This window comes from Diaphorina citri, unplaced genomic scaffold (assembly GCF_000475195.1).
Source record: "Diaphorina citri unplaced genomic scaffold, Diaci psyllid genome assembly version 1.1 scaffold69, whole genome shotgun sequence".
NCBI lineage: Eukaryota > Metazoa > Arthropoda > Insecta > Hemiptera > Psyllidae > Diaphorina > Diaphorina citri.
This window is the reverse complement of record NW_007377506.1, coordinates 251,068-320,182: the sequence shown is the minus strand read 5'-3', so window position 1 is coordinate 320,182 and position 69,115 is coordinate 251,068. Positions and strand designations below refer to the sequence as shown.

General features: G+C 37.9%; 9 protein-coding genes and 1 long non-coding RNA gene across 14 annotated transcripts in view; 5 read left to right on the top strand and 5 right to left on the bottom strand.

Annotated features, from left to right (window-relative positions):
• Positions 1-7,878, top strand: part of LOC103520179 (probable ribonuclease ZC3H12C) — a 7,942-nt gene extending 64 nt beyond the window's left edge. Inside the window, exons 1-7 of the mRNA XM_008485275.2 lie at positions 1-115; positions 3,102-3,332; positions 3,807-3,931; positions 5,584-5,723; positions 6,166-6,400; positions 6,756-6,973; positions 7,234-7,878. The exon at positions 1-115 is cut by the window's left edge and continues 64 nt beyond it. Coding sequence (XP_008483497.1) covers positions 95-115; positions 3,102-3,332; positions 3,807-3,931; positions 5,584-5,723; positions 6,166-6,400; positions 6,756-6,973; positions 7,234-7,787 — 1,524 coding nt within the window. The 5' untranslated portion in view covers positions 1-94 and the 3' untranslated portion in view covers positions 7,788-7,878. The remainder of the gene's footprint in view (positions 116-3,101; positions 3,333-3,806; positions 3,932-5,583; positions 5,724-6,165; positions 6,401-6,755; positions 6,974-7,233) is intronic.
• A 1,422-nt stretch (positions 7,879-9,300) lies between these two features.
• LOC103520168 (myeloid leukemia factor 2) lies at positions 9,301-13,241 on the bottom strand. The gene is made up of 4 exons (XM_008485264.3): positions 13,041-13,241; positions 12,492-12,693; positions 12,212-12,317; positions 9,301-10,478 (listed from the first exon to the last, which is right to left on the bottom strand). Exons 1-4 carry the CDS (start codon positions 13,230-13,232, stop codon positions 10,205-10,207), a joined length of 774 nt encoding a protein of 257 aa, XP_008483486.2. The 5' UTR covers positions 13,233-13,241; the 3' UTR covers positions 9,301-10,204.
• Positions 13,242-15,765: 2,524 nt separating this feature from the next.
• On the top strand, positions 15,766-17,375 carry LOC103520148 (uncharacterized protein F58A4.6). Of its 2 annotated transcripts, XM_008485248.3 has the most exons (4): positions 15,766-15,981; positions 16,076-16,405; positions 16,549-16,663; positions 16,817-17,375. In XM_008485248.3, exons 2-4 carry the CDS (start codon positions 16,092-16,094, stop codon positions 17,099-17,101), a joined length of 714 nt encoding a protein of 237 aa, XP_008483470.1. In that variant the 5' UTR covers positions 15,766-15,981; positions 16,076-16,091; the 3' UTR covers positions 17,102-17,375. The 2 variants fall into 2 exon arrangements, with proteins under 2 accessions (XP_008483470.1, XP_017304119.1); XM_017448630.2 differs by having other exon boundaries at positions 15,766-16,405.
• A 636-nt stretch (positions 17,376-18,011) lies between these two features.
• LOC103520353 (galactose-1-phosphate uridylyltransferase-like) lies at positions 18,012-21,431 on the bottom strand. Its single transcript, XM_026831564.1, has 5 exons — positions 21,180-21,431; positions 20,342-20,511; positions 19,781-19,986; positions 18,837-19,065; positions 18,012-18,292 (listed from the first exon to the last, which is right to left on the bottom strand). Exons 1-5 carry the CDS (start codon positions 21,199-21,201, stop codon positions 18,044-18,046), a joined length of 876 nt encoding a protein of 291 aa, XP_026687365.1. The 5' UTR covers positions 21,202-21,431; the 3' UTR covers positions 18,012-18,043.
• A 1,084-nt stretch (positions 21,432-22,515) lies between these two features.
• LOC103520348 (galactose-1-phosphate uridylyltransferase-like) lies at positions 22,516-23,334 on the bottom strand. The gene is made up of 3 exons (XM_008485436.2): positions 23,329-23,334; positions 22,944-23,157; positions 22,516-22,629 (listed from the first exon to the last, which is right to left on the bottom strand). Exons 1-3 carry the CDS (start codon positions 23,332-23,334, stop codon positions 22,517-22,519), a joined length of 333 nt encoding a protein of 110 aa, XP_008483658.1. The 3' UTR covers position 22,516.
• Positions 23,335-23,392: 58 nt separating this feature from the next.
• On the bottom strand, positions 23,393-26,981 carry LOC103520158 (phosphatidylinositol 3-kinase catalytic subunit type 3). The gene has a single exon (XM_017448628.2). The coding sequence runs from the start codon at positions 26,469-26,471 to the stop codon at positions 23,868-23,870; it is 2,604 nt and encodes an 867-aa protein (XP_017304117.1). The 5' UTR covers positions 26,472-26,981; the 3' UTR covers positions 23,393-23,867.
• An 11,794-nt stretch (positions 26,982-38,775) lies between these two features.
• On the top strand, positions 38,776-43,345 carry LOC103520136 (poly(A) RNA polymerase, mitochondrial). 3 transcript variants are annotated; one of them, XM_017448612.2, is made up of 3 exons: positions 38,776-40,298; positions 40,388-41,242; positions 43,119-43,345. In XM_017448612.2, the coding sequence occupies exons 1-3, from the start codon at positions 39,419-39,421 to the stop codon at positions 43,193-43,195; spliced, it is 1,812 nt and encodes a 603-aa protein (XP_017304101.1). In that variant the 5' UTR covers positions 38,776-39,418; the 3' UTR covers positions 43,196-43,345. The 3 variants fall into 3 exon arrangements, with proteins under 3 accessions (XP_017304101.1, XP_017304104.1, XP_026687349.1); XM_017448615.2 differs by having other exon boundaries at positions 38,777-40,309; positions 40,399-41,242; XM_026831548.1 differs by lacking the exon at positions 43,119-43,345 and having other exon boundaries at positions 38,778-40,309; positions 40,399-42,122.
• A 355-nt stretch (positions 43,346-43,700) lies between these two features.
• On the top strand, positions 43,701-50,404 carry LOC113472019. Its single transcript, XR_003394497.1, has 2 exons — positions 43,701-43,816; positions 50,268-50,404. It is a non-coding gene; the product is annotated as an uncharacterized LOC113472019 (long non-coding RNA).
• LOC103520120 (stress-associated endoplasmic reticulum protein 2-like) lies at positions 45,216-47,306 on the bottom strand. 2 transcript variants are annotated; one of them, XM_008485220.3, is made up of 4 exons: positions 47,197-47,306; positions 46,903-47,055; positions 45,751-45,823; positions 45,216-45,536 (listed from the first exon to the last, which is right to left on the bottom strand). In XM_008485220.3, the coding sequence occupies exons 2-4, from the start codon at positions 46,984-46,986 to the stop codon at positions 45,499-45,501; spliced, it is 195 nt and encodes a 64-aa protein (XP_008483442.1). In that variant the 5' UTR covers positions 46,987-47,055; positions 47,197-47,306; the 3' UTR covers positions 45,216-45,498. The 2 variants fall into 2 exon arrangements, with proteins under 2 accessions (XP_008483442.1, XP_026687357.1); XM_026831556.1 differs by lacking the exon at positions 47,197-47,306 and having other exon boundaries at positions 46,903-47,057.
• Positions 50,405-50,560: 156 nt separating the features above from the next.
• LOC103520109 (polypeptide N-acetylgalactosaminyltransferase 13) lies at positions 50,561-68,835 on the top strand. Its single transcript, XM_008485210.3, has 10 exons — positions 50,561-51,063; positions 59,129-59,238; positions 59,833-60,013; positions 60,575-60,744; positions 61,167-61,334; positions 62,429-62,639; positions 62,931-63,229; positions 67,358-67,536; positions 68,175-68,405; positions 68,703-68,835. The coding sequence occupies exons 1-10, from the start codon at positions 50,912-50,914 to the stop codon at positions 68,832-68,834; spliced, it is 1,833 nt and encodes a 610-aa protein (XP_008483432.1). The 5' UTR covers positions 50,561-50,911; the 3' UTR covers position 68,835.
• The last annotated feature ends 280 nt before the right edge of the window (positions 68,836-69,115 follow it).

Below are 69,115 nucleotides of genomic sequence, written 5' to 3'. Positions count from 1 at the left end.
TCTGAGTCCTTGCCCAATGTAGGTCAGGTACCTCTGGTTCTGTACTTTTACTTTTCATGAGATTCTTTCTTCTCCAAGAGGTCCTAGCAATGTAATGGTTCTCTCAGGATTTCAGGTTGGTGTTCGTTTTTTTTTTTAATCCAATATTATTTTGTAATTGTTTATTTAATTATTTAAAACAATATTGGTAATTTTTTAATCACCTTTTTTATTCCATAGTGGTAATTATTTTTAATTCTTATTTACCAATTTAGATTGTGGTTTAAATCTTGTTCTGTTTTTGTGCCATTGTGTTTTTAAGATGAGTTCTTATTTCTCGATCAAAATGTACCGGGTATCTAGATTTTTTCCCTGGAGTTCAGTGATACATTTGTTTCTTTATCTTGTTGTTGTTGTTGTTGTTGTTGTTGTTGTTGTTGTTGTTGTTGTTGTTGTTGTTGTTGTTGTTGTTGTTGTTGTGGGCGGCGCCCAGTGCAACTTTTGCCGAATTTCAGATTTTTCCCTTGACTTACTCATTAAGACCTAAATTTCAAGTTTCTACGACATCGGGAAGTGCCTCATAATTTTGATGAGTGAATCAATCAGTAAGTCAGTCGTAAAATAAGCGATTTTCAAGCCGTTCTTTCTATCCCTTCCTTTGAAGCTAGAACTTCGGGTTTTCGCAGGCATAATGAGCAAGAATAGATTAACATATGTTCCAAATTTTGTGACATTACGTGAAAAATTAACGGAGTTATGATAGGGGTAAAAATGTGTCGAAATGTTTCATGTAATATACACACTGGCGTGCTCAGGCCGGAACTTGGCCTGGCGCACTGCCGTGCGCCTAGATACCTTATTCCTTATTTGGACACTGGTACATATTTACATGTGAGGCACTTATTATTGGATGAAATGACCTTCCTCAGCCACCCACTCTCTCCACTAATATATTTCTACTAACTTTCTTCCTCTTGTCATATACCTATACAAGATTTCTGGATTACCTATTACTTTTTTATCTTTTTTAAAACTGTACTTAGAAAAGTACCTAGTACCTACTTGTCTTTAACCCGCCCATGATTGGTGGCTAAAGTTGTGTTGACCCAGCACCTAAATGGGAAGGATTATGTCTTTTTTCGTCCATCTTATGAGGGTGAGAGGCATACTACGGAATGGGCATGCTACGACACAGACCACACGAGTCTAATGTAACAGTTGTTTCACTACTAAAAACGGCGCTGGAGAAAAGTACCTAGTACCTACTTGTCTTTAACCCGCCCATGATTGGTGGCTAAAGTTGTGTTGACCCAGCACCTAAATGGGAAGGATTGTGTCTTTTTTCGTCCATCTTATGAGAGTGAGAGGCATACTACGGGATGGGCATGCTACGACACAGACCACACGAGTCTAATGTAACAGTTGTTTCACTACTAAAAACGGCGCTGGAACATTATTATTTCTTCTTCTTCTTCTTCTTCTTCTTCTTCTTCTTCTTCTTCTTCTTCTTCTTCTTTCTTACTGGGTCTAGAGTTTCAGCAGACCATTTTGGTCTGCTGAAACTGTATTTCACGTGCGGTTGCATAGAAGTATAAATTTCCTTTCAACTGTATTTCTGTATTTCACGTGCGGTTGCATAGAAGTATAAATTTCCTTTCAACATGTCATTAGTCTCAGGAGACTAATGACCAGAGAGGGTGAGTCCCATATCTGAGTAGAGTAGGTATCTACTTAGTAAGTAACTTACATACGAGTATGTACCTACCCGCCTCTCGTTAATTTTTTGGGAATCGCTCAAAATAAGACAGGTATACCTAACTCTCGTATATCAGTTAGTGTAGTGATTACATGACTAGAATACTTTCTGCATAACATTAGCATAATCTAAGAAGGTAAAACACACGTGAGCTTCATGTTGGATAATAGAAATCCTCTCGCGTCTTCTATTCATTATAACTACATAGTACATACACCCCGCGATGTTTTACGTGAATTGTTACCCAAACATATCCACATGAAATTTTAGGCAGAAGGTATACCACTGCGCTCTCTGTGTATGTGCTCTTATATCCAAGCAGACATCAAGCTGATGTTGTAACCCGTGGATTATAAGAATGCAGTACAACCACAATAGAATCCAGATTCTTGCCTAAAAAATCGGCTAATAAATAGGTATCTATAAATGGTTAAATCTAAAATGCCTACTACCTCAATCCTGTAGCATACGCGGACCTAAAACCTGAAATCATCATTACGTTAATACTGGAGGACCTAATGTCCAACCTCATAAACATAAACTATAGGTACTGGTATAACGTAATACTTTTTTTTTTACAAATCTCCAACTTTCTTTTTTACTTGGATAGCTCGTAGTGTTGTTGAGGTCAGTATACTACCTTGCCCCAGGCATAATCCGATGAAGCAATCAATTCTTCAACTCCACTATAAGAATCCTCAACAAGAAATGGTTTATTTGGTGTTGGTCGATCCTAAGTAGGTTTCTCACTGCAGCAACCACTTCTTTCTTGGTCTTGTTGATATTTTTTTGTTTTAAGTAGAACACACATAGCAGTTTTGATGAAATGAACGTGATTACCTAATAGGTTACTTGATGTTGATGCCAGGTACTTGATGTAATAAATGGAGCTCGCTTTTATGATTGAGACTTGTTCGGTAAAGAACTGGATATCAAGTATGTCTTTCGTCAGAAGTGGGTATGGTGTTTGACTCTCGATGGTATGTCTGATTTGAACTGAATTCGGATCAATTCAAAAGTCTGTTACTTTTCCTAACCTAAAGCTGTGTCCACACATAGTCGATCGACTCGATAGATGTCGACTGAAACCGTCCACACTGCCTCGACAACATAGATTCACCTCATTGAACGACGACCGTCGGCCGATTATGTGTGGACACACCTTAATAATAATTTTTTCACAGGAAATTTTACCTCACCACCAGACGATGTTAGTAAAAAAAGCATTCACTATCTAGATATAATAACTCTGAAATGTCATCAATTTCTTCAGGGTGAATCTTGTCCTTGTGATTCCTTCTTATCCTTGATTCGAACCCTCAATGAAATCCAATTCTTCACCAAATCCTGTTGTTTTGGTTTTCAGAAATTATCTCACCAGTCCTCACTATGCGGAGAAGAGCCATGTAGTTTCGAGCCGAGCGGGTTAGAGCCCGCCACCCCCCATGAGTCACTGAGCCGCCAAAGTACGGCTGAGTATGATCCAGGCTACTCTGCCCGTGTAGACTTTGCACTCAAACTGGGATACACGGAAGATTTGGTACAGACTGCCCTCAACAAACTCGGCCCCAACCCGAGCCATAATGAACTATTAGCGGTGAGTAACTCAGCCCCAACCCGAGCCATAATGGAATATTAGCTGTGAGTAACTCAGCCCCAACCCAAGCCATAATTTACTATTAGCGGTGAGTAACTCAGCCCCAACCCGAGCCATAATGAACTATTAGCGGTGAGTGAGTAACTCAGCCCCAACCCGAGTCATAATGAACTATTAGCGGTGAGTGAGTAACTCAGCCCCAACCCGAGCCATAATGAACTATTAGCGGTGAGTGAGTAACTCAGCCCCAACCCGAGTCATAATGAACTATTAGCGGTGAATGAGTAACTCGGCCCCAACCCAAGCCTTATAGCTAATGAGCTATTAGTGGTGAGTAACTCGGCCCCAACCCGAGCCTTAATGAACTATTAGCAGTGAGTAACTCAGACCCAACCCGAGCCAGAATGAACTATTAGCGGTGAGTGAATTGATAGAGTTGGTTATAATTTCATGTATTTTGTTTCTCCCATACAGGAGTTAATCAAGCTGGGAGCCCAGGTTCCCACTAGCTTCATTCAAGATAATGAACAAGACTGTATGCCCTATCCTCAAGCCAAACTACGTCCAGTGGTAATTGATGGAAGCAACGTGGCTATGAGGTAAGAGACATTAGCTTGCAAAGAATGAAGTTGAATCGTATTTTCTTATCGACCTCCAGTGAACTCTACCATTTTATGGTGGACCTCTGTGGTTCTTTCGCCAAGGAGATACTTCAACACCCTGGCTGCCAAAGCATATTCCATGGTGTTTACCCACAGAAACACATGTACGAAAACATCTCCCTTAAATGAGAGACAGACTTGACAAACTATTTAATTCTTTGGATTTTTCATACCGGATTCGAATTTCGACTGGCCATTATAACTGGGTTTGACTACAGAGATCACCATAGTATCAATATTTTACCCTTTAAACTATAGTGGATCTCCCAGGCCATTCAAACAGTTGATCAGTTAGTGGAGAATGGCATTCACCTCGTCTAATGGTTATCTTCCACTCAAGAGTCCACTATTATTAATAAGCAATAATGTAATGCCAATTACGTATTTATTATCAAATTATCATTATAATTATGTTCTATAATATCTTCCTGTGTTGTAAGTACCTACGTCTACTATATGTAATAAATTATACAGCGGTTCTCAGAACTGTAGATATCAGTGGCGAAATATAGGTACCCAGAACACTGGAACATTAGGTATTATCAGACCACCACCCCCACTAGTGTTCTGTTAGCGAACAACTTCTAACTTCTTCTTCCTGAACTGCACGTTTTTTCCCCAATTTTACTCAGGGGCGGTGCAACGATACCCTCCTTTATCCTACCCCTCCCTACCTTCCTATTTGGGAACCACTGCATGCGAAATAATTAGGTATTGTACCTACCTATACCTATAGGATACAGTTACCTATTCAGACTGGAATGATTTCAGTCTGGATTCAGATTTGGTTGAATAAGATTCAGGAACCTCGAAGTATAACTGTTTTACTTTTACTGATCTCTGCTGTAATATAACTACTCAACTGAGCACTCAAGTCGTTGCATTATGTGCTCGCCTAATCATTAGATTGACGATTTGAACGGATAAAATAAGTTCTGCTGAGTTGGTTTACCTGAGTTTTAATATATCGACGAATTTTCTTTTAGTTTGTCTCTTTGTTCCTTTAGAACTTTATTGAATCACTTGAAGCAAACAGAACTTCCTTTTCGTAGAGCTTCGATGAGGGAAGTGTTATTGCTAAGGCCTTATCGTTCCGAAAACAAAGGGAGAAGGAAGACAGGATAGGAGAAAGCCAGCCGTTCCGAGAACGAACTTTATCTGTTTAGGATAAAATCCGTCCGGAGTGAGAATCGAACCCGCAATATAGCGCTTACAAGGCAGACGCGATACCTCGCAAGACTGGTCAACTTCCTTATTGTCTCAATATTTGACCCACTTTCAGACACCACTGCGCTCTCTGTGTATGTGCTCTTATATCCAAGCAGACATCAAGCTGATGTTGTAACCCGTGGATTATAAGAATGCAGTACAATCACAATAGAATCCAGATTCTTGCCTAAAAAATCGGCTAATAAATAGGATGTACGAAAACATCTCCCTTAAATGAGAGACAGACTTGACAAACTATTTAATTCTTTGGATTTTTCATACCGGATTCGAATTTCGACCGGCCATTATAACTGGGTTTGACTACGGAGATCACCATAGTATCAATATTTTACCAGAACTTCCCTCGGTATTGATTTCAGCCACGGTAACAAGGAGTTGTTCTCATGTATTGGAATCAAGATATGTGTGGACTGGTTCAGAGCGAGGGGTCACAAGGAGATTACAGTATTCGTACCCAAGTGGCGGAAAGAGTCTTGTAGGCCCGACAATTTGATAAAGAGTAAGTCAGTGCTACCAGGCCAGCTGAACTCCACTCACAAAAGGCCCACTCTGCGGCTTTGGTGTAGGAGCAACAGCCCTAAAAGATATTAAAATTCATTAAGTGGAAACTGCCCATCCCAAAATGTTTGCAATCATTCAAAGCTTGTTACCTACTATCTACGTGTAACACTTGCAGTCTAACACTTGTACTTTGTAGTCGAGGGTGTAGGGTTCAATGCCCTGCAGAGGTAATGTTTTAATTATTGAACCCGAGAGAGTTAATTTGACGAGCGCCCTTACTCTCATCAGCCTTCAGGAGACCAGTACTTACGTGCACTTTTTCTCAGGCTAGAGCTCACTTTGAGTCCCATCAAGCCTTCAGGGGCGCTGTAAGGTCTCTTTCACAGAGGTCTACAGTTCACTAAACTTCTAGTAAATCCCTGCCCTGTTCTCACTTCCAGATCAAGAGGTTTTATCGGAGTTAGAGAAGGATCGTATCCTAGTATACACGCCATCCCGTCTGATAGGCGGTAAGCGATTGGTATGCTATGATGACCGGTTCATACTACGTCTAGCAGCAGATACAGATGGGATAGTAGTATCCAATGATAACTATCGGGACTTGTGTTTGGAGTCACCAGACTTCAGGAAGGTTGTTGAAGATCGCATCCTCATGTATTCGTTTGTGAATGACAGGTATGAATAAAATACTGCTTTCTTTTGACACGTGAGAAGCAGCCTTTTCACTGATGAGGTTATATCAGGCTTTTCTCTTTTTCGCTGGGATTTCATTCAACTCCTCACGAGAATGAGTCTACCCCGAAATAGACAGCACTGACAGCAGCACATGTTGTCCGACACTGTCACCTGCTCACATACCAACTATGCACAACGTTGTTTAACTTCAGTAATCTTGATTAATTCACTGGGTACTGTCTGAATAAACTTGTACTTATCAGGACCGGTAATCTGCTAATGTTCCTGGCAAATATTGAACGTGTGGGTTATCGAATCTTAATCCCTTCAACTAGTATAATATGTTCTCTCCTAGATTCATGCCTCCTGAGGACCCCCTGGGCAGATCTGGTCCCTCTCTGGACAAGTTCCTCACCATTGATTATAAGCAGAATAGTACAGGGGCCCCCTGTCCATATGGGCGTAAGTGTACGTACGGTAGCAAGTGCAAGTTCAATCATCCGGAACGAGGACCCTGGCCACACAAGACAGTCACCGAACGACTAATGGAGCATGCGCAGAAACAGATGTCAGGTAACATTATACAAAAAGGATTTCATGTTAGTTTATTCGACATTCATGCTTAACTTTGGGCACCTTATATTTCTTGTCCAACAGCTGTCTTTCCTGACTTCGTACAAAATCAGTAGGTACCAATTCTAGAGAAATGGGGAGATAACTCGAGTAATATTGATTAAAAAAATGAGATAATAGGGAAAAACTAGAGGGTCAAAATGATTGAAACTCGTTGTCTGACGAAACTCGTTATAAATCAACAAAATTTCCACTTTCAGAAAAACGCCAAGTGAACAAAACCCTCAGTTGCCCAGCAGTACCCAATCAGTATCAACACCAAGAGCAACAGGTGACAGTGCACCCTCAGAAAACTCTGCTATCCAGAACCCGCTCCTATGCACCAGACAGTCACCCTGAGGCGCATGGGAGCTACTCTAACCTCTCTCAGAATAGCGACCAAGGCGCACCACTGCACCAGCGATTACAGCGCCAGCTCTCACTCAACCCTTATGAAGAAGTACCACAAGGCGCACCACCTCATCAGCACATTGCTTCTCAGAATAGTTCGCACAATGGAGGCTCCTCAAATGGACTAAACGGTTATCTAAACGGACATGGGTTTCATAATGGACACAATGCTCCCAATGGTTCACACAATGGAATGACTCGCAACCCATACGAAGAGCAGAAGGAACGCATGCGCTTACATTATCATCTGGCCTCGCTATTCCCTGAAGATCAAGTCGTGGCGGCCATGCAAGCGCATCCTGGGGAAACCAGTGCACATGTGCTCTGCGCAACTATACTGGCCATGTTCCCACCTTCCCGGTGAAATAACATACCCGTCACCACTACTAGGTCTCAACACTGTTCCAGAAACACCTTCACACTTTGCATTTCGCACGTAATGTCACAGAGGAAAATGGCTATTTAAATAGTTGCAGTGACGTCCAATATTTGCGAAGTGTAAAGTGCCAAGTACTTTCTGTAACAGGAGCCAGACCAAATGACCTAAGGTTCTAAGACCAAGAAGGTAATATATGGAGCAACACAGATGTATACCAGTAGCTTGCTTATAAAGCTTCGAGTCGAAGTGTAAAGTGCCAAGTACTTTCTGTAACAGGAGCCAGACCAAATGACCTAAGGTTCTAAGACCAAGAAGGTAATATATGGAGCATTTCTACCTTCCCTGTGGATCAACACAGATGTATACCAGTAGCTTGCTTATAAAGCTTCGACTTGAGAAGTTACAACAGAAACCAAACATTCTGTACGCCATATTGGATTTGCCATTCATTGTGAAGCTCCAACAATGAACTCAATCGTTGTTATTTTGTAATGCAGTCGAATGTGGATAATTCAGAACAGGAGAGTGGAGAAAATGCTTTAAATGTCCCTTCATTTATTGGGGGGAAAACTCAGAAAATTTACCTCTAACTGTTCAGAAGGAGAGAAAATAGTGTTTCCGATGATTTCTAAATTATCCATGTTCCACTGTAATTTATTATCGTTAGTGTATTATTTTGTAATGCAGTCGAATGTGGATAATTCAGAACAGGAGAGTGGAGAAAATGCTTTAAATGTCCCTTCATTTATTGGGGGGAAACTCAGAAAATTTACCTCTAACTGCTCAGAAGGAGAGAAAATAGTGTTTCCGATGATTTCTAAATTATCCATGTTCCACTGTAATTTATTATCGTTAGTGTACCTGGATACATGATATCCCTACCATTAGTTACCATGTTTAAGGTCCGGATCTATAGGTTCATGTTAGAGTGTTTGTTAAACCTCTGAGAATGTTCGGGAATAGTCTCCGAGAATGATCAGAGAGCAACAATAACTTGAACATGAACCTGTAGACCCGGGAGTAAGGTAACAACCAGTACCTACTTAGTTACCGATAATACTCGGCGCCTTATAGTTAGTTACCACTTACTGAGTTATCAGATAATGTCAAATCATGATTAGGCCCGCGTTCCAAGGACGAACTTTGCACTTTACATAAGACTTCTGCAAAAGTTTTGACACGATATAAAAACCTTTAAACCCATTGCACAACCAATATAATAGCGTTGTGACGTCAACAATATTGCGAAGTAAGTTGAAAAGTTTCAGGAACGCGGCCCACTATTGATTTTGCTTCCCATTTTTAAATTAAATATTTTTCGTATTTTCTTATCTCAAGAGATTATTTTTTATCCTTTTTACGGTAACAATAAATTTTTAAACGTCAATTTATTCATTAGTTGACTTGTCTTCATTATTTTATTACCAGAGAAAACAAAGTCGCTTTATCCCTACTAAATTAAAAAAAAAAGATAATACTAAAATAATTAGACCAAATCTAGGATTCTCTCACTTAATTGAACTAAATATATTTACTTCTATATTTCATAATGATACAAAAACAAAATATCTAGATATAATAAAGAGAAAATGGAAATACATAGTTGGAAAAGAAAAAAAAACTATCCTAAAAAAAGACTTTGAATGAATATAATTACAAACTAATAGGAATAAAAAGTAGCAAAACAAAACGTTTTAATTTACCTAAAATCAATTATTTATCTTCGAAATCAAAACTGTACAAAAATCAAGTCAACCATTATTTACTGGGGTCAACACGTAAACAGCTTTCAACGCGGTCTAATCTAATCTAATCCATCTAGTGTGAACAGATCCTATCTTCAAATTAAACCAATATAATAGTCTAATCGTGACGTAAAAACATTGCGAAATACGAGGTGTAAAGTGTCTTCAGGAACCACTGTACACAACCTAGATCTAAATGTTATCATCAGATTTGGTATCAATTTGTACAGATAAGAAAAGGAAAGGCCTATCGTATTTTGAACGGTAAACAATAATGCACGATATTTTATAATAAGGATTTTAGCTGATTATAAAGAATGCACTTGGGAATGAATGTGACACCATGGGCATTTATTTTTCCCTCATATTTACCATGGTCTGACAAATCACTCCGGCCAAACATGAGGTAGGTACCAAATTTAATACATATCAAGATTTTTTTCTTTCTTTTTAATCGCTTAAACTTTAACTTGATTTTTTTAAAACACAGGTCAATGTAAAATCAACATTTGAGTACATACATACGTATGTACATAAGTATATAGGTCAAAAATTTAGGGCTTTTTTTTACATAACCCCAAAAAAAGCCATATTACATGAGGCTTAAAGTTAAATAATCGTTTAAAGTATTAAAACCAAGGTGTCAAGCGTTTCCTTTTACTCCCCGGTTTTGAGTTTCTTCTCCCCATGATGACTGCTTTGTTTCTTCGTCTCCCCAGAGGGAGGGGCAGGGGAGGTTCTGTTACACTCCTGTTTCGTCTGCTCGCCGCTGTTGCACTCTTTCTTGGCGGCGGGTTTCATTTTGTCTGCTCCACTATGGTCTCGTTTTCTGCTAGGTTGTGGCTGAGGGGCGCTCTGAATAGCAAGCATGGGACTGTGTTGTCTATGATGTCTACTGGAACTACTGTGTCTACTGCTACTACCGTTAGCGCTTTGAAAAATAAAAGAACACGAAAACCATGGAAAACAAATGTACATTTTTTCAAGTGTGGGAATGGCTACGTACACATGAGATAAACACCTAGTTTCCAAGAACTACTATTGACTTTCGTTTATGTATGCAAAGTACCCTCCAAAAAATACCACTTCGTGGCATAAATTTTTTTTTCAACTTGGTCTACTTTCATGCCCCAACATACACACAAAATCCGTTTTCTTCCATCATTTGTAGTTGTCCCTCTACAACTACCTGAAAACGGCTACTTTCCCTGTCGCGTATAATATCTCTAGTAGCGCGGTCAAACTTTCTTGACTTGGCGGGGCGGAGCGCTACCGCGCTCTTTAACCTTAATTAAATAAACTAGACTTAGAGAACCTTAGAAATAAAATACCATAAATAGTGGAAGGAAAAATTCAAAAGTGCATAAAATGATTTTAAAATAATAACAAGAGTAACCACTGATATATTATACCCAATGGAACAAAATAAAAAAACAGGGGGGATCTTTATATGGAAGGAGAGTAAAAGGGAGCAAAGTTGGAAATCAAAACATTATGCGTGCATGTGGAGATTTAGTAAATATTAGTAGGTTTTACATTGATAAATTAAGTTAAAAAGCTGGACTTTCGGAAAAGTGAAACAACCAAATAAAAATCCAAAAATGGTGCAACAATTCATTGAACAAGAAAATAAAAATTTGAAACTAAACAAACTTAAAAATCTTAGGAAATAAATCAACAGGAACAAAAATGGAAATAAATCAAACAATTTGCTGTGTATTTTCGAACTATCATTTTTTTTTTTCTCAAAATTTTTAAAAAAAAAGGTTTTTTTTAAAAATTTTTTTTTTTTTTTTTTTTTTTTTTTTTAGAAGAAGAAATCTATCCCACAGGAATTTTGTCCGGTCTCTACTTGATCACAACAAAGGAAGGGGAAGCAATGTAGGGATGGATCGCACAACACTCCCACTCTAATGTCTGTCACCATATCGTGATCTCCTGTAGGATCCAGACCTGTAAGTGTGACGTACAATTCAGTTACCCCTTCCCTTCCCCTGTTCTCATGATCCTATCATTTTTTGTCCCATTCTTTGATAACAGTCAAAAATATAATAGTTTCCAATGATATCTTTTTAGTCCGTCCTTCCTTCATTATTACAATAGGTACTGATTTTCTTTAATCACGATCAAAAAAAACTACAGGCTAAAAAATTCCCGGAGGGACGGGCCCAGCTTGTTAGTATACAAGTATATATTAATAAGCTTTTTATTTCACTTAAATACCTACTTTCTTTAGTTAGTACTGTACAGCTTTTCATAAATTAGTAGCTAATAGACCATGTAAGTGTACTTAAGCAGTCAAATGTTAGATAAATATCAAGAAGATTCTGATTATTACTGAGCCTTTGTGTTAGGGTGGAAGTAAAACTACTTCTTATTTACAAAGGACTTTTTCTAATCCATTTACCTATGGATTTGAAATGATTCATCCCTACAGAATACCCAAGGAAAGAAAAAAAGAAAGACCAAGAGAAAAAGGATGCAATTGATGGGAGGGATGGAAGAAGAAAGGCATGGAGACAAAAAGAAAGAAGAAAAAGAACAGGAAAAATAAAGGGCGGGAGAGTCCTGGAGTAATAGTGAATCATACATTCTTCTAGTCACATAGCACAATGAATAGAAAAAGTCATATGAAGAGAAGAATAAAAGGATGAAAATACTTACTCGGGGAGAGCTTGATGACGTGTCTGAGGATAATTTACAGAATGTTGCAATAACTGTGCTTCACGAGCCTTCTGTCGCCACTCTTGATTGAATGCCTCTGACTCCTCTGAAATGTCAAAAATAATAATAATAAGTACCTATAACAATAGTTGACAATTCACATTTACCATTATCAATGCCTGAATAATAATTTAATAATAATATTAATAAAAAAGAATCATTACCTACTGCTAGTCATGGTTTTCAAAACAGATAAAAATTAGCAATTTTGAACTCTTACCCTCATCCAAATTGATGAAATCCTGCCGTTCCTCTTGCTCTCCAGATCTTAGGTTCTGCTCTCGTTCAATGATGTGTTCCTTGTCTCCTATCGCATGTCCAATAGCTAGTTTCTTCACTCCTGTTCTCGAGTCACACACTGCTTTCTTTGTTTCTCGAATACCTCCGGGAGCTGATCGGGTGGAACTTGTGGCTTGATAAACCTGAATTGACAAACAAAAGAGAATTGATTAATAAATCAAAGACCATCATGTGAAAAACTTGACTTAGGTATTAGGTGACATGGATTCATCTAGCTTCATGCCATAGGAATAACAAAGGAATTATACTTGTTACTAACAGAATCCATTTCACTAAAATGCAGGTATGTATAAAATTACATTGTGAACTGTGATCTATAGCTATGTACTTTCCTTATTTAGTTGGATCAGTAATAATAATAATACCGATACAATTGAAAATTTACACAATAAAATAGTTGAGTTTGAATTATGTATCCTGTCCCTTGAACCATGTACCTGGAATGGTAGAGAAGTACCTAACAGCTTACCTGAGGTCTTCCATCAGGACCGTTTGTCATTGACATAACTGTGCTTGAACTGTACGAGTGACAATTTCCATTGTTTTGCATTTGACTCATCAGCTGACTCATATTGGGCATCTGTGGCATCATTGGCATGAATGGCGAGGCTCCTCCAAATCCTGGCATGCCACCCATCATGCCAAATGGATTGGCAAACATGTAGGATCGAATAGCCTATGGGCTGCACTTAGTAAGACCTTCTTTGTTACCTTCTGATACTGCATTTCTTTCAGACTTTCGATACTGACCGAAAGTGTATCTTCAACTTTGTTCCACAAGAGACCAAGTAAGCTGGTAGGTTTCTCAGTCTCGGGGTCACCCGTTATTTCCCAGCCTTGCAGGTCAAATTGCCTTTCCCTCATCACATCAGAAGCAACTTCAATGAATTCTCTAGCTTCTGCTGGTGCTCTGCAATAAAAAAAAAAAAAAAAATCAATCAACCAACCAACCAACCAATCAATCAATCAATCAATCAATCAATCAAGTAACTTTAACAACATAATTATTCAAATTAAGTATTTTTTTTATTTATTTTTTTACCAAGGTTGACCATGTCTAACCAAGCTTCCTGAAATGTTTATGGGAAAGCCTGATTACACTTGTTCTACTTCAGAAGGCTAAAGAAAAATCAGTAAGTATTTTTTAACCAACCAGAGTCCCTTAGCATATTCCATAGAATAGAAAACTGTTGCAGCTCCAACACTTTGTCATGGGATGCGACTACTTCTGTACTTGTAGGCAATAAACATTGGGCAATCTTGAGGGTGTGTAAAAACAAAATATCTAGATATAATAAAGAGAAAATGGAAATACATAGTTGGAAAAGAAAAAAAAACTATCCTAAAAAAAGACTTTGAATGAATATAATTACAAACTAATAGGAATAAAAAGTAGCAAAACAAAACGTTTTAATTTACCTAAAATCAATTATTTATCTTCGAAATCAAAACTGTACAAAAATCAAGTCAACCATTATTTACTGGGGTCAACACGTAAACAGCTTTCAACGCGGTCTAATCTAATCCATCTAGTGTGAACAGACAAGCAAATTACAAAGCAAACAAAAATAAATATAAAATAAATTTTAAAAATTGCCGCCGGGACAGCTATCTCACGTCGTCCGAGCTCATTTCAACCCGGTACATAAACACACCCTGAATGTCGGAAAGTGAAATCTATTCATGTTGGTGTCAACAAGGTGAAAGCCATGAAAGGTATGAATGTACCTTCTGGCTTCATCAAGAACTGAGTCTCCTCACAATTTTGTAATGCTTATAGGCTGGGATTTTCTTTTAACCTAGCAAATTCCAATAATTGAATAGCTCTCATTTCTGGCACCTGTCTGTGCTAGAAGAGATGAACTGAGGAAAGCAAATAAAAATGAAATCTCACCCCAAAATATCATCTTCATCACCATCAACAAAACGCATCAGAGATCCAAACATTGTTCACCTTAAGTATGTGGAAAGTTTACTGGAACGAAATTTCTCCAAAGTTAAAAGAAGATACTATCTTTGCCGTAGATTCTTTTCTATGACTTCCTGATAAAATCGACTGGAAAATGGCAAATATCACTTCAAATAAATAAGTTCAAATTGACACTTTCTCGAATTTTGTTTTTTTGTTTTTTATTTGATAAAAGGAAAAATCTTTCGCAACTACCGAACTTCCACGAAGGAAGTTTTTGGAAGATTCTCGAAGTTTCTCGAACTTAAAGTCTCGTCCATACTTTTGAAACATGAAATCGCGAACTTTATCAAAATTGTTTTGAATTTTCAAAACCCTATCCACCGATTGGAAAACATGTGTTTGTAATTTTATAGCTAGAATATCTATTGGAAAAAATATTTTGCCATCTAAAAACCTCAATCCTATCATTATTTTCAGTTTAAACATTTAAACTGAAAGTAGGTACTAAAAGTACTTCACAGTAGTCGCGGAACGCAAGTGTAAAGTGTGGACTCCTCTTTTTACAGTGTTGCCGTCTGTGGGAAACACTCCCCTTATGAAACTTATCTGAATCAGGAAAACTCGAAAACAGATTCTTGTCTTGTACAATTTATAATCACCAACATTTATTCAGTACTTGTAGAACAATAAACATGTGCATAACTACAACCAAAGAGAAAACGTCGTAAGGACGTGTTTACACGTAGGCTATCGCGACATACTCCCACCAAAATATTTAAGTCCTGTGGGCGTAATATTTTCACCTATAAAAATTACAATTTACAAACACAAAAAAAATCCTAGAAAATCTTAGAAATACAAAATACAATGACATAATATATCAAACAACAAAGAAAATTCCGAACTATAAGGGAAAAATGAGACCAATAAAACATAAAAGGATTTGACAAAGTTATGTTACTTTAAAAACCTCACCCCCTTTTTGTTTGCTTGGGTCTTAAATTTTAGTCACATATAGATGCATTAACAATAATGATGAGCACATTAACTATTTACAAATCAACACAAGTATACTACAATAACTTTCAGAACAATAGTTAAACAACTTGAGAATTGCCCAACAACAAAACCAAATTTGGCAAGAAAAATTACAGTGTACCATATGAGTATCAAAATGTAATCAAACATGCCCTATTTATACCAAAAATAAAATATATCTCCTAGTAGGTTGGTACAACAGACAAACTAAAATATATCTAAACATTACAATGAGACATTGTCTTGGTCTTCATAATTTCAAAATCTCCCACATAACTACAACCAAAGAGAAAACGTCGTAAGGACGTGTTTACACGTAGGCTATCGCGACACCGTCCATGGCAAAAGAATGCTGCCGGAACCCCCGGAAAATTTCAAATCATTTGATATTTTTTTTTCCTCCCCACAAGCAAGAAGATTTTGGTTTTTCCCATGGATTTATTGGATTTTTCTTGCCTAGGTAGTACTCAACTCACCATTTTTCTCCTTGAGGAATAGGTACCTATATTATATTATTCTTTTTTAATAATTAAATAATTATTCATGTGTTGCAGATGAAATTTCCTAGTAATGTTGGTAATATGTGTTGTACAAGTGAATGGGCAAGAGATTGACAAGTTTCTTATAACATATCAAGACCTAGTGCCTCTTGATAGCAGAACTGAATTGCCTGTGGTTCTCCATGATGACACATTGAAGAGTACAAAATATCTTCAGCTGTCATTGGATGGTTATCGTTTCTCATGTATCAAGAAAATCCTTGTAATGTCTCCAACATACAGAAGAAATGTGATTGAGTATTTTGCAAACCTATCAAAGGATTCCAATTGGAAAATTAATGTCAAGCTGATTGAACCAAGTCAACATGTTCTAGATTATAAATGGTAAGAAATAAATAATGTTAGTAACTTTATCTTGATCACAGTAAGCTGCAAGCACTAAATCTCAACTCAGGATCCAGATTTCATTGCAAGGATAAGAAACTATTTTAACTTAATTATGTTGAACCCATCTGTTATTTTTACAGGGCCAATATGATAGATTCAAAGGTGATTGAGAGGCGGGAATTGGACAATTCATTTTCCTGGATGTCAACTTTGGGTGGTGCTTATTCTGCTCTTGGAGATTACATTCCAAACTTTGTAAGTACATATTTACCTTCTATCACCCCCCATCAGTGCAATATTAATATGTTGTACTAAATAGTCAATTCTTCTATCTCTATTATCTATTCTTATACCAACTTAGGAAGGGAGAGAGACCAATAGCTATTTTTTGTTTGATTATTTTCCCAGGCAGTGATAGCAGGACAAATATCTGTACGGCAACTAGAGCTGGCAATCCGACTAGGAGACACACCTGTTGTGATACGATGCTGTTTGTATTATGCCCTTAGTCTCATACAACAGAAGAAGTTGCATCAAGCTCGGCAGGTAATACAAACCCAATACAATAAAGCCAAACAGTTACCCATTGATGATACAAAACTGATTAATATATGCAAGGGGATTTGGTCAAGATTGCAGTATGAATGGGAACTAAAGAAGAGGAAACGGAAAACTGATAGACAACTGATGTAAGAACTTTGTTTTCTAGATTTATAAAAAAATTGTTGGATCAAACTAATAAATGAAATTAATGTTGTAAAGAGTTATATGAGTAGGATGTATAAATAAATAAATTTATTTTTTTTAAATAAAGTACCTGGCTGGCTGGGAAAAAGAAAATATTCAACTTTTATTTAATAAGCATGCCTATATTTTTTATTTTCTAGGCAACTTGGCATGGATGACTAGCCAATTTTCATTCAAAGGAGGGGGGAATAAATAAATAAATAGTGTGGGTACAGTGAAGTAATAATTAAAAAACAAAAATATAGTGAAGTAATAATTAACATATAAAAGAAAAAATAATGAAGTAAAATAAAATATTTTATTTTATTTATTTATTTACACACTAAGCAGAAAATAAAATATAATAGCATTAAGTAATAGCACCATATTTTCTTGGGACCACAAAACACAAACTCCCAGATTACTAACCTAATGACTGGAATCACTAAACATCAAAGTCAAGTCATTGAACCCATGTGTTGGTAGGTTGGTACTACACCACTGAGATCTACAAATAATTTGGTACCTATTCATATCAGTTTTTAAGCAAACAAACCGTCAAATTCTGATACTACTTGAGGCCAATCTTCGGGATCACCTTTTAGCCATGTTGGTCCCTCCCACCATCTGCTTTTAACAAACCTCTTGGGATAACAGCCTCGTGATGGAAGGTCTGCTGGATTCATTTCGCCAGGGACATGCTTCCATGTACACCCTTCTGAGAGTTGTTTGATTTCCACAACTCTGTTGTGCACATACACATCCCACGGATCATTCCGTTCTAGCCAAGCCAATACGGTAGAGGCATCCGTCCAAAATGTGGTTCGTCCCGGAGTGCTGCTTAAATCTTTATGATGGAACAAACTAAGAAGTTAGGGTGGAACAAACGAACTAGAAAAAACGATCAAGTTAAAACTCACTCCATTCATTAAAAAACTTACCATGGAATCCCATTGAGTAGGGGAAAGACACTTTGAATAGGTTATCATATTTGGTCGTTATTTTCTTGATGATGTCGGCTAGGTTGTTGCGCTGTTGATCATCCAGATCTGTAAACCGGAGGACGTGGGTTCGAGGCAGAATCATGGTCTCGAATGGCCACTCGGCCCAGAACGGTACCACAACCACCCAGTCTGGGTTTCGTACCACTACCCTATCCTGGAAATGGAAATGATGTGAGTGATAAATTAACTCGCCATGGAAAATAATGAAATAATATAGGTACCTAGGAATATGTTGAAATGCTTCAAGGTAAATATTTCTTTTACATCCATTCCTTTGCCTATCCAACAACAGGAAAGTTTGAACAGAAAATTTCGGTCTCAGCCAGGATCCAAACCCAGCACCCCCGCGTTGAGAGTCAGTTCTCTTAACCACACAACCACAGAGGTTGGTTGCTTTCTTACCCTCTTGAGTAGTTCCTTTAACCACACAGCCACAGAGGTTGGTTGCTTCTGGAAATGGAAATGATGTGAGTGATAAATTAACTCGCCATGGAAAATAATGAAATAATATACCTAGGAATATGTTGAAATGCTTCAATCAAGGTAAATATTTCTTTTACATCCATTCCTTTGCCTATCCACCAACAGGAAAGTTTGAACAGAAAATTTCGGTCTCAGACAGGATCCAAACCCAGCACCCCCGCGTTGAGAGTCAGTGCTCTTAACCACACAACCACAGAGGTTGGTTGCTTTCTTACCCTCTTGAGTAGTTCCTTGCTGACATAGTCCATGAGTAGAGGTTTACCATGGGTCTGATAATATTCTCTCTGGTGTATATCCTTGATCCTGGGTAGATTAGGCAGGAATGAAGATGCCCACACTTGACAGTGAGGATGAGGGTTGGAGCAACCCATAATGGCGCCCTTATTCTCAAAGATCTGCACCCATTCGTAGGTTTTACCCAGACTGGCAGTCTCGTCTACCCACCTGAGAACGGAAAGTGGTAATCAAGTGAGAAACTAGTGGTTCAGTATCAGTGTATGTGTACTGTATAACTTAGGAAAAGGAACGCTACGGGGCCTCATCATCGGGATAAAAATTTAATGTGAAAATTTCCTTTTTAGTCCGTCCTTCCTTTATTATTACTAATAATAAAAGGTATAGTGGACGGACTAAAAGTTTTAGATAACACTTCAGTCGATCGTTTAAGACCGGTTTTAGCGTCACCTATGTTAAGCTACGCCGAGCAAGGCCAATAAATGGATGGGTGACTTAAACATTATATTGGAAATAAAGGGAGAACGGGCTCTAGTCTTGATTTTAAATCATTACATGAAAGTAAAATCAAAAAATCAAATCAAGAATGATAATAAACTGAATATTAAACAAATTAGGTAGGTACATAGGTATTCTTTAACCACGATCGAATAAACTACGGGCTAAAAAATCCCGGAGGGACGGACCCAGCTTGTTGTTTTGCCAAACCTCATCAAGTCATCAAAATCGTACAAACCATGCAAGAGTTATTGTTGAACAAACAGATTTACAGATGAACAAAAATATATTAGTTTGCTAGAACTTCTAGTCTATTGTATAACCAGGGTCGGATTTTCACTTTAGCTCTTCAGTGATGCAAGATATTTGCGACATGGGAAGTGGTCATTTTTCGTTTCACGGGAGCCGTGTGTCATGTTGAACTTACGTATCTATAACCTTGCGAATTTCCTCAATGGACATGATGGGTAGTGTGGTGTTGGACTTGGGATGGAAACAAATGACCTTGCACACGCCAGACGCATTCCCCATTTTAAAGAGAGGGTCATCTTGTACCGGAGGACTAGGGACATTCTCCAGGAGTGCCGGGAAGTCATTGTTGAATACAAACACTGAGTCGTAGTTTGGATTCACCTGAAATGAAATGAAATCAAGTTGGAGACCCCCTATTCCACGAATGACTCTGCACACCACGCGCAGAAAATAATGTTATTGTAAAAAGTGAGGAATGAGGAGTGCTAACTTTTGCAGAGTGTTTCCTGGAACACAGATAACACAAACACGTCCCATCTCGCTCTATTTCCTTTTCAAGATATACAGACTGCAGGGTCAGAGGGACTTTTCAGCCTTATGCCTGCCACACACATTCAAGCATGCCAGGCAAGAAGCTTGACCGTTTGTGGCGAAAAAAGATCACAGGAAACAGGCAGCTTGAAATGTTATTGTGTCCGCGTGGTGAGACCTATCTGACGGTGTTGGGAGGACCTACCTCTCCATTACCCCGGGTAGCTGTAGGGCAGAGCGGATTCTTCGGGTCAAACTCGGCTATAGGATCCTCATTAGATTTCTCTTCCTGGCCACTCCATGGTCTCTTCATCCTATGAGGGGATACCAGGATCCATTCTCCCTTCAGCGGATTATAACGGACGTGTTGGTGCTCTGAAACATGTCGTCATGGGGTGAAGGAACTTTTCAGTTTCATATCTCATCCTAGATTTTATGGGGTAAAAGAAATGTTGGTGCTCTGAAACATGTCGTCATGGGGTGAAGGAACTTTTCAGTTTCATATCTCATCCTAGATTTTATGGGGTAAAAGAAATTGACTCCCTTTGTTTGTGCGCAAGCGTTTCTGCGCATTTTGACGTGAACTCTGACGTCACAACTCTTTGAACTTTTTCATTAGAACGGAAAATGAAAATTGAATCCTCGACCTTTTTACAGTTATTTTTTCGAAGTTTTCACCTCAGATTTGGATTTTTCACTACTTTTTACGTAGGAATCAATCACTTATTAATAACTTTTACCCATTTGCAACTGCTCCATAGTCCATTGTGATATGACATCTTGACGAGAGATTACTGGAATGCTCACTCGTAATTTAAGATTGGGAGTAGTGTTTGTCATGAGGGCTATTTCTCAGTCTTTCAGCTGACGGTATTACGTTTGACATGCCAGTAAACACTTCCGGAGTGCAAGCAACCTAGCCTGTGTTCCTGATTAAAGGAATTGGACATTCAAGAGTGGTACTGAATTCAATATACCTACATACATATCTAAATAGGTATGTACAAATGTTTATGTAGGTAGGTATCTACTGGTACACTTACCATCAGCTTGGAATGTCGCCATTTAAAATTTTCGGTCTTGAAATTACTAAGCACAGTTAGTTATCAATGTTAGGGAGGTTTAAAAATATCTGGAGTCTATTTTATTTACACTGTATATGTAGGTAACACTTGGGTAGGTACTAGGTACCTAGTTTAAAACTAATGCAGTTCTGCTTTCTTCAATCACGAAAGATAGACAATAAACACAATAATAGGAAATGCTATTGGTGAACGAAACGAACTGTTTGATAATAAAATAATATACACGACCTCTTCATATCCAAGGCCCGGCATACAAGTTACGGACGGTTACAGGGGAGCCCTGGACTGCACAGGCCAGACCGTATCGTGTGACACGGGCCTAAGAGAACTTAGCATTTTTATAAAACGGTAGTAAAAGGAAACGAGAAATTCAGCTGTCCCTAGAACGAACCATTTGTTTAGGATGAAGTTCATCTGCAGGAGTCGAACCCGCGACCTAGCGCTTAGAAAGCAGAGGCACTGAAGATAATAATCTGAGTAGGTACCTATAAGTTCTAGTTCCTCTATTTTCATCACGATATGAAGGTTCTTTTCTGCTTAAAGCTGTTCATATATTACATCAGGAAAACACTGGAACTTTCCTTGTCAGATTTTAACATCAAAATATTTGCGAAATCCGAAGTTGCTTTCAAGAACAAGTTCCTTAGGATCTAATTCTCCCTACTATACAGAGTATTCCGCAACTTTTTGAACCCTTTACTGTGCAGTGAGTGTTAAATCGTATTACTCTACACCAGGATTTACCTGGAACTGCAGAGTGTGAAGCCCTGATTATAATATGAGGCACCAAGAGGTAGTAATGGATTTCGTTATCTCAACAAGAGTGACGAAGGTCAAGAAGTAAAAACAACATCAAGTAGGGAACAGAGAGCAGACACTCGAGTTTTCTTATCAGACCAGAACAGAATATCAAATGTTACACAGTATAGATCATCGTAACTTGAAACTTAGTTACTAGGTCAACTTCTATAGAACTCCTACGTAAATAAACTCAATTGGTGTTTCTCGGTACTAACAAAGGTTAGATAGGATTATGCTTCAGAACAGCTGTTGTATTACTTCAAGTTAAGAAAGCTATAGTTCAACCTCAGCCTTCAGAAAACTCATTAGACTCTGAAGGTGGTCCTTTGAAGAGCCATCACATTCATCCTTGGAGGTAGACGCTGCAAGTATATCATTTCTACCTACTTCATTACTTACTTTCTTTGACGTTTGAATTATGTACAATTATTGTATTTATGTTCAATAAAATTTGATTCAATCTGGACAATCTGGACATAAGATCTTTATTGAACTTACCCCACCATAAACTTCTTGACCGTGGCAGAGCGAAGTAAGGGAGGCAAATAACTAGCATGAAATACCCAGTGACTATTATTCTGGTGCACTTTGGACCCTGTAGGTGCTCCTGTAACATAAAATTGTAAGGGGTCCACATTACCGCATTACCAACACATGAAATTCAATATGAACGCCTTTTTAAAAGAAAAAAAAAAAAAACATGTACTGATGGAACAGTGCGATGTTAAGCATACTTCCCGACTAGGTTGTTTCATAAAAGCATGCTTTTGGTCGGGACCGAAATGGACCGTATTCGGGACTCGCACGTCCCGGAGTGCTGCTTAAATCTTTATGATGGAACAAACTAAGAAGTTAGGGTGGAACAAACGAACTAGAAAAAACGATCAAGTTAAAACTCACTCCATTCATTAAAAAACTTACCATGGAATCCCATTGAGTAGGGGAAAGACACTTTGAATAGGTTATCATATTTGGTCGTTATTTTCTTGATGATGTCGGCTAGGTTGTTGCGCTGTTGATCATCCAGATCTGTAAACCGGAGGACGTGGGTTCGAGGCAGAATCATGGTCTCGAATGGCCACTCGGCCCAGAACGGTACCACAACCACCCAGTCTGGGTTTCGTGTTTCTCGGTACTAACAAAGGTTAGATAGGATTATGCTTCAGAACAGCTGTTGTATTACTTCAAGTTAAGAAAGCTATAGTAGTAGGTACCTATTGCTACCTATGTTACTTGCTTGTTGATACAATAAGATTCGACGTTGTTTTTTATTAATCGTATTTTTGATACAATAGGTATATGCAACCGTCATAGTTCTTTGATGAGGTTGCCTTCAATGAGTAGAAAATAAAAAAGAACACATTGGAAAATTTCTTGAACATTATGATTTTTTACTCTTTCATTCAGGTCTCTTTACTTAACCTTAATTCTAATTATTAATATAAAGTTCAAACAAAATACATAAGACTTCGGGACTAATATAGGGCAATAAGATATAGGTACATTGTTGATTAATAAAACAACAAACCCTTGGAAAGCATATCATGAGACTTGGTGTACTTATGCTTTAAATTAAATAAAAATACTCATTTCCACTACGTCCACCTACAGTCCTACACCTAATACATAAATCTATGTATGTGGCTCTGTTCACAAAATATTCAGTAGATACAAGTCCACTAAAACAAGGGAATACTAGGAAATAATTTTATAAAAAATATAAGTAATATCCAAAGATTATAACTTGAGAGGTACCTACCTAATGCCTAAGCTTAGAAGTAATAATAGGTACCTACCTAGAAAGACTTTGGTTTGATTCTCTACACGCCATCATAAGGTATAATTCTACTTCCTCCAGTATTGTGCAAACTTGTGTAGCTGCTCTACTAAGGCCGCCATGACAGCAGTTACAGATAGATCAATGAGGTTCTGCAAGTAATGAACCGCCTCTTCATCTCCCAGATCCAGACGAAACTTATCTTGAACTTTCTTTACAGCTTTATCAGGTTCTAGAGCAATATCTGGTACACTTGCATCTACCATGAGAGTGAATAAATTCAAAATCAGATTGGAATGTCTACGTAGATGTAAGAAAGCTGTGTAACATTGCTTTCTGAATTCATGGTAGTGTTCAGAATTGATGCCTCCCATAGCTTCTACCATTTCTTTACTTAACTTCATAGGTGGAGGAAGAGGTTTGGGATCCCTTCCAAGAATATATCCAAAGTCAATGTGGAACAGTTTACCTGATGTGGTCAAAAGTAGATTATCAAAATGTCGATCTCCCACTCCTAGAATATAGGTGATAACACAGTAGCCAGCACAACTTCTAACATAGGTATCCATAATCTCGGAACTTATTCCATAAGGACCATTGTCACTTGGATGGTGCTTCCTGAAGAAATTCTGAATACTTCCTTCTGTTGCTAAAACTTCTGCTACAGGAAACGAGTCTACAAACTGGACAAAGCCATGCTTGGTATTGGTAGCTAGAACTCTGTATGGTGTTAACTTGAGGTCCAAGTTTTCACTCCTGAGAAGTTTGTCCATGAGAGTAATGATTTGAAGAATAAGCTGATCTTGCCTCAAGTCATCTCCATGTTTAAATATAGCAACATACTCTGTCCCTGTTGTTGTGAGGAATGTAAGTCGAGATGGCATCAGATTCGATTTAAACAGAGTTGCTTTCTCTGGAATGATGCCCTTGATGTAGACATTAGGATCAAGTGGTAAGGGTAAAGGTTCAAAGTTGGTAAAGTTGAACTTGAAAGTTTCAGAGTCTGCTAGTAGAGCTTGTAACCTATCTATTTTTCGTTTTCTGTTTCCACTTTCTCTGGCAACAATTTTTACCAAGTTCACCAGTTTTTCTATAAAAGATTGTTGTTTAATAAGATAAGAATTAATTTTGTGAGATTCAGAAGGCCCATGTTGCAAGGTCTGTAAGAAGATATTTTTGACATTAGCATACATCTCTCGTACCCTGATATCCTGTTTAATAGTAAAATCTTGATCCTCACTCTCTATGGTAAGATACCAGAAGAAATAATTAGCCAGTGTTAAACTTTTACTTGCTCTGTGTATGAGGAATGATGTGAGGTCCATATTTTCCGCATGACTTGAGTCCAAATTGTATTCTAACACATTACTACTCATTTCTTCTGCCAACACACTTGCTTCTATAGCAGGAGGAACTTTTAGTTTCTTGTAGCCATGCATGATATCTTCAAAGTTTTCATATTTGAGAGCTTGCACTAGCTGTAATAAATAGAGGAGCAGATCTTCATCAGAAGCCTGTTGTAATCTTGTTACTGCATACCTCCTCACAGCAGAATGTTTGAAAGCAGGGCTTAGTAGTTGTAAGGAATCTTCCACATCCATTGGTGCCCATTGATCTAATAAGTCTAATGCTTGTCTTGCCTCAGCTTGGAGTTCCCAATTAACACACTCGAGAAATTTTGTTAATGCCTTCTTCTGATTACTCAGATAAAATCTAAACTTCCAAATCAGATCTTGTTCTTCAGTAGTAAGCTGATTACTTGGTGGGTAGGAAATGATTGTGTTGAGGGTATCCCTAACAGTTGCATTGGGTTTAGCATCTTTGTCAGATATTCCACTTCTTAAACTCCTAGCAAGCTTGTGATGTTTATTTTCCACCAGGTTTTCTTGTAAGATTTCTGGATCAGGCATTGTAAGGATGTCTGCATGTGCTCGAAACTGATAAACTTCATCCCCATCTCTCTCATAATAGATAACAGAATGAACATTCCCATCCAATATTATCTGAGGGAATTCAATCATGAGGTACAAATAGTTTGATGCTTTCTTTTCTTTCTCCTTTATGTTTTCAATTTTGCTGAATGTTAATCTATCCAACCAATCAATTTTCACCATATGACCATTATGAAACTTTTTTGACAACTTGGCCAATGTTTCTCTCTGTTCTTTTTCCGAGCTTGTATTCTTACCAGGTGTAGAGGAGGGTACCTTTGGATCTGCAACTTGATTTGGCCATACTTTTAAATCCATCATACCTTGTCTAAATACACCATATTTCCCAAACAAAGAAATACATGTTCCACCAATAGGTATGAGTTGTGTTGCTCCACCACAGTCATAGATAGTAAGTGCTAAAATAGCATTTCTTGGTAAATCACTGAACATCAATGGGATTGTTATCCACTCATTCCAATCCCATCTGTTAGTAAAGGATTTGTAAGATGATGAGATGGGTAAAGATAATGGTACACCATCAGAGAAAATTTGACAGAAAACAACTAAATCAGCACAAACCTCTTGATACAATCCAGAATATTTCAGCATAGGATCTGAGAGCATCTTCTCATAATCAGGTTTCAAAGTGACACCCTCCAAAGTTCCAATCTTAATCTGAATCTTTGCTTCTACATCACAGCTGTACACATAGTAGAATGTATCATCTGGTGTTTCCATGATGATTATCAAGATGTTTACACACTAGACTTCTACTTGAAATACATACACTCACTATTCTAAATCAAGAGATGACTGAATACTGATTCTTGCAAGTGGTGAAACCTGAGTTTGATGTGACATTCAAAATTAATTTGATACATTATGGTTTAAGCTTGGCTGATCAAGATCAAGACCAAATGATAATAATACATACTTATCAGATTACTTCATATTAGGTACCTAGTACAGGACTTCATAGCACTCCTACATTTCTGGGGGTGTAATTAGTGATCACTTGAGGAAATTTTAATCCTTGAAAGATATGCAAGGACCAAGGCTCACTAGATAGGTAACTGAATTGAGCTTGAAAACACAAAATTTGGCTTTAATAATTGAAATTTTATCTTATCAAAAATTTAAGACAAGAAGACAAGAACGTCCTTGTTCACTTGTAATGTGACTTATCATACTTTGATTACAATAGGGGTATTTTATTTATGTGAATTGGAAATTTTTCCTAATCCAAAATATTCCACTGTGGTCACTTTTTTTATCCCCACCACAGTGCTTTTTGTACTGGATACATATAAAATGCAAAGTCAGCTGATTTCTTCTTCCATTTACTAGTTCAAATGCTAATAATAAAAAAAAGTGGATTTGTTTGGAAAAAAAAGATGGCGACAAAAGGATACAAGTTTTTTTCTCTTCCAACAGAGGTGAAAAATTTTTCACTCAAATCCAAAAATATCCAAAAGAAAAGGAGGGGAAGTGAATAATAAAATACAAAAAATGGACGAAATGGAAAAATTTTCACTTTTTTCCAACGTTGCCACAAAATAAAATACGCGTCATTTTCGCCACTAGAGAGTTGAAAGCGCTGCTGTAGCTAGAACAAGTACGCGCGCGATTTTTTTGAAATTTGATAAAAAAAAATTCAGTTGCATTGCACAGGCCAGTCCAGTCCAGTAAGTCCAGTCTAGTTAGCTTAGTTGGTAGTGCGTCTGCCTTGTATCCTTGTAAGCGCTAGGCCGCGGGTTCGATTCCCGCCCGGGGCGGATTTTATCCTGATGGGATAATGTTCGTTCTCGGAACGGCTGGCTTTCTCCTATCCTGTCTTCCTTCTCTCTCCGATTTCGGGACGATAAGACCCTAGAGTTACAGTTCCCTCTGTCAAACCTCTTAAAAAAAAAAAAAAAAAAAAAAAAAAAATCAAAGTATTTGTAGATCATCATCTAGCTCAATTTATTATGTGTTCAAGAAACCATTGCTTAATTGTAGCCAATTTCAAACAACATGGTGATAATTTCCTTCTATTCCTGTTTGTTTTCAGAGACCCTACAAGTGTATGTACAAGGGTTGCACCAAGCGCTATACTGACCCTAGCAGCCTAAGGAAGCATGCTAAGAACCACAACCACGACCATCTCACTCCTGCCAAAATGAGAATTTACTAAATTGTTACAGTCGCGTCCTTGGACCATACCGGTATAGCATACCAAATTTCATCGCTCTGCGACAAACTGTTCTTTTGTATACCACCTTTTCCAATTTTCCCATTTAAACCTGTAGTACACACATACATACATACGTACATACATACGTGCGTGCGTACGTGCGTACATACGTACAGACCATGAGACAAACCGGTCTTGAGATATTTTGTATACAACCTTTTCCCATTTAAACCTGTGGTACATACATACGTACAGACCATGGGACAAAAACTACTTTTTTGGAATCAGGGGATCCCAAAACGGATATTTCCACCCATTTCCCGATTTTGAAAATTTGGACCGATTGCAATACTTTCTCATTACCTTGTATAGGTTCCCTATACGTAAGGGTAATAGAAAGTAAAAAAAAGATGGCGACAAAAGGATACAAGTTTTTTTCTCTTCCAACAGAGGTGAAAATTTTTTCACTCAAATCCAAAAATATCCAAAAGGAAAGGAGGGGAAGTGAATAATAAAATACAAAAAATGGACGAAATGGAAAAATTTTCACTTTTTTCCAACGTTGCCACAAAATAAAATACGCGTTTTGTGACTGTAATTGAAAACACTGACAACAGTGACAACTGAAAAGGGTTAAAAAGAATGAAAAGCGGTACCCGCTCACCGCTCATCCAAACAAGTCTGAACTGACAGTCGAAAGCTGAAGTAAGTCGGATCCAGAAAACTGCTAGAAATATCGTACATTTTTACTTCTCCTGGCAGTGTTGCCAGACTGGTCAGCTGAGATTACCATACCGACCTCGCATGAACTGACGTCATCACGAAAAAATGGCTGCCCGCGAAAATTTTGTGCGTTTCAAAATTCGAAAATTTCAAACGAAGATTTCTCCTCTTAGGAAGCCTCAAATGAAATTTTAAGCATTTCTATTGAAATCAGCGTGTTTCGAACTTCCTTTATCAGCGAAGAAAAAAAAAAAGTGGTTGAGCCCCATTTTACTGAAAATACCGTACTTTACCGTATGCAACTATTGTAAAGTCGTACATTTTTGCATAGTACCGTACTTTTACAGCAAATTACCGTACATTATCGTATAAAATTCATTACCGTACACATTATCGTACCAAAGCTCGAATACCGTACAAATACGGTAATTACCGGACATCTGGCAACACTGGACTGTATGTGAGTATGTGTATGGTGCACTGGTATGGTGTACGGAAATTTCATTGAAGATGTACGATTTTTAGCCCGTCCCTCCTTTATTATTACGATACCTAGTCCTTTTTACTTTCTATTATTTCTATACCTTTTTTCGTCCACTATAGGTACCTTTTTACTTTCTATTACCCTTACGTATAGGGAACCTATACAAGGTAATGAGAAAGTATTGCAATCGGTCCAAATTTTCAAAATCGGGAAATGGGTGGAAATATCCGTTTTGGGGTCCCCTGATTCCAAAAAAGTGGTTTTTAGCCCATGGTCTGTACGTAACGTACGTACGTACTACAGGTTTAAATGGGAAAAAGTAGAAAGTTGTGAACAAAATATCTCAAAAACGGTTTGTCGTAGAGAAATGAAATTTGGTATACTATCCCGGTATGGTCCAAGGACGCGACTGTAACAATTTGGCAAAAATCGGATAATCACCCATCCAGATATTAACAAAAGTAATTGTTGCTTAACCCTCATTTCGTGGAAAATGTTGAAAAGGTTGTGAACAAAATATCTCAAGAAAGGTTTGTCGTAAAGCGATGAAATTTGGTATGATATACCGATATGTTCCAAGGACGCGACTGTAACAACTTGGTAAAAAACGGATAGTCACCCATCCAGATATCAACCAAAGTCAATGTTGCTTCGAACTTCGTATGGGAACATGTCCTACTGGATTGAGGTTTCCTTGTTGCATAACACGTAGTGTAGGTACACGCTACCCTGGACATGGAGTACGTTACCCTTTGAACTTCTCAAAATTGACCTTTTTAGTCCGTCCTTCCTTTATTATTACTAATAATAAAAGGTATAGTGGACGGACTATTGTATTCGCTTCGGTGTCGTCTGTGTGTCTGTCTGTCTGTCTGTTCCCATAGAAGGACTTATCCAAACCTGGTCGACTTATATATCAAATTAAAGGTCTTTTTACCAGGATCACGAAAGTGGTGGTGCAAATTTTGTCCAGAGAACCATAAAGCCAAAAAACTGGTTTTTGGGGGATTTTTTTCACATTTTCTCACACAAATGAGCTCTGATCTTGAAATTTGTCGCGACGACCTATGAACTCAGAGCGAGAAAGTTTTAGATAACACTTCAGTCGTTATTTTAAGACCGGTTTTAGCGTCACCTATGTTAAGCTACGCCGAGCAAAGCCAATAAATTGATGGGTGACTTAAAGTTAATTGAGTAATTGTGGGATTTTTTTTTTTCACATTTTCTCACACAAATGAGCTCTGATCTTGAAATTTGTCGCGACGACCTATGAACTCAGAGCGAGAAAGTTTTAGATAACACTTCAGTCGTTATTTTAAGACCGGTTTTAGCGTCACCTATGTTAAGCTACGCCGAGCAAAGCCAATAAATGGATGGGTGACTTAAAGTTAATTGAGTAATTGTGGGATTTTTTTTTTTCACATTTTCTCACACAAATGAGCTCTGATCTTGAAATTTGTCGCGACGACCTATAAACTCAAAGCGACTTTTAGATAACACTTTAGTCGTTATTTTAAGACCGGTTTTAGCGTCACCTATGTTAAGCTACGCCGAGCAAAGCCAATAAATGGATGGGTGACTTAAAGTTAATTGAGTAATTGTGGGATTTTTTTTTTTTACATTTTCTCACACAAATGAGCTCTGATCTTGAAATTTGTCGCGACGACCTATGAACTCAAAGCGAGAAAGTTTTAGATAACACTTCAGTCGTTAATTTAAGACCGGTTTTAGCGTTACCTATGTTAAGCTATGCCGAGGAAGACCAATAAATGGATGGGTGACTTAAACATTATATTGGGAATCAAGGGAGAACGGGCTCTAGTCTTGATTTTAAATCATTACATGAAAGTAAAATCAAAAAATCAAATCAAGAATAATAATAAACTGAATATTAAATAAAATAGGTAGGTACATAAATACTATTAAATACTGATTTTCTTTAACCAAGATCAAAAATAGATCAGTTGCGTTTACTTGGGTGATGTTTCAAAGTCATAGAGCAGGAAAAATGAGGATTGAGGACCAACGGATTTTTTTTTTCTTCTACGACTTCTAGATCCCGAGATAAATCGATTTAAAAAATACCGGTAAATCGTGAACTTTGACGTCACGGCATACGCTCCCGTAGGCGATGACGTCACATCAGATCTCCCGAGCAAAGCTCACTCGCAGGCAACGCATTAATGTGTTTGTGCGCATGCGTTTCTGCGCAGTTCTTTAGAAGTAGCACTATTCGATTCGGCGTGAAAAATCACATAGATTAGAATATTCACATCCAAATGACCAAATGTTTTCGATGTCTCTTAGCGAACCATTAACAAGTAAGCATGTGAATAGTTGATCCCATGGGATTTTTCACGCCGAATCGAATGGTGAAAATTTTAGAACTGTCCGACATACAGTTGAGAAGTTTAATGTAATAGAAAGTCGTGTGATGTTCACACCAGATTTTTTTTTTATTACTGTCGTAATATTTATTTATCGTATGACGATATATATGTAATAAAAAAAGGTATAGTGGACGGGCTATTGTATTCGCTTCGGTGTCTGTCAGTCGGTCGGTCTGTCCCCATAAATAAAGGACTTATCCAAACCTGGTCGACCTAGGTCGATTATCAAATTAAAGGTCTTTTTACCAGGAATCTGGTTCTTGGGGGATTTTTTTTTCACATTTTCTCACACAATGAGCTCTGATCTTGAAATTTGTCGCGACGACCTATGAACTCAAAGCGAGAAAGTTTTAGATAACACTTCAGTCGATAATTTAAGACCGGTTTTAGCGTCACCTATGTTAAGCTACGCCGAGCAAGGCCAATAAATGGATGGGTGACTTAAAGTTAATTGAGTAATTGTGGGATTTTTTTTTTTCACATTTTCTCACACAAATGAGCTCTGTTCTTGAAATTTGTCGCGACGACCTGTGAACTCAAAGCGAAAGCGAGAAAGTTTTAGATAACACTTCAGTCGATAATTTAAGACCGGTTTTAGCGTCACCTATGTTAAGCTACGCCGAGCAAGGCCAATAAATGGATGGGTGACTTAAAGTTAATTGAGTAATTGTGGGATTTTTTTTTTTCACATTTTCTCACACAAATGAGCTCTGTTCTTGAAATTTGTCGCGACGACCTGTGAACTCAAAGCGAAAGCGAGAAAGTTTTAGATAACACTTCAGTCGTTAATTTAAGACCGGTTTTAGCGTCACCTATGTTAAGCTACACCGAGCAAGGCCAATAAATGGATGGGTGACTTAAAGTTAATTGAGTAATTGTGGGATTTTTTTTTTTTACATTTTCTCACACAAATGAGCTCTGATCTTGAAATTTGTCGCGACGACCTATGAACTCAAAGCGAGAAAGTTTTAGATAACACTTCAGTCGTTAATTTAAGACCGGTTTTAGCGTTACCTATGTTAAGCTATGCCGAGGAAGACCAATAAATGGATGGGTGACTTAAACATTATATTGGGAATCAAGGGAGAACGGGCTCTAGTCTTGATTTTAAATCATTACATGAAAGTAAAATCAAAAAATCAAATCAAGAATAATAATAAACTGAATATTAAATAAAATAGGTAGGTACATAAATACTATTAAATACTGATTTTCTTTAACCAAGATCAAAAATAGATCAGTTGCGTTTACTTGGGTGATGTTTCAAAGTCATAGAGCAGGAAAAATGAGGATTGAGGACCAACGGAAGTCTGACGTCACACATATTTGAACTCTTTCATTAGAACGGAAAATAAAAATTGAATTTTCGACCTTTTACAGTTATTTTTTTCGGATTTTGGACCTCAGATTTGGATTTTTCTTAACTTTTTACATAGGAATCGACCATTTATTTATAATTTTTAACCACTTGCAACTGCTTCCCGGAGGGACGGGCCCCGCTTGTTTTAGACAGATCTGGCAACATTGCAAACTGCAGACGTAAACAAAACAAAAGGAGGTTAATTTGAATTGAATTTTGAAATTGAAATTTGAGCTAAAATTTGAAGGAGTTGATTTAATTTTAATATTATTTTTCTGTGTGTTCTGATTATTACTTAAGGTAATTAGCTAATTAGTAATTAGACAGAAAAATAAAAAAAAAGACAAAAAGCTACAATGGGAGTTAAAAAGTTACAAACATACATGGAGAATCATGTAGGTCCTGAAGGATTCAAAGTAGTGTCCATCGGAGAGCTGAAGACACAGTTTGAGAAAGACAACCCTGGCTCTCCCATTGAAATTCTTGTGGATTTAGAATGCTGTCTCAGATTTATCTACTCTTCTGATACAGAGTTCAGGTAACTATCTAAACCCCAAATGCAAATGGAGCTTGGTAACACTCCACCCCACCAAGTCAAAATTTGATTTCCAGTACACAAGTTATTTGATAGGTCATTTGAAAGTACCTATTCCTGCCCTGCGGTGGAAATTGTCACCCAAATAGAGAACCAAAAAATTTAGTTGGGATAAAATGTTCAACCTCTGGGCAGTTTTTTTTACAAATCTCTTTGATGTTCTGAGAATAAATGATTCTGTATGCCAGTGGATTAAAATAATAATAATAATAATAACAAGCTGGGTCCATCCCTCCAGGAATTTTTTAGCCCGTAGTTTATTCGATCGTGATTAGAGAAAATCAGTACCTATGTACCTACCTAATTTGTTTAATATTTAGTTATCATTCTTGATTTGATTTTTTGATTTTACTTTCATGTAATGATTTAAAATCAAGACTAGAGCCCATTCTCCCTTTATTCCCAATATAAGGTTCACCAAGCAATGGTGTAACTTAACATAGGTGATGATAAAACCGGTCTTAAATAATCGACTGAAATATTTATTATCTAAAACTTCTTCACAATTTTTGTGGATATCACAGCATTACTAAGGGCCTCCTTTACTATTTATACATATAGTCTATAATTTTTCCTTTTACTCTGGTAATGCTGCCACTGGTCACTACTCAATTGTCCTCATGAGACTGAGTGCACCCCAAACTCCAAGCACAGGGCTGAAAAAAACCTTGGCTCCACTGGGAATCAAACCCGGACCTCCTGCATGCAAGCCTAGTGCAATACCCAATCAGAGGTTGCTAAAAAAAATAAACAAATTGTGTGTGTGGGGGGGGGGAGTTAAAGTATTAGTGCACATTCACAATGAAGACCATTGACTTTAGCCTAGACCCAGGACCATCTACCCTTGCACCAGTGTGTCCATAACAGAGCCAGGAATAAGGGGGAACAAAACACGGGGCTTTTTTTAGATACTGTACACTTGAACGTTTTGAGGTTAGAATGTTGTCAAGAATGTCTTGCAGAAAAAGTACTCAGCTCAATGCTCAATATCTTAATTTTCAGCTAGAGTCAGAGCTATGCTCTCTTGAGTCGGGGCTCTGTTATGTACATCTACTTAGGTAGAAAATACCTACCTACCTCCTAAAAATACCACAAATCTTTGTTTGTTGGAAATTTTTTACCATGATTTTTTTTCCCTCTGTTGCAGGTTTGGAGGAGAAAATGTGACACTTTTACAAAAGCTTCAAAACTTCTTTGATAAATTCAACAGTTTAGGAATTAAGGTGATCTCATTCTTTGGAAATTTTACACACAAAAACAAAAGGTCAGAATGGGTCCGTAGAAGATATGAAACAGTTAAGCGAGTATACAAGATAGTCAATCTAGTAGAGAGAAAATTATTTGACAACCATCCAAAAGAAGATTTGTTTGTGATTCCCCCTGGTCTCTGTTTTACATCAACCTCCATTATCAAACATGTTCTCAAGGAAAAAGTTATACAGAGTCTGACTGAGAACAGAGAGAAAATTATTTGACAACCATCCAAAAGAAGATTTGTTTGTGATTCCCCCTGGTCTCTGTTTTACATCAACCTCCATTATCAAATATGTTCTCAAGGAAAAAGTTATACAGAGTCTGACTGAGAATGATATTGAAATAATTACCTATGGGAAAAAGAACGCGATATAGTAAGCGATTAGTACAGTGATAGTCAGTGAGTTTTCCAGTGCGATATCTAAGTGTTTAGTACCGTGATAAGTGACATTAAAGTACCTAAGTGAAAGTTAGTGATAACCGTGATAGATAAGCGATCGTACTTTGTGATAAGAGATTGTACCTTGTAATAGCGATTATACCTAGTGACTGTGTACTCTTTTTGTGTAATAAATAAACTTATTGTACTCTAGATTTAAATAAACGAATTCGCGAGTGTTTTTACTAGACCTAATCTTTTACGAACCCGATCACGCCCACGTATACGTAACAATATGTAAAACACAATTATTCACAGTTTACCTAATCAACAGTCAGTTTCAGACCTCATCAGCTAAATTTTATTTAAACTATTTAGTAGATCCTATTTACAGGTGCTCCAAACTATGTTTTATTTATTTATTACATATTATTATTATTTATTTATTATTATTATTTTCACACAGGTGGCAAATCAATGTAGGCATGTGGAATGCCCAAATGGTGTGCCTCATGAATCTCAGCTGGTGCGTATTGTACGCAATATACGTGATAGAGGATGCCATTACTCCTTTGACGAAGTGTACAGTATGGTGATGGAATCAATACAAAGTTTCCATGTGTATCAGTTGGAACAAGAACTACATATTTTTATTATTATTACATCATTTAAAAATAATAACAAAAACATGAATGCAAACCTATCGTCATATACATAATTGAAATGAACTTCACCTAACAAAAAGCTTGTAACTTGTTACAGGAGACACCAGTGTACAAGTAGAAGAGTTTATTGTCACAGGGGAGGGTTGTTTTGATCAGTGTGTACCTCATATCAGACCAGCTAGATTAGCCTTTGTGAAACCTTTGCTCGAGGTTTGGAATTCTACTCTAGAACCTGATGAACGTAACTCAAATGATTACCAGGAATGTTTCGATCCAGAAATGACACTGGAAAATGTTGTCTATAAGAGTATTCCATCAACTGAGGTGAAAGACATGTGTAAAGAATACTTTGTTGATTTATTTTGTCAAAGTTGTCGCGTTTCACCTCAACTGAAACAAGACCTACTATCCAATTTCAAGCAAGGGTTCCCCCAAGCTGTACTGCTTCCTCTGTTCACATTCATCTATTTAGAGGCTGATAGTCATGCCTATCTACACCCTAGTGAGAGGGATGCTATCCTGTTCACATTCACAACAGTTTCTGTATTAACACCAAATGAGGTTCAATCGTTCAAACATCACAGACTCAAGAGAAGTACTGCTGTCCCTCTGATGCGAGCTGCCAATATGTTCCGACGTGCTGCACATGTGATGATAAACTTGAATGCAGTGTGTGGCTTCCCTATCCCTGTACAATGGGTTGATGGACATAACTTCTGGCAGGGAACCTTGGTGCAATTGTTTCATAATTTTCTCTACTATCAAAATCACAGCCAGCGTGAATTGTATCAAGTCATTGTGGAGGTTATTAGGACATTTGACAGTTCCAGTGTTGTAGATAGGTTTAAAAATCTAATCCAATCAGTTGCTGAGCTCAACTTGCTCCCCAGAGATTTTAGGACATGATATAGGAATGATACTTCTCCTACTTGAGTACAAATTTAACCTAAGTTTCAATTCCAGCGGCCTTCTCCAAGGTCAACAACGAGTGCACTTACTATGTACTGCCTTTGAAATTCCAAATCATAGAAATATTAGGTCGGTACTTTTAAGTGCTATAAACTGTACATCACTGTACATACTTTCATTTTTCCGTTAATCAAAAAATAAGTATGCCTGCCTAGTTAGCTTGGTGTGTTCATCTGCTTTGTAACGGCCAGGTCGCGGGTTCGATTCCCGCTCGGAGCGGATGTTATCCTAAACGGAGTAGTAACCAAATTATTAAGGTTCGTTCTCTCTCCTATCCTGTCTTCCTTCTCTCTTCGATTACGGGACGATTATAAGACCCTAGCAGTTACAGTTCCTCCTGTCAAACCTCTTAAATAATACATACATAATAATTATAATACCCAACGCATGGGTGGGGTCGCTTGTCCTTTTGCACGACCATTTGGAATCAGAATGGAACTTTCAAAAGTTTGCAGCCCTCCCTTGGCCAAACCGTTTGTCATAGGAACATGAAATTTTGTAAGCTTCTTTATTCATGTAAAAAGAACAAATTTTCAAGATTTCAAGTTGAATTGGGCCAGAATTACAGAGTGTGAAAAACCGGGTGAAATGGTTCCTGTAAAGATTACACAGTAGTGCTTTGCTGGAACATGGCCTGGCGCACTACCGTGCGCCCAGATTTTACTGTTGGACACAATACATTTTGTACCAGTACTTTCTAGCTATCTGAATTTCTGAATCTTAGGCTAGTTCAATGCAATTCTCTGGTAGCCAGCTTGGTTAGTAGCGCGTCTGCCTTGTAAGCGCTAGAGGCTGCGGGTTCGAAAAACTCCTGGCTGGGTGAGATTAAATGGGGCACAACCAAATGACAATTTTTTTCGAGGTAGAGTCCTATTCCGATGTAAAAGTACCCAAAAAGTGCATTGGCGCACTCAAAAACATCCAAAACGGTCCCTAAATCCCCTAAAATGTCGCTCAAAGGTCGCAAAAAAAAACAGCCATGGTTTACACATGAACTGACGTCATCACGAACTGACACATGAACTGACGTCATCACGAAAAAATGGCTGCCCGCAAAAATTATAGGGGCTCAACCAAATGACAATTTTTTTCAAGATAGAGTCCTATTCCGATGTAAAAGTACCCAAAAAGTGCATTGGCGCACTCAAAAACATCCAAAACGGTACCTAAATCCCCTAAAATGTCGCTAAAAGGTCACAAAAAAATAACGTTGAAACAGCCATGGTTTACACATGAACTGACGTCATCACGAACTGACACATGAACTGACGTCATCACGAAAAAATGGCTGCCCGCCCGTGACGTCAAAGTTCACGATTTACCGGCATTTTTTTAATCGATTTATCTCGGGATCTAGAAGTCGTAGAAGAAAAAGGAAAATTCCGTTGGTCCTCATTTTTCCTGCTCTATGACTTTGAAACATCACCCAAGTAAGCGCAACTGATCTATTGCACTCTGCCTCGTGACTATGATCAAGTGGTCAAATAACTAATCATTAATCATGGGTTAATAAGTTAATATTGAACGAATTGATTAGGAAATAGAAGCACATAATAAAGGTAATAATATTTAGCTATACATAATATGTAGGTACGTACCTACATTGTACATTGGTGCTTACTTAGATTAAATTGGCGCTAGGTATTAATAGATCAGTTGCGCTTACTTGGGTGGTGTTTCAAAGTCATAGAGCAGGAAAAATGAGGACCAACGGAATTTTTCTTTTTCTTCTACGACTTCTAGATCCCGAGATAAATCGATTTAAAAAATACCGGCAAATCGTAAACTTTGACGTCACGGCATACGCTCCCGTAGGCGATGACGTCACATCAAATGTCCCGAGCAAAGCTCCCTTGCAGGTAACGCATTAATGTGTTTGTGCGCATACGTTTCTGCGCAGTTCTTTCTGCTCCGCCGCTAGCGTGCTTGCATAGTGGCGCTACCTAGCGGACAAAAATAGCAACTGCGTTAAGTTTGACGTCACAAATCTTTGAACTTTTTCATTATAAAAATTGAATTTTCGACCTTTTACAGTTGTTTTTTCGGAGTTTTGACCTCAGATTTGGATTTTTCCCAACTTTTTACAAAGGAATCGACCATTTATTTATAATTTTTACCCACTTGCAACTCCTCCATTAACAAATAAGAGGGTGGTAATGGTAACCCATACTATACGAGGTAGGTACATAAAATATGTTATAGGGGTTTAACTAAACTACGAGGTAGGTACATAAAATATATTATTATAGGGGTTTAACGTCACTTTTAACAACTTGGGTCTTCTCATGACTAGGTTTTTAGCCACCATTTGGCATCAACAAGCTACCAGCCTCCTCAATTTAAATCTCACTCAGCCTGAGAGGAGCCAGTAACCTAGCAGCACGTGATTGCTTAGCACTCTTAGCAGTTGGTCACCCATCTATAGATATAGGTATCTATATGCTAACCACGCGCAACGTTCCTTCAGTGCATTCAACGTTCTAAAAGTCGCGCCGCTGGCCGCTGCGCTGGTACTGAAGTTGTGAATGAATTCAAATACGCGCCATTACTACGCCTATATGAAGTTCACATTATCCTTAATAGAGTGCGTCAGGATCGTCATAAATAATAATCCTGGCGCGAAAATTTAAATAAATAACTATCTTGGAAAAAGAAACTAGAGGTGAGGTTATTAGATTATAGATTAATGAAAAATGTGGAGTTTCAAAAATGTTTTTTCTTTTTCTAAAGCTCTAAAAGATCCCAGTGGGAATGTATTGTCCAAGTATTTTGTTCCAAGTAAGTTCTCTTCTCAGTGTATAACACCTCCTACACCATTCAGAAACTCCAGTTCAAGAAAATCATTTGTTCCGTTTGATCAAGGCATAGAATACAGAAGACTTGAAGCACAGAGAAGTATTCTGGTACAAGTACAATCAGAGAAATCTTGTCATGAGTTATACTCATTTGCCTCACAGTTTGGCACTGTCCAGTCCATGCATCACTATACACTGCCTGGCCAAACACACTTTGTTATTGTCGAGATGAAAGATTCTCAGGTTACTCGAAGGATTTTAAACAAGTGTGGCCATTTAGACAAGAGTCAAGTTATTCCTGTGAGGTCTCCATTCCTGTGGTTTAGAGCAAACAAGAACAAAACTAAACTATCAGATGAGAGTGACTATGCAAAGATTAACTGTGATACTCACAATGTTTTTCCACCAACAGAAGATCATGTTAGAGAATGTCTTGCTAGTTGTAACACAATCACTCAGCAAATGACAACACTTCACAACATTACCAAGATGAATGACATAAATACTCGGCTCAGGTTTTTAGTTGCTTATCAAGTAGAACTTGCTTTATCAGGTTTATTCCCACTCTGTGCTATATTCCCTTTTGGATCTTCAGTGAATAATTTTGGTAAATTGGGATGTGACCTGGATTTAGTTTTACAGCTCGATTTACAAAGTCAAGGAGATAATGATCAATGTCGCTTAATGTTCCATTGTAAATCATCACTAGGTAGTGAACGATCTCAGACACTTCGACATCTTGAAACAGTGGGAGATTTGTTACAGTTGTTTCTACCAGGATGTAGTCAGGTAAAGAGAATCCTAGGTGCTCGTGTTCCAATCATCAAATACAATCATGATATGTCTGCACTCAGTTGTTTCTACCAGGATGTAGTCAGGTAAAGAGAATCCTAGGTGCTCGTGTTCCAATCATCAAATACAATCATGATATGTCTGCACTTGAGTGTGACTTGTCTATGACAAACTTGACAGCACTGTATATGGCCGAGTTACTTTATTTGTTTGGTGAGATAGACTGGAGAGTCAGGCCTCTGGTGTTCACCATTAAGAAGTGGGCCAAGGATATTAATCTGACAAATCCTACACCAGGCAGATGGATTACTAATTTCTCTCTTACACTTCTTGTGCTCTTCTATCTTCAATCAGTGAAAGTTTTGCCACCTCTCAAGTTGTTAATAGATGAAGCAAGTCTCAAAGATAGAAGGATATCAGAGGATGGTGTTAACTGTACATTTGTTCGAGATATCACCAAACTGCAATTCCATCCTTCCATACCAGAGCAGAGCACAGACTCATTGACAACCCTACTGTTTGGGTTCTTTGAATTCTACAGCCAATATGATTTCAATAACCAAGGAATTTCTCTTTATCTAGGTAGTCCCATACCTAAACCAGAACATGGAGCTTTGTATATAAATAATCCTTTGGAGAGAGGTCTTAATGTTAGCAAGAATGTTAGCTTTGAAGAGTTAGAAAGACTGAAAGTAGAAGTCAGAAATGCATCATGGACTTTGGAGTCAACAGCAAACAGTAATAATAAACCTAGTCACACACCAAGTGAATCCTGGGGTCTTTTGGAACTGTTCAAGAAACAAAATCTCAGTGAAAAAGCCAAGTCTGTATTCTTCAGTGAAAAATCAAGACCAAAAGAGAGAATGGTGTCAGTTGAAGATTTATTTTCAACAGAAACAAGTGAGGACAGTCAGGTTCCAGTAGAACCAGATTTCAAAAAAAGAAAACCTATTAGTGCCCAAACTCTCAAGGCTGTTCAAAAAGCAATGAAAACCAAATGAAGATGATAATGACCTGTATGTAATATAACATCCTTTTTGTATGAAGGACTTTTACCATACCTAGGTACTTGTGAAAGCTTTTCATGTACCTATGTACCTGCATAGGAATAGAATTACTTGAACACATTTGCCCAATTCCTGAAACAGTTGTAGGTAGGTACTTAACAAGCCAATTCATCATTTATTGTAAGATTTTGATTATTTCCCTTTAAATTGATTCATGTGTTTCTTGTTAATAAACAAGTTGTATAGGGCATAAAACCAACATCAATCATGGTGTGACCTTGTCATGCTGCTAACTAAATCAGAATGTACAAGTCTTATCAAACAGCAAGGGGTGTGAGCTTTGTTCAGCCATAGCAGTGTACACTTCATATGAACCTAGTATGAAATAAAAACTAATCACTTAAATTTTAAAGATAAATCTCATTTTCTTTAATTAGCTGGAATGAAATAATCTGGGCATGTTTCATCTTCCAAACTCAAAACTGAAGTATAAACATAAAATGCTCAGGAGAGATGTAAAAACAACAAAAGTAGAGCTTAAAATAAGAAGCTAACATGTCAAGGTTTTTTTGCTGCATAGGAGTAAAATTTCTATGCATAAATAATAATGGAACAATTAAAATGGTCCTAACAAAAAGCAGCTGAACTTTTTCCTTCTTTGTTTAGAGGGTGAATTCTAAGATTTGTAAGGTTTCAAGTATTATCCCTTTGAATGTTCTTATCAGAACAGCTTATGTCTCAAATGATCATAACTTCTTAGAACTCATTTCAATAATTTGACACAAAATAAAAAATAAATCGAATTTTTAGTCCGTCCTTCCTTTATTATTACTAATAATAAAAGGTATAGTGGACGGACTATTGTATTCGCGTCGGTGTCTGTCTGTCAGTCTGTTCCCATAGAAGGACTTATCCAAACCTGGTCGACCTATATATCAAATTAAAGTTCTTTTTACCAGAAACACGAAAATGGTGGTGCAAATTTTGTCCAGAGAACCATAAAGTCAAAAATAAAAAAAAAAAAACCGGTTTTTTGGGGGATTTTTTTCACATTTTCTTATAAACAAATAAACATAAATGAAATAAATTTGTACAAAATAGGTTACATTTCTATAAGTACTACAGTTCATCTGTATCATTGCACAGAACGTGGGGAACAAGTATCAGTGTTTTACAATTTTGCATTTCTGTTCAAATTAGACCCGACTATGGTTGATTTTATTGCAAATACATGTTCTACATTAAAATAGAAATGTAACCAACTATTACATAAAATGAACTTAAAAATAAAGATTCCTATCTGACCAAGAAAAGTAATAAATGTATTTTATTATTTTTTTTCTTTTTTTCATTACTCAAAACCTATGTAATAAAAAGTTTCTTTGCAAGTTGTGGAATGTAATAATGGCTACCTCCTTGTAAATAGCTTTTATTAACTACTGAATTAAACTATGGGAGTGATATAGTTTACATTTTTGGGAATATGGTTCTTGGCATTGCAGCAACTATACAAGACAACAACAGTCCTATCAATAGTATACTGTGATTCAAATACACTTCATTTCAAATTTCAACTATTTTGGAAAACTATAATTTTGATGTAATGCCAATGCAGAAATTTAGAAGTAAATGACAGGAAAGGAAGTAGATACCTAAACTTTCAAACAAATTTTCTGAGAAGGTAAAGGTACCTGTTTGACTATAGTTTAGAATTATCAATTTAGATAAATTTCATTTCCCTATTAATTTACATTTACCAACAGAAACAAGTGAGGACAGTCAGGTTCCAGTAGAACCAGATTTCAAAAAAAGAAAACCTATTAGTGCCCAAACTCTCAAGGCTGTGCAAAAAGCAATGAAAACCAAACGAAGATGATAATGACCTGTATGTAATATAACATCCATTTTGTATGAAGGACTTTTACCATACCTAGGTACTTGTGAAAGCTTTTCATGTACCTATGTACCATTGTACCTGCATAAGAATAGAATTACTTGAACACATTTGCCAAATTCCTGAAACAGTTGTAGGTACTTAACAAGCCAATTCATCATTTATTGTAAGATTTTGATTATTTCCCTTTAAATTAATTCATGTGTTTCATGTAAGTTGGAAGGCGAATTCCACAAAATTATCAGTCCTGTTGTCTGTTGTTGTTTTCGTCGACGTGTGAGAAAATCGAAAAGTAAACAAAGCGTCACATCACGACACTGTTGCCAGCTTGTGACCGTACGGTAAAAAATTTGAATTGGTACGGCAAAACAAAACGCGTGTGTCACTATTTTTTCTCTGTGGTGATAATGGTGAGCGCGAAAATTTAAATTTCATTTAACTACAAGGATTTTAGTAATTAAATAATTAATTAGATAGGTAATTAGCATGTACAAAAACCTGTTCATCATAGTGGGTGTTCTGTTCTACTTTTAACCATTATTTAAATTGGTGTTTCCAGCTTGATCTAGGTCACTGAAGATCAAAATTAATGTTGGAAGCCCTGTAAGTACCGATAAAATATAGTCTAAAAGCTAGTCAAGAAGTAAACTTGTATTAATCAAAATAAATATAGAGAGGCTGTAACAAGGTAATGTTACACCAAGGTAATGTAACATTACCTGAAAAACCGACAGCAGCCGGATCAACTCCGTGCACACACAAACGCTCTTTGCAAGCCAATGTTTGTTGAAAAATGATTGCAAACAATGCATGCTTAGTGTAACATTACCTTTAAACATAAAGAAACCTTTACAAACTCAAGTCACTAATGATCCTAAAGCTAGGATTAACTTGTTTGCTCAGTGGGAAAATATTTGCACAAGAAATATAAATATTTGTTTGCAGGGGTATTACATGTGAGCAAATATTGTGTTTGAAAATGTTTGCTCAAATAGAGAAAAATAAAAATTTGCAAGATTTTTAAAAGATTGAAATACTTTCATTACTAGTATAGCTTGCTATACTGTAGTAATAGAAAGTAAAAATGTAGGTAGGAATACCTACTTACATAATTATGTAGATGTATGTACCTAGGTACAGTAGGTAATGTCTCAGTTTTTACAGAAGATGATTTTCTAGTTCTTATCTCAAGCTTTCCTGTCTTCAGTGAGTTGTTAAATCCATGCAATGTACTGTTTGAAGTAGTCCAGTTCCACTCCAGTTGATGTCATTACGCTTGACAGAATCTGCAAATGGGTTTGCATTTTGTACCTTGGTGTTGTATTTTTCACAGAAGATGATTTTCTAGTTCTTATCTCAAGCTTTCCTGTCTTCAGTGAGTTGTTAAATCCATGCAATGTACTGTTTGAAGTAGTCCGGTTCTACTCCGGTTGATGTCATTACGCTTGACAGAATCTGCAAATGGGTTTGCATTTTGTACCTTGGTGTTGTATTTTTTGTTTTCTAATTTCTTCAATTTCCATCACATCACAAGGCTTCTTGTTGCTCTTCTTAAAAAAAAAAAAAAAAAAAAAAAAAAAAAAAAAAAAACGAGCAGGGTCCGTCCCTCCGGGAATTTTTTTAGCCTGTAGTGATTAGAGAAAACCGGTCTAAAAATAACAACTGAAGTGTTATCTAAAACTTTCTCGCTTTGAGTTCATAGGTTGTTGTGACAAATTTCAAGATCAGAGCTCATTTGTGTGAGAAAATGTGAAAAAAATTCCCCAAAAACCAGTTTTTTTTTTTTTCTTTTGGTTTTTTGGCTTTATGGTTTTCTGGACAAAATTTGCACCACCATTTTCGTGTTCCTGGTAAAAAGACCTTTAATTTGATATATAGATCAACTAGGTTTTGATAAGTCCTTCTATGGGGACAGAGAGACAGACAGACAGACGACACTGAAGCAATCAAATATACGAGACCTTGTTTAGACTGCTGGGGTAAAGGGACTTTTCAGTCCTATTCGGGTAGGATAAACAAGGTATATTCTATTCCCCACTTGAAACACTTTATACTTAAAAGTTGAAGGGAATTTCAAAGACAAAAATATTCATTGCTTAAAATAATAAAGGGTCTATCATTTAACTATAAGAAAGGAGAGAAATATTGAAGAAATTAAATCAATACTTATTTGTTTGATAAAATAAAAAAAATCATACAAATTTATCTTGTGCTGGTGGCAGATGACTGTAGCATCATGATGTTGAGATAAGAGTAGTGGTGGTCATGGTGGTGCTAGCATGTCACTATGCCATTCTTATACTTTGAATAATTTGGAAGATAGCTGGAAATGAGAAAAAAAGCAATAGTAATGGTCTGCATAAAATCAAGTAACTAGGTATGTAGTGTAGAGAAAACTTCAAATTCATTATTTCAATGATGATAAGGTACTTTTGCAGGCATAAAAATAAAACAAATTACCTACTTCTCAAGACTATAGCTCCTGTTGTAATTTTTTGTTTTTCATTTCTGGGGAAAATAAATTAATATTTACATACCAGAGCCACAGACAACAAACACAAAGAGTGCCAGCAACCAAGGTCCAACAGGATATTTTTCTTCTTGGGGCTTCTGTAAACGATACAAAAGATATAATGAATATCAGTAAAAGACAATTTTATTACAGTTGACTCTCGATAATTTGAAATTGGAGGGACCTGACTATTATTTTGAATTATTGAGAGTTTCAATTTACTGAGATGTTCGAATTAGCAAGAGAGAAACAAGCTGGGCCCATCCCTCTGAGAATTTTTTAGCCCATAGTTTGTTCAATCATGGTTAAAGAAAATCAGTACTTATGTACCTACCTAATTTGTTCGAATTATTGAAGGTTTGAATTACCGAGAGTCGTATTTTTTTTATATTTTTTTTTACATTTATCCTTTAAATCACTACATCCTACAAAGTTCATAAAAAAAAAACTTTCAACAATTACCTACTTTATTTACAATAGTGATCTCTCATTCAGGAGTGCTTTTTTTTTCTCAATAATATTACATCAGAGACTCCATACTTCATTTTATTTTTTAAAGTTTGATAGAGGTAACTCTAACAATGATGGGCTTCTTGTCCCAAAAATCAAAGAGGGAATGGCAGAAGAGAAACTCAACTGTTCTGAAAACAAACCTCATCTGTTCAAGCCAATGTTAACCCTGGGTTGGAATTTAAAGCATGACCAAAAATTTACAAGGCAGACACAATCCTCTCCAAGCTAACTAGGTTGGTTGGAATTATTTTGATTGGCTTTCACCAGCTTTTGATGTAGGTTAAGACAATATGTTTGACGTAAGCTTGTACCCATTACTTTTTATGCTAGTTTTGATCTCAGGCCCAGCTTTCTAGTGATGGACATAGATACATCGTCTTACATGATTAAACAAGGTATCTATAGATTGAGCACAAGAGGATATCTATTGATCCAAGATAGTATGGAACAAAACTTGGTACTAAGTAATATGTTTGACGTAAGCTTGTACCCATTACTTTTTATGCTAGTTTTGATCTCAGGCCCAGCTTTCTAGTGATGGACATAGATACATCATCTTACATGATTAAACAAGGTACCTATAGAGCACAAGAGGATATCTATTGATCCAAGATAGTATGGAACAAAACTTGGTACTAAGTGTAGGTAGGTAGTAGGTACTTACTGATGTCTTTGGTACATTGCCTCTCAGAGTGACGTTCTTGCTGGCCTTTTCGTTGGCTATTCTCATTCTTTGTTTTGGGGCCATTGTTTTTCGATTTGTGTGTGTTTCTGAAGGATACTTTGAGTTCTCACGGCTAAAAGGGAATGAGAATGCCTCTCAGAGTGACGTTCTTGCTGGCCTTTTCGTTGGCTATTCTCATTCTTTGTTTTGGGGCCATTGTTTTTCGATTTGTGTGTGTTCCTGAAGGATACTTTGAGTTCTCAACTTCTCACGGCTAAAAGGGAATGAGAAAACTTCCAACCAAATGAAAGTTGGAAGGCGAATTCCACAAAATTATCAGTCCTGTTGTCTGTTGTTGTTTTCGTCGACGTGTGAGAAAATCGAAAAGTAAACAAATCGTCACATCACGACACTGTTGCCAGCTTGTGACCGTACGGTAAAAAATTTAAATTGGTACGGCAAAACAAAACGCGTGTGTTGGTGCTTAATGCTTGCAATGGTTATACTAGTCAACGCTGGGAACTTGAGTCTGTGTCTTGGAAGTGAAGAGTTAAGTAGTTGTATTCAATTATGTGAAATAAAAGTCAGTCAATATGGCCGAATCTCAACACCCTGTGGTGCTTAATGCTTGCAATGGTTATACTAGTCAACGCTGGGAACTTGAGTCTGTGTCTTGGAAGTGAAGAGTTAAGTAGTTGTATTCGATTATATGAAATAAAAGTCAGTCAATATGGCCGAATCTCAACACCCGCTGCCAAGCTCGATCATGTTTACCCAGTGTTTCCACTCGCTTAAAATCCCTCATCTAGTTGTAAATATCTCAATATCCTCCCTTAATTCCTGTTGTATCCCTCACACAACTCGAAAATCCCCGGAGAAAGGACAAAATCCCTAAAAGTGGAAACAGTACGTAAGCGCTCGTGGCAGCAAGTGTGGTGGCGCCATTACGTTCAAACTAAAATTCCGTAGAAAATTTGTCTTATGACTGACTTTTATTTCACATAATCGAATACAACTAAATTCAGTTCATCCCTAACCTGCAGTCAGGTACTGCGGCGGCCCCATTCAGGCTGGGTGAGGCGGGTAGCTTGTCGCCGAATACCGGGTGAAACCCCCCTCATTGAAAACTAGCAGGTATATACTAACGTTAAACCTTTCACCCTCTTTCTTACTTTCTAGTTCGCGGATTTGGCAATTATGTTCGCGGATTCGCGTCCCGAATCGACATTTTGGATATTTGGCAAGCCTACCTATCTTAACCAAAAGTTTTGTGTTACATTCTTGTCTCATTTGTGGACTACATACCAAATTTCAAGTCTCTAGCTCATACCGTTCCCGAGATATTATTGAATTACACTGAAAACCGCCAAAAAGCGGTAAAATGCCGCCAACCGTTGCACCGATCTTAACCAAAAGTTTCGTGTCGCATCTTTGTCACATTAGATAGCTGCATGTCAAATTTCAAGTCTCTAGCCCTTACCGTTCTTGAGATATCTTGTTTACAGACAGACACACACGGACCAATGGCTGAAACTTTCTAGTCTAGAGAACTCAAAACGTGTTTTGGCACTAAAAACTGACCATCGAAAATTTGCTTCGATTACATTACTTTCTTTCCTTTAGGATAAGGAAAGTAAAAAGACAAAACATGGAACTCATTTCGGTCGTTCAATTACTCAAGTTTCGTCGAATGGCATATTCACATTCTCGGATCCATCCTCCAAATTTAGACACAAATGTTCGTCTACGTTGCGTCATTTATTTCATGAACTTGAAATCTTAATCATTATCAGATTTAAGTGTTAGTTCAGATTTTCAAGAAATTATATTATGTATCTGATTTCAGATTGGCAAGAAATCAGCAGGATTACATAGACAGGAGAGGTGTTCATGTGGTTGTCGGACATTACCTAGGTGACTCTGTGGATGGAGGATTACACAGCAATTTGAGTGATGGTAAGTATCTACTCTAGGAGTCATTGGTAGTACAAATGAAAACTGCGAGAGAGGTAGAACTTTATATTTAAAACTCCTAAAAAAGCGAAACATACCTTTCAAAATAACTAGGCTGGCATTTTCCGTTTCTATGATACGTTTAGCTTGGTCAGATAGACTGTGTATTAGTATTAGTATATTAGTACCTATGTATCTATGTCCCTTGTATTGGAAGAGACCATCCTATTATTTCTCTGTCATACTATGAAGCATCAGGTAGAGATTAACATGATATTCTGGATATTTTCCTCGTTCCAAATGTAGGTAGGTATCTATCTAGGTAGCTAGGTACATAGGTCGTAGGTATCTATCTAGGTACATAGGTAGGTATCTATCTAGGTACATAGGTAGTAGGTACAATTACTTGTTAATAGTGGTCATATGGTCACGCACGGAAGCGAAACATCTACAATTCTACATAGGTAGGTACTACATATAACTTTATTACATGTGTACCTACTATACGAGTAATATACGTATTCATACTGCGTAGTCAGATGGGCCCAAAAGATCTGATGAGAAATTTTCATTTGTGTTCAACATTTCTTCAAAATTGGACAAACCGTCCGAGAATTATGGCAAAACAAACAAACGTACAGACACACTGACTATGGATGACAAGTTCTTCGGTAGAATACGTCATGTACAGACACACAAGTGTGTGGAAAAGGTAAGTGAATAATTCAAATGGTATCTGACATTGAAACCAAGTGTAATTCAACTTGTGGTATCTAACAGATGAGGACAAGAGATCATTGAAATAACGAACAGATTTGCAAGTTTTAAACTCCATGATTTTGTTTTAGATTGTCTATTCCACAGGCAGTTTGTTCAGCATTGATGATATTTGGTACATATAGCTTACAAAGAGGAAAGTTACTCATTTTGGTTCTGTTTCAACACGTTAGTAAAATCAAAAAATCAAATCAAGAATAATAATAAACTGAATATTAAACAAATTAGGTAGGTAGATAGGTACTGATTTTCTCTAATCACGATGGAATAAACTACGGGCTAAAAAATTCCCGGAGGGACGGGTCCAGCTTGTTATTACTATTGTAATAATAAAGGAAGGACAGACTAAAAATTGATAATTAGATATTGGAAGAAGAAAAAAACATTTAACATTGACTTGTAGTGTATTGGTTACGCTTGTCGCTTTGATTTTGATTCTGGTTTCAGGTTCCAGACAAGTCATCAAGAGCATCACCTGCACCAAGTTCAAGGGACGGGTCCAGCTTGTTATTACTATTGTAATAATAAAGGAAGGACAGACTAAAAATTGATAATTAGATATTGGAAGAAGAAAAAACATTTAACATTGACTTGTAGTGTATTAGTTACGCTTGTCGCTTTGATTCTGGTTTCAGGTTCCAGACAAGTCATCAAGAGCATCGCCTGCACCAAGTTCAAATCAGTGAATCAGTCTGAATACATCCTGCCATCGGACTGGTTCATAACAAATTCACGATCAAAATTATTTAGCGAGAAAATCGGCGCGCGGAAATTTGTTCAAACTTTATTTTAAGATTTTTAATTTTTTATTTTTAACAAGATAGATTCCCTTGATTAATCTATATTTCAATCAACTTGGTACCTACCCTTGATCAAGCTTTTTTCTTCGATCAAGAGCGCAAAAGGAAATTCAGTCAAGACCACTGGTTCATAACAAATTCACGATCAAAATTATTTAGCGAGAAAATCGGCGCGCGGAAATTTGTTCAAACTTTATTTTAAGATTTTTATTTTTTTATTTTAAACAAGATAGATTCCCTTGATTAATCTATATTTCAATCAACTTGGTACCTACCCTTGATCAAGCTTTTTTCTCCGATCAAGAGCGCAAAAGGAAATTCAGTCAAGACAAAGTCATACTGTGTACAGAAGAAAATTCAATGAAGAGATTTTAACTCGAGGCGCGAAAGGAGCAACAACTTGGCGGCGAGTTTTACCTCGCGATGTCGCGATGTTCAGTATGAATAGTTGACGCGACAGAGACCGGATCCGTCATGAAATGGTGTTGTGCCGTCGGCGCCTGTTTCGAAAGCTGTGCTTTCTACTGACAGCCGTGTCTATTGGAAGTTTGGTGCTCCTTTGGAATCATTTGGAGGCTTTGGATTCAGATGATCTGGGCTTACAGGAATCTGATGACTGGCTTACTTTGAGGTAAGTCATAATGCTGAAAAGGAAATTCTAGATAGAAATAAGTGACAGCAGCTTTTGTTTCCAGACTGGCAACATAAAGTTTGTAGGTTTATTTGGCCGCTTTTCTTATTTCGCAGCTATGACATGCGTGTTATATGTACTAAATTTCGCGGGCCTGTGTTACAGCATTCCCATCCCGTAATGGGCATTATTCGATGAAAATATTAGAAGATTTAGAAGGCCGAGAAGAGATACATTACTTCCAAGTTAAGGTCGTTCCCACTTGTCGTTCGAAAAAAATCGTGTCGTGCGTAATTAAATTACATTGCCTACAGGACATTCGGAAAAAAATCAAATGAAATTCACTAGTGAGAACGGGCCTTTAGATTTTTGTTTGATACAAGAACGCCTAAAATTAACCCTTTGATTTACATTTTTGCAAGGAATTTATAATGCACTTTTTTTACTCTGGGAATTGAACCCAGAGACTTTTGTATGGTTTATGCAAGCGCGTGACCACTTGTGATCCTGACAGGCTAAACTTGATTTGAACTAGAACCTGCTGTACTGTTACCATAGCAACGAGAAAGAACAATTAAACTCAGCCAATGACACGGTAGAAATAGAAATACAGTTATTGACACAATCAATTCAATGCTAGTTGATTTAAGTTGACAGACACTTCCACTGATCAAAATAATAAATGAAATATGAAAAAATACTTTTTCTCGGTTCAGCCACAATCTTACTCAACCAAGTACCTTCCCTCTGATAGATTTGTTTCCATTCATATGTAGCGGCAACACTGTCATTCGGAAAAAAATCAAATGAAATTCACTAGTGAGAACGGGCCTTTAGATTTTTGTTTGATACAAGAACGCCTAAAATTAACCCTTTTATTTACATTTTTGCAAGGAATTTATAATGCACTTTTTTTACTCTGGGAATTGAACCCAGAGACTTTTGTATGGTATGCAAGCGCGTGACCACTTGTGATCCTGACAGGCTAACCTTGATTTGAACTAGAATCTCGTAGCTAGAGTAGCTGAGGATAGAACCCGTGTTGTATGTCCCGTGATAGATATCATCTCTGACGTCACAATATTCTATTCTACTTAGCTTTGGATTCAGATGATCTGGGCTTACAGGAATCTGATGACTGGCTTACTTTGAGGTAAGTCATAATGCTGAAAAGGAAATTCTAGACAGAAATAAGTGACAGCAGCTTTTGTTTCCAGACTGGCAACATAAAGTTTGTAGGTTTATTTGGCCGCTTTTCCTATTTCGCAGCTATGACATGCGTGTTATATGTACTAAATTTCGCGGGCCTGTGTTACAGCATTCCCATCCCTTAATGGGCATTATTCGATGAAAATATTAGAAGATTTAGAAGGCCGAGAAGAGATACATTACTTCCAAGTTAAGGTCGTTCCCACTTGTCGTTCGAAAAAAATCGTGTCATGCGTAATTAAATTACATTGCCTACAGGACATTCGGAAAAAAATCAAATGAAATTCACTAGTGAGAACGGGCCTTTAGATTTTTGTTTGATACAAGAACGCCTAAAATTAACCCTTTGATTTACATTTTTGCAAGGAATTTATAATGCACTTTTTTTACTCTGGGAATTGAACCCAGAGACTTTTGTATGGTTTATGCAAGCGCGTGACCACTTGTGATCCTGACAGGCTAAACTTGATTTGAACTAGAACCTGCTGTACTGTTACCATAGCAACGAGAAAGAACAATTAAACTCAGCCAATGACACGGTAGAAATAGAAATACAGTTATTGACACAATCAATTCAATGCTAGTTGATTTAAGTTGACAGACACTTCCACTGATCAAAATAATAAATGAAATATGAAAAAATACTTTTTCTCGGTTCAGCCACAATCTTACTCAACCAAGTACCTTCCCTCTGATAGATTTGTTTCCATTCATATGCGTATACATAATAAGTACCTAATTGAGGTGTCTCATGTCTCATAAATATTTTTTATCGCTTAAAATGATAGAACGTAAAATTAAAAAAAAAATGAGGAAATTCCGTACAGTAGTTTCGAAGATACGATCATAGAAACCCGGCGCATACGGACCGAGTCATTTGACTTGTAGCGGCAACACTGGATCGGGCGCTGACGTCATACCTACATATCGCTAACCCATGCGCATAGGAATCAAGGTTGTGGATATCCTTTATCACTGTTATCAGCTCCCGTTTTGATCGGTCAACACTGTATCGGGCGCTGACGTCATACCTACATATCGCTAACCCATGCGCATAGGAATCAAGGTTGTGGATATCCTTTATCACTGTCATCAGCTCCCGTTTTGATCGGAACAAATTTTCAAAATCGGGAAATGGTTGGAAATATCCGTTTTGGTATCCCCTGATGTCAAAAAAGTAATGGAGCAGTTGCAATTGGGTAAAATTTATTAATAATTGGTCGATTCCTACGTAAAAGGTAGTGAAAAATCCAAATCTGCCGTTTTGGTATCCCCTGATGTCAAAAAAGTAATGGAGCAGTTGCAATTGGGTAAAATTTATTAATAATTGGTCGATTCCTACGTAAAAAGTAGTGAAAAATCCAAATCTGAAGTCAAAACTTCGAAAAAATAACTGTTAATGTTCGAAAGTTCAATTTTCATTTTCCATTCTACTGAAAGAGTTCAAAGATGTGTGACGTCAGACTTCAGGCAGTTGTCTTTTTCGTCCGCTAGTTAGCGCCAGTATGCAAGCACGCTTGCGGAGGAGCAGAAAGCATAAAGGGAGAACGGGCTCTAGTCTTGATTTTAAATCATTACATGAAAGTAAAATCAAATCAATAATAAAAAAAAATAATAATAATAAAACTGAATATTAAACAAATTAGTTAGGTACATAGGTATTCTTTAACCACGATCGAATAAACTACGGACTGAAAAATTCCCGGAGGGACGGGCCCAGCTTGTTTTTATAAAAAACCCCCCCCCCCACCCCGCCCCGGGCCAGGGGGGAAAAATTTTTTTTTTTTTTTTTTTTTTTTTTTTTTTTTTTTTCAAATACGTATTTCGTAAATGTAATAGAAAGTCGTGTGATGTTCACACCAGATTTTTGTTCTTAGAGAGTTTTGGTGTGTATCGAATCGTTAATTTCATTTCATTTGTCATTCTATCCCAATTTATGTACTATGTACCTACCGTTGAGATCCTGATATTATAAATTACAAGATATCTATGTACTAGTCGTTCAGTGAACTATAGGAGAATGGATAGCTCATCCTTAAAATGAATTTAGCTAAAAAGTGCCTCCGCGGGGCCCCAAAAGGCTTTATCGGGCCCAGAGACTCAAATGACAAAATGTATTCTGTATTTTTGCCAGATTCCATCAAAATCGAACAAACCCTTGGGGGGAAACTAAATGTTCGCCAATAGTCAATTAGAGACACTTTGTACATATTATTTTGTTGTCGGTTCATATTAAACATACAGTATGTATATGCCAGCCTAGTTAGCATGGTAACGTTGGTAGCGCGCGTGCTTTGTAAGCGCTGGGCCGAGTGTCCGAATTCCGCCCGGACCGTAGCGGATAAGGTTCGTTCCTGGAACGGCTAGCTGTCTCCTATCCTGTCTTCCTTCTCTCTTCGGTTTGGGGACGATAATACCTCGGCAGATAGAGTTCCCTCTGTCCAACCTCTAATATTATTTCTCGTTTTCCGCTTCATATTAAACCGATATGTCTCATTGAGCTCTTTTCATTGGAAACTCTGAGGAAACAACTGAGCTATTTTCCTCTTTCATTCATATAATTTTCGTCTGAACTATTTCCATTCAATATTTCCAACTGTCCAAGTGTCCTATAAGTAGATAGGTTTTCCTCTTTCATTCATATAATTTTCGTCTGAACTATTTCCATTCAATATTTCCAACTGTCCAAGTGTCCTATAAGTAGATAGGTACTGTAGATAGGTACTGTAGATAGGTATACATAATGTACTAGTGAACGATATTCATAATTCTTATAACCCTGTGAATTTACATTCACAACATTTGAAAAATTAATTATTCAATTAAAAGTAAAATTTAGTTACCTACATACTCTTACCTACCTAGTACACTGTAGTAATAGAAAGTAATTAGGTATTCTTAATAATAATGTTTGGTAATGGAGGCACGTACAGCTTAAATAGACTAGAAAATTCGCACCTGCAATTATTATAATTATCTGCTCGCTAAATATCTATTGCATTGGATTTGTATCAACCACATTTGATAATTTGCTTGCTTTTCACTTGATTCGTGTTTTCCTCTATATAAAAATCTGGGCTAATGGAGGTTTTCATTGAACGAATTTCTTATTAACCAGATAGGTAGATGTATTAACAGTATTAAATGGATCACTTCTATTGGGAACATGGTTAGTACCCACATTTCAATGAGATGCATGATACATTAAGAAATAATAGATACATAGGTATATCAAGCTCTTCAGGCCTGGGATGGTCTATTTCACCAAACAATTCTGATTTTTCTGATGTACAGAGCTCCTAAAATCAGATCATCACTTAAAAAGGAATATTATTTGTGTTAGGCATTAATATTACTTGTCACAAATGTCGTTACCTGCTTCATACACTACGCTAAATTTTATGTCTTTGACTTGGACTCGACCCACCAACCTCCAGATCCGAAGTCCACCGCGCTAACCACTACACCACTGAGGTTGATCATCACTCAATTGAGATTAATCGCAGAACAAAATAATTATGAACTGTCCGAAAGCGAAGGAAGAAAAGAAGGACAGGATAGGAGAAAGCCACTCCGAGCGGGATTTTTGAACCCTCGACCTAGCATTTACAATTAAGGCAGATGTACATAATACCTTTCAAAATAACTAGGCTGGCATTTTCCGTTTCTATGATACGTTTAGCTTGGTCAGATAGACTGTGTATTAGTATTAGTATATTGGTACCTATGTCTATTGTCTATGTCCCTTGTATTGGAAGAGATCATCCTATTATTTCTCTGTCATACTATGAAGCATCAGGTAGAGATTAACATGATATTCTGGATATTTTCCTTCTTCCAAATGTAGGTATAGGTATCTATCTAGGTACATAGGTAGTAGGTAGGTATCTATCTAGGTACATAGGTAGTAGGTAGGTATCTATCTAGGTACATAGGTAGTAGGTACAATTACTTGTTAATAGTGGTCATATGGTCACGCACGACTGATTCAGAATCAAATGCATCGCATCGCTTGGTTATTATACACAATTATTAAAGTGTTGGAAAATCAGTGATCTCTATCCGAATGGAATGAATGATTCTCAGAGTCTCTGTACTATAGTCCGAATTTCTGAAATAATGTCTTTGGATTTACAGCTTATAGCACCTAGAATTCTAGAATTTCTAGTGTTAGGAACAAACTACGGAGGAGGAAACAAGCTAGGTCCGTCCCTCCGGGAATTTTTTAGCCCGTATTTTATTCGATCGTGGTTAAAGAAAATCAGTACCTACCTAATTTATTTAATATCCAGTTCATTATTATTATTATTTTTATTATTGATTTTATTTTACTTTCATGTAATGATCTAAAATCAAGACTATAGCCCGTTCTCCCTTTATTCCTTTAGGTCACCCATCCATTTATTGGCCTTGCTCGGCGTAGCTTAACATAGATGACAGTAAAACCGGTCTTAAATGATCGACTGAAGTGTTATCTAAAACTTTCTCGCTTTGAGTTCATAGGTCGTCGCGACAAATTTCGAGATCAGAGCTAATTTGTGTGAGAAAATGTGAAAAAAATCCCCCAAAAACCAGTTTTTTCGGTTTTTTGGCTTTATGGTTCTCTGGACAAAATTTGCACCACCACTTTCGTGTTCCTGGTAAAAAGACCTTTAATTTGATATACAGGGTGTCCCAGAATTTATGCTTTAATTGATTTTCTCGGAGCCTGTTCGAAATTTCGAAAAACAAAAAAACCCGTAACTTTTTACTTTCTATTACTACAGTATAGCGGAGCTATACTAGTAATGAAAGTATTGCAATCGGTCCAAATTTTCAAAATCGGGAAATGGTTGGAAATATCCGTTTTGGGATCCCCTGATGTCAAAAAAGTGATTTTTAGCCCATGGTCTGTACGTAACGTACGTACGTACGTAACGTACGTACGTACGTAACGTACGTACGTACGTAACGTACGTACGTACGTAACGTACGTACGTACGTAACGTACGTACGTACGTAACGTACGTACGTACGTAACGTACGTACGTACGTAACGTACGTACGTACGTAACGTACGTACGTACGTAACGTACGTACGTACGTAACGTACGTACGTACGTAACGTACGTACGTACGTAACGTACGTACGTACCCTCAAAGCGCGGGGCCCCCAAAAGCGCGGGGCCCGTGGCAGTCTGCCATTCTGCCTTATGGGTAATCCGGCCCTGTCGTCGCGACAAATTTCGAGATCAGAGCTCATTTGTGTGAGAAAATGTGAAAAAAAAATTACTAAAACTAGGAAAGAAACAAGATGCTTGAAAGTACAACAAAAAATCCCCCAAAAAACAGTTTTTTTTTTTTTGTTTTTTGGCTTTATGGTTTTCTGGACAAAATTTGCACCACCATTTTCGTGTTCCTGGTAAAAAGACCTTTAATTTGATATATAGGTCGACCAGGTTTGGATAAGTCCTTCTATGGGGACAGACAGACTGACAGACAGACAGACAGACCGACACCGAAGCGAATACAATAGTCCGTCCCTTATACCTCTTTATTACTATTGTAATAATAAAGCAGCCATTCTTAACCTATGGTCCGTGGACCACTAGTGGTCCGCGAGAAGGTTTCAGGTGGTGGGTCCGCGAGAGGTGAGTAAGGAAAAAGTCATCGTGTCTCTATTTTATATAACATACCCCTAAGAAAGAAAAAAAAAATCTTTCCTCTTTTCATACAACAGGTATATATGGGTCCTCTAATACCAATTCATACGTGACAAAACTGGACCTTTTTTTTGGGAACCAACTCACCTTTTCCCTCTAATACATACCCATTGTCACATAGCGTGTACAATGTACAATTGATTGCCTATATACATACATAATCTCAAGTGGTCCGCGAGATTTTTGGTTTATCAATAGTGGTCCGCCAATTCTAAAAGGTTAAGAACCCCTGTAATAAAGGAAGGACGGACTAAAAATCGATTCGAGGTTTCCCTCTGAGAGCAGAGATCCAAGTTTAGTATACTATACTGGCAGCGCTGTATAGCTAAACTAAAATCAGTATATACTTTGGAGGGTATACTCTCTTTCTACTAATTCTTCAGTGAATATTGTAGAACCCACTCGGAAAAATGGACCTCTACACGGCCATCATAGGCCTGATAAACCCAAAATTTATAAACCGTTCGAGAGTCATGATGAAACAAAGAGACAAACTAAAAAAAAATCTGGTGTGAACATCACACGACTTTCCTTATCCTATTGAATGATGCTTATTTTTATGTTCTATAGTAACTTTTACAATAAGAACCGTTTAGTCAGTATAGCTGAAAACCGCCAAAAAACGGTCGAAAACCGCCAAAAAGTGGTCAAAATACCGCCAACCGCAGCACCTATCTTAACCAAAGGTTTTGTGTTACATTCTTGTCTCATTTGTGGACTACATACCAAATTTCAATACCGTTCCCGAGATATTGAATTACACTGAAAACCGCCAAAAAGCGGTAAAATGCCGCCAACCGTTGCACCGATCTTAACCAAAAGTGTCGCATTAGACAAAAGTGTCTTTGTCACATTAGACAGTTTCATTCCAAATTTCAAGTCTCTAGCTCTTACCGTTCTTGAGATATCTTGTTTACAGACAGACACACACGGACAATGGCTGAAACTTTGTATTTAGTCTCTAGTCTAGAGAACTCAAAACGCGTTTTGGCACTAAAAACTGACCATCAAAAATTTGCTTCGATTACATTGTTTTCCTTCCTATAGGATAAGGAAAGTAAAAAGACAAAACATGGAACTCATTTCGGTCGTTCAATTACTCAAGTTTCGTCGAAAGGCATATTCACATTCTCGGATCCTGTATCTGATTTCAGATTGGCAAGAAATCAGCAGGATTACATAGACAGGAGAGGTGTTCATGTGGTTGTCGGACATTACCTAGGTGACTCTGTGGACGGAGGATTACACAGCAATTTGAGTGATGGTAAGTATCTACTCTAGAGTCATTAGTTGTACAAATGAAAACTGCGAGAGAGGTAGGACTTTATATTTAAAACTCCTAAAAAAGCGAAACATCTACAATTCTACATAGGTAGGTACCTAATACATATAACTTTATTACATGTGTACCTATACCTACTATACAAGTAATACACAGTACACACTGCGTAGTCAGATGGGCCCAAAAGATCTGATGAGAAATTTTCATTTGTGTGTTCAACATTTCTTCAAAAGTGGACAAACCGTCCGAGAATTATGGCAAAACAAACAAACGTACAGACACACTGGAAGCGAAACATCTACAATTCTACATAGGTAGGTACTACATATAACTTTATTACATGTGTACCTACTATACGAGTAATATACGTATTCACACTGCGTAGTCAGATGGGCCCAAAAGATCTGATGAGAAATTTTCATTTGTGTGTTCAACATTTCTTCAAAAGTGGACAAACCGTCCGAGAATTATGGCAAAACAAACAAACGTACAGACACACTGGATGCTAAAACATCGAGTTGAAATTTGGAACCCACTTGGTTTAATTTGCTGTCTGAACCATTTTCTCCTATCTAGAAATCATCAACAGTAACCTGTACGATCCGAAACCCAATGAAGGTCGCAATGGAGTACCCGTCAACCTACCTTCCCATCTACATGCCAAAGCACAACAACTCTACCAGATCAATCGGTTTAATCTATTGGTTAGTGATAGGATTCCAGTTAATAGGACTCTACCTGATGTCAGGAAACCCAAGTAAGTCAAACGAGATCTATTAGCCAACCTAAATAGTTTAGTTAATAGTAGCGCGTCTGCGGGCTCGATACCCGCCCGGGGCGTTGAACGGATAATGTTCATTCTCGGAACGGCTGGTTTTCTACTATCCTGTCTTCCTTCTCTCTTAGATTTTGGAATGATAAGACCTTAACAGTTACAGTTCCCACTATCAAACCTATTGAAAAAAACGAGATCTATTTGTCAAACAAAATAAAGTTAAGTAAATTTCGTGTTTAGTACGAATTCTTGTAAAAAATGTCGATGTAACCTTGCTAAAGTCCATTTGAACCACCAACCTCCAGACTCCAAATCCAAAGTCCACCGTGCTAACAACTACACTACTCAGATTGGTTAGGTCAGCAAAGACACCAACAGTAAGACCTACAGTAAATTTGGCTAAAGAAAAATTTCAACGGATACCTTTTTTTATGGTTTTAGCTAAAAGACCTCTTTTTTTCTGTGGAAAATATAGCTTTCTTTGTGGTGGCGGCGGTGTGGTGGTGGAAGGAAGGGATTATGATTTCTTTTTTATATGTTCAGGTGCAAAACAAAAGTGTTCAATGAGGAATTTCTGCCCAAGAGTTCCATAGTGATTGTATTTCATAATGAAGCCTGGTCCGCACTGTTAAGAACTGTACATAGTGTTATATCACGATCACCCCGCTCTATGCTCAAGGAAATATTACTGGTGGACGATGCCAGTACTAGAGGTAATCTAATATATAACAAGCTGGGCCCTTCCCCCTGGGAATTTTTTAGCCCGTAATTTTACTGGTGGACGATGCCAGTACTAGAGGTAATCTAATATATAACAAGCTGGGCCCTTCCCCCTGGGAATTTTTTAGCCCGTAATTTACATATTTGATCGTGATTAGAGAAAATCAGTACCTATGTACCTACCTAATTTATTCCCGAAATCCTGTCCTGTTGTTCCAGTTCCCTCTATCAAACCTCTTAAAGATGATTATTTTCCTTTAATTAGCCACTTTCATTAATCTTAACTTCAATTTTCGGCGTGAACAACCTGGTATTCCAGAGTTAAAACACCTTATTCGAAAAAAACTTCAATTTCATTGGCTTTGGAGTTGATTTCTGGAACCCTGGTTCGTGATTTTTCTTCTTCTGCTTTCAGAGTTTCTCAAGTCTTCACTAGACGAGTATGTTGCCAAGCTAAGTGTACCTACCCGAGTGATCAGGTCTCCAGGAAGGGTAGGTCTTATCAAAGCTAGGCTATTAGGTGCCAGACAGGCAGAAGGAGAAATACTTGTGTTTCTCGACGCTCACTGTGAATGTACATTAGGTAAGTATTCAATTAGTTCTTTATTTCCCACTTTCTATTACATACTAGTCGAAATCCCGCGAGATTTCTGCTAGTAAATCAAAGAAAAATTTCAACGGATACCTTTTTTTATGGTTTTAGCTAAAAGACCTCTTTTTTTCTGTGGAAAATATAGCTTTCTTTGTGGTGGCGGCGGTGTGGTGGTGGAAGGAAGGGATTATGATTTCTTTTTTATATGTTCAGGTGCAAAAAAAAAGTGTTCAATGAGGAATTTCTGCCCAAGAGTTCCATAGTGATTGTATTTCATAATGAAGCCTGGTCCGCACTGTTAAGAACTGTACATAGTGTTATATCACGATCACCCCGCTCTATGCTCAAGGAAATATTACTGGTGGACGATGCCAGTACTAGAGGTAATCTAATATATAACAAGCTGGGCCCTTCCCCCTGGGAATTTTTTAGCCCGTAATTTACATATTTGATCGTGATTAGAGAAAATCAGTACCTATGTACCTACCTAATTTATTCCCGAAATCCTGTCCTGTTGTTCCAGTTCCCTCTATCAAACCTCTTAAAGATGATTATTTTCCTTTAATTAGCCACTTTCATTAATCTTAACTTCAATTTTCGGCGTGAACAACCTGGTATTCCAGAGTTAAAACACCTTATTCGAAAAAAACTTCAATTTCATTGGCTTTGGAGTTGATTTCTGGAACCCTGGTTCGTGATTTTTCTTCTTCTGCTTTCAGAGTTTCTCAAGTCTTCACTAGACGAGTATGTTGCCAAGCTAAGTGTACCTACCCGAGTGATCAGGTCTCCAGGAAGGGTAGGTCTTATCAAAGCTAGGCTATTAGGTGCCAGACAGGCAGAAGGAGAAATACTTGTGTTTCTCGACGCTCACTGTGAATGTACATTAGGTAAGTATTCAATTAGTTCTTTATTTCCCACTTTCTATTACATACTAGTCGAAATCCCGCGAGATTTCTGCTAGTAAATCATTAAGGCATGCCCGTTCATGTCACTCATCCATTTATTGGTCTTGCTCGGCGTAGCCGTGTTGTATGTCCTGTGATAGATATCATCTCTGACGTCACAATATTCTATTCTACTTGCAGGCTGGTTAGAGAACCTCGTAGCTAGAGTAGCTGAGGATAGAACCCGTGTTGTATGTCCTGTGATAGATATCATTTCTGACGTCACATTTGCCTACGTGAGAAGTTTCGAGTTGCATTGGGGAGCTTTCAATTGGGAGCTACACTTCAGATGGTATACATATGGGTCAAGTGATGCTATAATTAAGAGAAAAGATTTCACTGAGCCATTCAAGTGAGTACATGCCTTCTTGTTGAAAATTTTCATCAATAAATGACTTCCCCAAAATTGATTCTAAGCGGTGATGATTATTATTATTATTTAGTAAAACGCATTAGTTTGATAGTTTTTTCCCCCCCTGTGATAACAAAGTACCTGCTATGGGTTTCTGATAATAATTACATATCTCTAATGATGTGAAAAACGCTAAGTATCGACTAACTTCTTTGAAAAATGTTCATTTCCGAAAACTCATTTTTTTGCACGCAACCTAACCCTATACTATTTGATTCGTTTCTTCCTCAGAACCCCAGCTATGGCGGGAGGTTTGTTCGCTATAGACCGTGCTTATTTCTTTCACATTGGTGCTTATGACGAGGAGATGCAGGTATGGGGAGGGGAGAATCTGGAGATGTCATTCCGTGTGTGGCAATGTGGAGGGAGCATTGAGATTGCACCATGCTCCCATGTAGCGCATCTGTTTCGCAAAGCTTCCCCGTACTCGTTTCCCGGGGGAGTATCGGAAGTGTTGTATGGGAACCTGGCTCGTGTTGCTCTCGTATGGATGGATGAATGGGCGGAATTCTACTTCAAGTTCAACCCAGGTGAGTGATTGGTCCTTTTTGCGAACTACCTAACCCTAGATGACCGGTACAGCACGGCTTTTTCTACGTATGATTTGGAAAATCGTTCCTTTTGTGAACTTTAAAAGTTCAAACTTCCCTAGAAATCTACCGGAGAGCCCAACACAAAGTCCCTATAAATAAGAGTAATAATAATAATCTATATACTAGTAATGAAAGTATTGCAATCGGTCCAAATTTTCAAAATCGGGAAATGGTTGGAAATATCCGTTTTGGGATCCCCTGATGTCAAACGAGCTGGGTCCGTCCCTCCGGGAATTTTTTAGCCCGTAGTTTATTCCATCGTGGTTAAAGAAATACCTATATACCTACCTAATTTGTTTAATAGTAAGAATTTCCCCCGAACAATTTTTCTGCCCTCTATATTTTAGAATACCAACCTAATTACTTATGTTTTGAATCTCTATACGTATATTGTACCTTCCTAAAAAATATTCTCTCTACTTTTTGTAACCTTAACAAATTCTTAACCCTTGGATTATTTATTGATAAAATAGTTAAAGTAATGAATTGTTGATCTCTTAACTCTACTTTACTCCCTCCAATATAGTATTATGTACTTTTAAAGCAGCTACTTAATTATTACCTACCTTATGTTAAGATTGTAATAAAATTATACTCAAATACAATGACACTAAAAAGATAGAAATGAATAAATTTGTTGTTATTTATGCAAATATTTAGCTAGATAGGTACCTACATGTTGTGAGTTTGTGAGGTAATTGGGATTGAACCAATCCTCTGCATTTGAATTCTCTATGCGAACCGAATCAGCATATTACAGCCAGGTCTACAGTTCTGTTGAATTACCAAAAGCTGTAAAAGTAAAAACACTTGAATCCATGGCCAACAGCGTGGAAGTTGTAAGACGAAGTAAAGTAAATAAATAATAACAAGTCGGATATCATAAGATAAATAAGTTCTTTTATTTTTATAAAATAAAAAATATAAATAGTTGTAACTTAGATGTTTTTTAGAATTAATATAAATAGTAAAATTATTGTATTGTACATAGTTATTTCTGAAAGGACAAAACGGAAATTAATTTTGATTTGATTAAAGGGAAAACTTTAGGGCTCTGCACCCGGGGAGTGCTTATATGCAAATTAGAGAACCTCAAGACTACCTTATAATTATTATGATCAATTGTGAGGAAATAATTTGATTTTTTTCCCCAAGTGGAAAGGAAAAAAAAGCTTTTATATTGGTCAAGTATATGGTTGCTTAACACTGGTTTGCAGTTTATTAAGGTGCGTTTCCACTAACTCGACATTCCCTTAGATAGGGCTGACTTCATTGGTGTTGTATTTTGCAAGCTTCACTTGGAAGTACACCTGGGTAAGGCTTTGCACTCGAGGAGTGCTAGAAGTTGGATATCTTATTGAATGTCTTACACTCGTATTTATGAACAAGAATGATCGTTTTTAGATCAGTCTCAAGTCAAAATTGACCAATCAAATGCCTTGAGACTATGCTTAGCACGAACTTAAGAGCCAGCATTTTGTTCATAAATATGGGTGTTAGTCACCAACATCAAAGAGAAGGTTAATGCTTCTATATAATAACACTAAAGCCACCAGTCATGACACTAGTACCGCACGGAGTCGATTACTAAAAAAAGAATTTCAGCGCACCAAATCCTGGGGACGCTAATATTCCCCCATTAAAGGGCACAAAGATTCTCTTGTTGGAAAGGAGAACGATAGAAAAATGCCCAGAGTGCCGATGACGCTAAGGGGAAGGTGGACGAACTCAAGGATCTGCCCAAAGAACCGAAGAATGTGGCTGATGAAGATTCATCTGATGGTGGTCGTCACAGCAGTGGCTCCTCAGACTTCAGTTTCACAAGGAAGACAAGATCACACGCCAAAAAGAGCGATGCGTCCGGACCCAACAGGGCCCCCAAAAGTACTGCTGGCAGTAAGGGGACAAACCAACGTGGCGGGACCCGCTCCGAAAAAGCTGTGATGCCCAAGAAAGATTCTCCTGCCGAAAAGGAGAGCGATAGAAGAGTGCTTCGGGACCTCGAAGAGAGTATCGAGGGCGCCTTAGAGGAGGCTGACGAACTACAAAAGATCGTCGGTCGCCTCGATCGCATCTCCAAGGCCGACAAGGAGAAGGTGGGCAAGATTGTCAAGAACCTCAGGGGTCATGCTAACCGAGCTAAGCATGCCCTTGACGAGATCACGGTGGGCAAGATTCAGGGTATGATCTCCACTGAAGTACAAATGGCCGTCGAAAAGGCCATGCGACTGGAAAGGGCAAGGGTTGTGCCTGGGAAGTCATACTCCCAGTCACTCACTTCCTCCCCCGTATACGGTCCCTCAGTTGGAGACTGTCCACCGTCCCCACCGCCAGTGGCGAAGAAAACGAATGAAAAATCGAGCGCAAAGCTGGTAGCCCCGCCCGGCAACCAAGGCGAAGACCTCGAACGCAAAGCTTGACTGTCCCTACGACAGTCAAGAATGGTAACACCACGACTGCAAAGCCGGCTGCCCTCTCGGCAGCGGTAGCCAAACCCGATGAGACGAAAGACTCCAGGACCAAGCCCTCGAGTGGTCATTCGCCCAAGGGCGCACCTGCAAAGGTCCCCAGGGCGAGGGAAGTCCATGTTCCTTCCATTGGAAAAGTGCCTATTCGGCCCCGCAAGGAGGCAGGATTCACAGTTTCCTCTAAGGAAAAGAATGGGCTGGAGGTCATGAAGGAGATGACCAAGGTCTCACCTCCCCACCAAAATGTGAGTTTTCATAAAGAAAACTATCCAACTCTGCGATCGTTGTCGTGGGTTCCGACATCAACTGTATGTGTCTGAGTCACCTCAGTGACAATTACTTCTCAGTAATGGTCATTGACAGGTATTCGAGTGGTGAGGTTCAGTCGTCTGCTACTACTGCCGGTTTAGGTTCGACCGGAAGCGGCGACGACATGTCGTCGTCCGCAACCCCAGCTGGTCAGGGTTCGACCAGAAGCAGCGACTCGACCAGATCCATGAGAAAGCCCTTGGTACTCATCTCCGGATACTTCAAATTCAACAAACCCATCGAGCCCATGATTGAGCGACTTAGCGAAATCATGCGAGTTCTGGGCGGATTTGAAGTCATCTTCGGAGGAGACATAAACGCACGATCGGAGCTCTGGCATGATGCTAGAGCAAGAGACTGTCCGAAAGGTCTGGCCTTCGAGAATTTTCTAGCAGAAACCAGATTGGTTCTGCTGAATCTTCCAGGTTGGCCAAGTACCTACTGCAACACCCTAGGCGAGAGTAACATTGATGTTACATTGGTGAACTCCCGAAGCCTACACCAGCGGGTCAGAGGATGGCACGTGGAAACTGGTCTTATCACCAGTGACCATCGAGTTATCGGATTTGAGATCGTCGGATGGGGGCCGTCTGTTCCGGATGCACCCCGATTCATCATCAAAGATGTTGATTGGGGAAGATTCCGTGCAACGCTCGCCCGTCATCTCAATGATACGCCCCTCACAAAATTTTTAGTTATTCTTACTCCTTATGCATCCACGATTCCAAAAATCACATTAGAAAAATTTCTGTCTGTCTGTCTGTCTGTGTGTATGTCTGTCACGCTAAATAGACCTTTGGTTGTCCTCTTTTCACGCAAAAACGGCTCGACCGATTTTGATGAAATTTTTTGTGGTTGTTAAGCAAAGTACTCCGGGTGACATAGGCTACTTAAAATTGTCATATTCCATCCTGATTCAAAATGGCGGCGGTTCAAAGTTATGTCTATTATGCTGCACTGTGGGACATGTCATGGAGCGCGTAGCACGGCCGTGTGTGTGTGTGTGTGTGATGGGTGTGGTGTGTGTGTGGTGGTCCCGTACAAAGGACGGGTCAACCACTAGTTTGATATATAGGTCGGCCAGGTTTGGATAAGTCCTTCTATGGGGACAGACAGACAGACTGACGACACCGAAGCGAATACAATAGCCCGTCCACCATACCTTTTTTTTATTACTATCGTAATAATAAAGGAAGGACGGGCTAAAAACCTAATCCTCTCTCAGGAAAAAAAGTAATGGCACCCAGGTCATTATTGTAGTTAAGAAATCCCGTGTTGTTCATTTCAGAGGCTGAGAAGCAACGAGACAAGCAAGCCGTAAGATCTCGTCTAGAACTTCGCAAACAGTTGAAGTGCCACAGTTTCAAATGGTATCTAACACATGTCTGGCCACATCATTTCTTACCTATGGATGACAAGTTCTTCGGTAGAATACGTCATGTACAGACACACAAGTGTGTGGAAAAGGTAAGTGAATAATTCAAATGGTATCTAACACTGAAACCAAGTGTAATTTCAACTTGTAGTATCTAACAGATGAGGACAAGAGACCATTGAAATAACGAACAGATTTGCAAGTTTTAAACTCCATGATTTTGTTTTAGATTGTCTGTTCCACATGCAGTTTGTCCAGCATCCATGATATTTGGTACACATAGCTTACAAAGAGGAAAGTTACTCATTTTGGTTCTGTTTCAACACGTTGGCTGCCAAAGCATATTCTGTGGTGTTTACCCACAGGTGCCCATGTATGAAAACAACTCCCACTCATTTTGGTTCTGTTTCAACACGTTGGCTGCCAAAGCATATTCTGTGGTGTTTACCCACAGGTGCCCATGTATGAAAACAACTCCTTTAACATGAGAGACAAACTCATTTAATTCTTGGAATTTTGTTATCAAACAAATAGTAAAATTTCACTTAGAGGCCCCTCGATTAGATGACGAACCATTTAAAATACCAAAGCGTCCCGTGGTCGCGTTATTACGCCCAAAAAGGAAAATTCTAATTCTCTAATTCTGTTTTTTACCATAGTCGAAAAGGAAAATAGGAGTTTGAATAAGGAAATGGAGCTTAGTTTGTTTTTGTCTCCTGTCTGTTTGCAGCCTCTAGCCAAGGGTTCAATGAACCAAGCATCAGGTCCTGCCTCTCTACTTCCCTGCACTCACCTCCCTGTCCTTACACAAATGTTCGTCATGAAACTCCCTACTGATCTGATAGCTACTGATGAATCTGTATGTCTGGATGTGCCTGAATATGAGAACGATATATCACCACGCGTACGAATACTCGCCTGCTCCGGGTTCAATCGGCAACGCTGGACCTATGATAAAGAGGTAAGACTTGGCAACACTGGAATCAAACTGACAGTTCCTAATAGATTGAAGTTAAGCAACGTTGCACGTGGTTAGCGTCCGAATGGGTGATCATTTGGACTTTGGACAATCACTTCTTCTGGCTTTTCTCGACCCACTAAGGTCTCGGGTAGCGTATTGCATTGCCGAATGGTGGGTTAGGACCCCATGACTAAAAACCTTAGCAGTTGTACAGTTAAATCTGTATCAAACGAACAAAAATTTGAAACTCGTTTTGTTTGTTTCATTAAAATTCACAATTCAATAATTTTGTTTCAGAATCAAGAACTTCGTCACGTGGATTCCAAACTGTGTCTAGATCTCTCATCTAAACACAACTACCTGGTGCTTAATGCTTGCAATGGTTATACTAGTCAACGCTGGGAACTTGAGTCTGTGTCTTGGAAGTGAAGAGTGGCCAGAAAGAAGGCTATGTCCAAAAAGAAGGCCAAAATTGTAGCCAAGTACAAGTCCGGCAGCTCGTCCTCGGACGACTCTGTCAGACCTCTGTCTAGGTCAGATTTCCTTAAGTCAGCTCCCGGCGCTGAGATCCCCAAAGCGGGGAAATCAGGTGGAAGGGAAACAGACAAAGGTATGGCCAATGCCCAGAAAGCCGATGACGCTAAGGGGAAGGTGGATGAACCCAAGGATCTGCCCAAAGATCTGAAGAATGTGGCAGATGAAGACTCATC

Coding starts and splice junctions, on each gene's coding strand:
- LOC103520148 (XM_008485248.3), top strand. CDS start 16,092: ATGTTGGTAATATGTGTTGTACAAGTGAATGGGCAAGAGATTGACAAG. Junction 16,406..16,548: donor CATGTTCTAGATTATAAATG/GTAAGAAATAAA, acceptor TTATTTTTACAG/GGCCAATATGATAGATTCAA. Junction 16,664..16,816: donor GAGATTACATTCCAAACTTT/GTAAGTACATAT, acceptor TTATTTTCCCAG/GCAGTGATAGCAGGACAAAT.
- LOC103520158 (XM_017448628.2), bottom strand. CDS start 26,471: ATGGAAACACCAGATGATACATTCTACTATGTGTACAGCTGTGATGTA.
- LOC103520136 (XM_017448612.2), top strand. CDS start 39,419: ATGTGGAGTTTCAAAAATGTTTTTTCTTTTTCTAAAGCTCTAAAAGAT. Junction 40,299..40,387: donor GTTACAGTTGTTTCTACCAG/GATGTAGTCAGG, acceptor TGTTTCTACCAG/GATGTAGTCAGGTAAAGAGA. Junction 41,243..43,118: donor TCAGGTTCCAGTAGAACCAG/ATTTCAAAAAAA, acceptor CAGTAGAACCAG/ATTTCAAAAAAAGAAAACCT.
- LOC103520109 (XM_008485210.3), top strand. CDS start 50,912: ATGGTGTTGTGCCGTCGGCGCCTGTTTCGAAAGCTGTGCTTTCTACTG. Junction 61,335..62,428: donor TCACTGTGAATGTACATTAG/GTAAGTATTCAA, acceptor TTCTACTTGCAG/GCTGGTTAGAGAACCTCGTA. Junction 67,537..68,174: donor CACACAAGTGTGTGGAAAAG/GTAAGTGAATAA, acceptor GTCTGTTTGCAG/CCTCTAGCCAAGGGTTCAAT.
- LOC103520168 (XM_008485264.3), bottom strand. CDS start 13,232: ATGTTTGCCAATCCATTTGGCATGATGGGTGGCATGCCAGGATTTGGA. Junction 12,318..12,491: donor TTTCATCAATTTGGATGAGG/GTAAGAGTTCAA, acceptor TTGACATTTCAG/AGGAGTCAGAGGCATTCAAT. Junction 10,479..12,211: donor CGTCATCAAGCTCTCCCCGA/GTAAGTATTTTC, acceptor TATTTTTCAAAG/CGCTAACGGTAGTAGCAGTA.
- LOC103520348 (XM_008485436.2), bottom strand. Junction 22,630..22,943: donor CTACTCAATGGGATTCCATG/GTAAGTTTTTTA, acceptor TTTATGTTACAG/GAGCACCTACAGGGTCCAAA.
- LOC103520353 (XM_026831564.1), bottom strand. CDS start 21,201: ATGGCGACATTCCAAGCTGATG. Junction 19,987..20,341: donor CTACCCGGGGTAATGGAGAG/GTAGGTCCTCCC, acceptor ATTTCATTTCAG/GTGAATCCAAACTACGACTC. Junction 18,293..18,836: donor GCAAGGAACTACTCAAGAGG/GTAAGAAAGCAA, acceptor TTCCATTTCCAG/GATAGGGTAGTGGTACGAAA.
- LOC103520120 (XM_008485220.3), bottom strand. CDS start 46,986: ATGGCCCCAAAACAAAGAATGAGAATAGCCAACGAAAAGGCCAGCAAG. Junction 45,824..46,902: donor GCAATGTACCAAAGACATCA/GTAAGTACCTAC, acceptor TATCGTTTACAG/AAGCCCCAAGAAGAAAAATA. Junction 45,537..45,750: donor GTTTGTTGTCTGTGGCTCTG/GTATGTAAATAT, acceptor TCTCATTTCCAG/CTATCTTCCAAATTATTCAA.